At 40.6% G+C, this 72089-nt stretch overlaps 1 protein-coding gene and 2 pseudogenes across 2 annotated transcripts; all 3 read left to right on the forward strand.

The window, feature by feature from the left end:
* Positions 1 to 13389: 13389 nt before the first annotated feature.
* Positions 13390 to 13559, forward strand: LOC148366391 (U2 spliceosomal RNA; annotated as a pseudogene).
* Positions 13560 to 13587: 28 nt separating this feature from the next.
* LOC148366392 (U2 spliceosomal RNA) lies at positions 13588 to 13863 on the forward strand (annotated as a pseudogene).
* A 17048-nt stretch (positions 13864 to 30911) lies between these two features.
* On the forward strand, positions 30912 to 52937 carry lhx2b (LIM homeobox 2b). 2 transcript variants are annotated; one of them, XM_088336823.1, is made up of 5 exons: positions 30912 to 31774; positions 33240 to 33442; positions 35359 to 35732; positions 40761 to 40966; positions 52242 to 52937. In XM_088336823.1, exons 1-5 carry the CDS (start codon positions 31592 to 31594, stop codon positions 52530 to 52532), a joined length of 1257 nt encoding a protein of 418 aa, XP_088192949.1. In that variant the 5' UTR covers positions 30912 to 31591; the 3' UTR covers positions 52533 to 52937. The 2 variants fall into 2 exon arrangements, with proteins under 2 accessions (XP_088192949.1, XP_088192948.1); XM_088336822.1 differs by having other exon boundaries at positions 30914 to 31774; positions 35356 to 35732.
* Positions 52938 to 72089: the final 19152 nt, after the last annotated feature.

Genomic DNA, 72089 nt, shown 5'->3' on the forward strand with positions numbered 1-72089 from the left:
TCACAAAACTGTAAAGGTCTGCCTGAATTTTCTTGCAAACATATTTTACGCTTTGGCATTGACTCCAGAGTATCAGTTTTTGCTACCACCATCAAAGACTGACTCCGGTTTAAAAAAGTGTTCCTTTCACTGGTTGTGAGCATGCACACCGCCCATTTCGAACGGCGCCAAGTAATTTGTGTCTGCCAAAGTAACAGAACTTGGCTCAGCTCGCCCCTTTGCACCTTCGCAATATGTGTCAGACTTGCGCCAGGAAACAATATGGACGTGCCAATTGTGTTCAATATTGCATCTTAAAAAACATTCCAACTCTATTTATAGTGTTCTAAAAAAGATCAGGCTCAATTGTAACAAACAGTAGAAAAAAAATCTCAGTTTACACAAACTAGAATCCCCTATTAATTTGAATGAAATCCTCTCTCTTCTCATTTAACTCAACTCAGGCTTTAGCATACTTTATACTCATTTCTTCTTGATTTATTAATGTTTATTATCCACACATTTAAATCACTATAAATGTTTAGGTAGAAATTTCATTAATATTTTAGGTACATACAGTGAAAAAAGTAAGTATTTAAACACCATGCTATTATGCTATATCCCGCTTAGAAATCATGGGGGGGTCGGGAATTTTCATCGTTGGTGCAGTTCCACTATGAGAGAGCTAAACTAAAAAGAAAAATCCAGAAATAACAAGGCATCATTTTTCATAATTTATTTGTGTGATACAGCTGCAAATACGTATTTTAACACCTGTGTATCATCGAGAATTTTGACCCTGAAATACCTTTTAGTCCACCCATTAGAAGTCCACCTGCACTCCATGTATCATCCTGAATCAGATACCCCCTGTTTGAGGCCAATAGCTGCATAAAGACACCTGTCCACCCCATACAATCAGTAAAACTAACTTGTAACAAGGCGAAGACCAAAGAGCTGTCCAAAGACACCAGAGACAAAACTTTACACCTCCACAAGGCTGGAAAGGGCTACAGAGCAATTGCCAAGCAGCTTGGTGAAAAAAGGTCCACTGTAGGAGCAATCATATGAAAATGGAAGAAGCTAAAAATGACGGTCAATCTCAATCGAAGTGGAGCCCCATTCAAGATACCACCTCGTGGGGTCTCAATGATTCTAAAGAAAGGTGAGGAATCAGCCCGGAACTACACGGTGAGTTGGTCAATGACCTGAAAAGAGCTGGGACCACCGTTTCCGAGGTTTCTGTAGGTAATACACTAAGACAGCATGGTTTGAAATCATGCATGGCACAAAAGGTTCCCTCGCTTAAACCAGCACATGTCAAGGCCCGTCTTAAGTTTGCATATGACCATTTGGATAATACAGAGGAATCATGTGAGAAAGTTTTGTGGTCAGATGAGACCTAAAAAGAATCATAATTCTACTAAGCATGTTTTGAGGAAAAAGAATGAACTGAGCCAGAGTCAAAATGCTTGTCTTGCAAGTGCGGAGGTTCGTTGACGAACTGACAAGGAGTGAATGAGAGCACTGAGTTTAAATAGGAGGGGAACCAATCAGGCAACGAGCAGCAGCTGGCGCCAAACGTGCGGGCACAGGTGAGGGCAATGGGCAATCATGACAGCATTTAAAAAAAATAAGAAAACATCAGTTTAACTACTATTCACAAAATTTAACACAGTTTAGCCTTTTTCTTGAAAACCAATATCTGTCAGTAGTGCCATAATTCGCATGAGACTAACTATTTAAGTATGCAAGAGGCTTGGGATGGCTTGCAAATGTGAACATTTTGAATACAAACACTAACTCTTTTCTACCTGGTCGTAGCAAAATTACTGTTAAAGGTACATGGTGTATTATTTAGCTCCTCTTAGTGGTACATACTTAAAAGTATAAAAATATTGATTTGGATAATTCATCAAAAATACATAAAATATCGGGGCAGCACGGCGGCGCAGTGGTTAGCGTGTGTACTGCACAGTTCTGAGGTCATGAGATCGAACCTCCTGTGTGGAGTTTGCATGTTCTCCCAAATGCCTAAAATAAGCACAATTATCAAATTTGATGTACAGTAACGGGCAGTGAGTAGTTAGTGCTTCCATGACACAGTTCTGAGGTTATGGGATCAAACCTTCCTGTGTGGAGTTTGCATGTTCTCTCCGTGCTTGCGTGGGTTTCGTCCGGGCCTTCCGGTTTCCTCCCACATTCCAAAAACATGCATGTCAGGTTAATTGTCCGGTCCAAATTCTCCCTAGGTGTGAATGAGCAAGCGAATTGTCTGTCCCTGTGTGCCCAGCGACTGGCTGGCAACCAGTTCAGGGTGTCCCCTGCCCACTGCCCGAGGACAGCTGAGATGGGCTCCAGCACCCCAGCGACCCTACTGAGGATAAGCAGTGCAGATAATAGATGGATGGATGGATTAAATATTATTTCAACGTTGGACGAGAAATGTCTATTTATCATGAGGCTCAAACAATCTTGCTGTTACCACTGCCCCCACAAACCAAAAACATTGTGAAAAGACGGGGCCCAAAAATGTGAATAAATATTGGGCGGTTTGTTTACTTTGAGTCTCCGCAACATCTAGTGATCAAATATTACACGTTGTCCTTTTTAATGTGAAGCATTAAACAAACAGTAGACATTTTGTATGTATCATGTGGGCGAAACAGTTTGGATTGTGCAAAAGTGTTTCTGTAAATCAGTCTCTTGTACAAAAACAGACAAATGGCAAACTATATATTTGTATTTGTCTACATTCTGAGAAAAAAAACACTGTGTGTAAGCCAATGGACCGGAGGGAGGGATGCTGTTGCGATCCCTTCATAGCCTTTGATCCTTAGCATGACCTGAGCTACCGGCTGGTCTCTGAAAATGAACACACCAGAGACACGCGGGACCCAATCCATCACGATTGAGTCCAACATCGAACAGTACCGTGTCCTTGTGCATGTGCACTCGGAAACACACACGGGCATATGACCACTCTTCAACTTGACGAATAAACCAGTGTTCTCCAACCTGTGTGCCGGGGAACACTCATGTGCTGTGAGACCTTAGAGTGGCATAGGCAGGGTTGGGTAGGGTTACTTTAACTTGATTACTTTTAATTACTTTTGGATTACTCCAATACCAAATATGCTAATAAAAGACAAAAGGAACTTAATATGAATAAAATTACTAAATTTTGTGCAGGCTTGGGGAGTAACGGAATACATGGAACGGCAAAAATGATGTTGGCAAGCTCATCTCATCTCATTAGCTGCATCGCTTATCCTCAGTAGGGTCGCGGGGGTGCTGGAGCCCATCCCAGAAATCATCGGACAGTGGGCAGGGGACACCCTGAACTGGTTGCCGGCCAATCGCAGGGCACACAGGGACAGACAACTCGCTCGCTCATTCACATCTAGGGACGATTTGGACCGGCCAATCCACCTGAAATGCATGTCTTTGGAATGTGGGAGGAAACCGGAGTGCCCGAAGGAAACCCACGCAAGCACGGGGAGAACATACAGACTCCGCACAGGAAGTCCGGTAGCTGGATTTGAACCCACGCAGGAGGTTCCCAAGACCTTAGAACTGGGCCGCACATGCGCTAACCACTGCACCACCGTGCTGCCCATGTCGGCAAGCTGTTTGGATTTATTTTCATTTTGTTTCTGTCGCATTTTATGTCAGTTTTGCGAGAGATCAAAGCCAGGAGAGAAAGTTTACCACGTGTTGTGTTCAGTTTCTTTTGTCTTTTATTAGCATAATCCAAAAGTAATTGAAAGTAATCAAGTTAAAGTAACCCTACCCAACCCTGGGCATATGATATTGCACGATGAAAATTCATAAAGTAGCAAAATCGTAATAGGTAAACCGCGGTACAGTAGAGGAGTAGTGTACTGGAATCAGGTGTTTGTGTTATAAGCACATAGGACAAAATGAGCACGGTTCAGTTCTATGGAACTCAATCTCGCCAACCCAGGTGCTTTGCCTCGCCCCTGTATCTCAACGTCTATTTTGCTCCCCCTTTTCCCAATCTCATCATCATGTTTTTAAGGTACCACATCTCATTTTATGGTGATTTTGTGTGTTTTATTGTCTTCTTTGATGATCATTTATTGGAAACAATACACTTAGTGAAAAGAGGGAAGGAAAGGTGGAAAACAATGACCTAAACAATAGAGTAAAAGAAGGAAATGAGTTCCAAATATGTAAATAGAGTATGGGTTTCTCCTGAAGCGCCTAATAAAGGTATAATACATTGTTTAAAATTGTTTTATTTGTGTTTTTATGACTGGTATGTTAATGTTTATTATCTATACATTTAAATTAGTATCATTGTTTAGGTAGATGTTTCATATTTTTGGTACGATTTTTGTGGAGTAAATGGATATATTAAAGCAAGTTTTGGGGGTCAGTTTATGAGTGTTAATACAATACGTGTAGAATATTTTTCATATTATAGTAATCTCTAATGTGATAAGACGAAAAAATACCAACATGAAAGGAACAGAAAGTGACAAGTCAAGACCCAAGAAGTTCAGAAGCAACTACTAGATCTTTGTTGTGAAAAGTGCAGCAATAAATCTCATTAGACAGAGAAATACCCAGAGCACATTAAACCATTAGCCTCCAACACGTTTTAAGGGAACACTTTAAGATCACTTCCTATTAAGGCATGCCAGTAAACAGGCCTTTGAAATGAAGCCCTCAACTCAGAGCAGAGCAGCGTTGCAGACATCTGCCATGCCCAGCCAAGCCCACGGTAAACTGCAGGGTAACGCTTCCTCGGCTGCGTGATATTCTACATGCACGAACATTGGGAAGAACGGGCCCTTGGGATTAATGGTCTTCAACGGTTCAACGCACCAAAATATATTTAGCGCTTTGATTCTGTTTGCTTCATTCACGCAGTGTGCTGAAATGGCAGTTATAAATGGCGTGTTTCCCTTTAAATAATGACTTCACGACCATATTTAAGCCGGATGTTGAAAAAAAAAATACAATACAGGATCCCGTTGTTTTCTTTCGGGGATTGCGGGTATAGTCAAAACCCGTAAGGTAAAACCTTGTTTTTTTCAGGGCCAGAATGGAAACAAGACCCAATTGCGTGATGTTTACCACTAGTTTTATTGAAAGAGAGAGGAAGGGCAGCGCTCGCGACCCGATGCTCGCTGGAGGCGGGAAGCAAGTCGCTCTCGCAATCAGATTGTGATCCGAATACGGAAGTGGATCTTCCGTAGCGGGCGCTGCCGGTGTCAGGGATGAAAAACAGGTCGATAGCCGGGACAGGAGAGCAAGAACGTGGTCGGGATAAGAAACGGGTCGTAAGCCGGGACAGGAGAGCAGACGTTGTCGGGATCAAAACAGGTCATAAGTCGGGACGGGAGAGCAGACGTGGTCGGGTTTAAAACAGGTCGTAGCCGGAAACAAACGGGAGCATAAACGGGACAGGCGGGAGGCAGGGTCGAAAAAAGTCTTGCCTAGCATAAACAGAGGTACGCAGACGGACTGACAACAGGGGACTGAGAGGACTGGATTTGAATAGGGACAGGGAGCCAATCAGAGCCCGCAGTGGTTGGCGCCAAATGAGCGGGCACAGGTGTTTCACATCGGTAATCATGACAGTTTTGTTTAACACATGAAAGTGCTGTTGTTTATAAAGTTATTTTGTTTGTTTTACAAATAATTTCTATAGTGACAAATTATAATTTAAAAAATCTTGCTGTTTATTGCACAACTGTTTGAATTAAGGACCCGATCTTCTTCACTTTACGTGATGCTTTGCCGTTATCAGGTGAACATTATGGAAAACTTCATCTAACTTCCGGTTTTGTCCTACAGAAACCAGATTTTTACTTTTTTCAAACAGTTTTGAAAAAAGTGCCAGGAAGGCAATGTGGCTCCAGAGCAAGTTTGGAAGGTGGTGAGGTCCGTGTTGTTGGCGATAGAAAGCGCCTTCCTCTGTTTAGCCAATTAGAATGGAAAACGCAATGCACAAAGACAATCTGTAGCGAGACCGTGATAAGTAATCCATGATAGAGCAAGGCTTTAATGTACTTGGAATCAGGGGTTCGGTTTTTTGGACGCATGAGACAAAATAAACACAAAGGGGACGCCAGACATGAAGAACCCACCAAGTAAGGCTTTCTGTCCGTTCAGTTCCACCAAACTCAATCAGACTATCTAACTGACTCAGGTGCTTCACTTGGCCGCCTTATCTCAGCCTCTATTTTTCTTCCTCCTCGCCCGATCCCTTCATCATGTTCAGTCAATCTGCACCGTCCCGAGTGATTTTGGGGTACCACATCTCATTTTCTTGTGATTTAATGTGTTTTGTTGTTCTTTTTGATGATAATAACGGGTCCCATGAAAGTTAGTAATAAGGGGAAGAAAAAGTGGAAAACAGTGACAACTGCAATAGAGTCAGAGAAGGAAATGAGTTTGAAATAGATCAATAGTGTAAGAGTGTCTGATGAAGCGCTACTTAAAGGTACAGTAAATGATTTATGATAGTTTTGTTTGTATCTTTACTCCTGGTATATTATTCTTTATTATCTACACAATTAAATAATCGTCGTTATTTAGGAAGCTGTTTCATTTTGGGAACATAAAAAAGCATGTTTAAGAGGTCAGCTTATATGCGTGATAATACAATTAATGTAGAATATATTTTTATTATTTTCGGACCTTTTAAGCAAAAATGACATGTTTTGCAAATAATTTGCTGAAAAAACAATTCAGTTTCGATAAATTAGATTAGAATTGTAAATTAACATAACTATCCTAAATCTTACCCGTGCTAACTGTCATAATGACTGATTTGGATCACCTGTTCCACTGCGGGGTACCTGATTGGTTCCCTGTCCTTTTTAAGCCCAGTCGTTTAATTCACCTGTTGTCAGTCCGTCAGCGAACCTCTGTTTCTACAAGGCAAGCACTTTAAACCTGACTCCCGTCGGTCCCGCTTTTGCACCCGTTTTTCCACTGTCCGTTCCTGATATCCCCGCTTGTCTCCGGCTACGACCTGTTTTCGACCCCGACCACGTTTGCTCTCCCGTCCCGGCTTACGACCCGTTTTTGATCCCGACAACGTTTTGCTCTCCTGTTCCGACTATCGACCTGTTTTTTATGTCCTCCACACCGCCATCCCCCGCTCCGGAAGATCCACTTCCATATTCGGATCACAATCCGATTGTGTGAGCGGCTTGCTTCCTGGGTCCAGCGAGCACCGGATCGCGGGCGCTGCCCTTTGTCTTTCCATCAATAAACTTATGGTTAACGCTACGCACACGGGTCCTGATTCCGTTTTGGTTGTTTGGTTACTATTCTACCACAAAGTAATCTTTGGTTGCTTTATTATTGTAGCGTATTTCTGGAAAATTACTAAAACGAGCCATTGATTTAGAAGCCTTGTAGGTTTTTTCCTTTTTTTTTTTTTTAAAGAAAGCTCAGCTATCTGTTTTTAAATATGCACGCACATTTTAGAGAAAATTCCAACTGCTTTGTTTAAATCTGTAAATATCGGAGTACAAATACAACTTCAAAAGTTCACAACACAATAATATAGCAAAACACATTTCCTAAAAGCAAGGCCAAGAAAAGACAGTGACTAATTATTTTTCGCAATTAATTTATAAAGTAACCCCTTGCAAAATAAAACGTTTCAGAAAACCATTATTCCTGAAGAGGAGACAAATTACAAACGTTGTCTTTGTACTTCGCCTTTCATAACCGAAAAAATGCCTGATGAAAAGACCAAGAAACATCAAAGTGGTTCGCCCTCCGACTGAAAGGTTAAAAGTTTAGCCTCAACAGCGTTTCGCTCACATTATTCCTAGCTCCATCCTCATTAGCCGCTTGTTTTAATCAGATGCACCATCAATTAGTTTGACTTTTTTGGTGCGTTTGATGCTTAAAAGTTTGATCTCAAGGACACTGATTTCCTCTATACAGTACACACACAAACTTGTACTTTATGCATTCACGATTGTGTCGTGTCATTGATTAGCTCTGAACATGAATTGAAATGTTATATGAATGGACTAAATGTTTGAAATAAATTGAGACGTTCAGATGGTTTGCAGCGAAAGTCGCTGCAAACAAAAGCTTTGGATGAAAGACACGTGAGTGCTAATAACTAATGCTAAACTTGATACCCCCAAGTCTTCTTCTTCCAATGGAGGAATCTGCCACATTATGGAAATTTGGAGGCCTGCCTCACTGAGATAATAGAATGGATGTCACTCAACTTCTTGCGCCTTGACTCTGAAAAAACCGAAATGTTAGTTATTGGTCCATCTAAATGCCAGGACTGCTCTGATCATTGGCAAATCTAATATGACCCAGAGTGACTCAGTCAAAAATGTAGGTGTCATATTCGACCCCGATCTGTTCTTTCAAACACGCGTGAAGAATACTACTAGAACAGTTTTTTTTCCATCTTCGCAACATTGCTAAAATTCGCCCGATGCTGTCTCAGTCGGATGCTGAGATTATAATTTACGCGTTTGCTACCTCCCGCCTCGATTACTGTAATGAACTACTCTCCGGTCCCCCGAAGTCCAGAATCAAGAGCCTTCAGCTGGTACAAAATGCTGCAGGGAGGCTTTTAACTAAGACCAGAAAGTTTGATCACATGACCCCGATTTTAGCTAACCTGCATTGGCTCCCTGTTAGCTTAAAATGTGATTTTAAGGTTCTGTTGGTAGTATACAAAATCATGAAAAGACTTGCTCCCTCATATCTTTCAGATTTAATTTCCCCCTATGTTCCGGTCCGGAGCCTTCGCTCTGAAAATGCTGGTTTACTCGTGATCCCAAGAGCCAAGAAGAAATTCGGAGGTTCGAGAGCGTTCCCCATTCGGGCCCCGGTGCTGTGGAATGCTCTCAATCTGCAACCTCAATGGAAATGTTTAAATCTAAGCTTAAAACACACTTCTATTCTATAACATATGAAAAACCTACATTTTATGTTGACAACATCTGTGTTTTATTTGCTTTCATGTAGGTTTTAGATCAGGGGATGGTGTCATATTAGTCTGTGGTTTGCAATAATCTGTGGTCTGTGCAGCCCTTTGATACTCTTTGAGATTAAGGGTGTCACAAATAAACATGCCTTGACTTGACATGTCACTGTGGTAGAGGTGCAGCTTCAACGTCAGTGCTTCAGAGTTGATCAGTGCCGCTACTTTTAGAGAAGAACAATTATAAGTTGTATGACATTGAGGGGCTACGTCTCAAGTCTATAAGAAATAAGAGTGGGGCTAATTTTCAAACCTCAGACTCTGAAAGAACATAGTTGTTCAGCCTTTCTCCCAGATACTAAGCAGGCTATCAATCCTTACTATTTTCTTTCAAGGAGCAAAATAAATTATTTAGCCAAGTGACCACTCTCAAAAGTGTGATTTCAATAAAATGTCTGAGTACTTTGAGCTTGTCCAATCAGAGATGACCACAGCAAGTTACTATTATGATTGTGCTCATTTTTTGCACCAAATGCCATTCCTTATGCAATCCAAACAGTTTTCATGCATATTTCGCTGTCCACGGCTGTGTATCTGGAATTGAACCCAAGCAGTCTGTATGGGATACACTAGAGAGCCTTTACAATATATACAAACCGACATATCACTTTCATTATCATGATAAAAGTGCAATACCCCGGTTTCAAGTGCAATATCTCGTCATTTAAGTGCAATATTCTGGTTGTGTGCCGACTGTGTTGTATGGTGCAGAGACTTGGAGCCTGAACGCAGATTTGAGAAGGAAATTAAATGTTTTTGAGATGAAGTGTTTGATGAGTATGTCAGGAGTGACAAGATTGGATAGATTGAGAAATGAAATGGTGAGAGACAGAACTGGAGTAGTAGTGGAACTGAGCAAGCGTGTAGATAAGAGAGTACTCGCTTGGTTTGGACACATGGAGAGGATGGATGAGGAGTGAATGTTGAAGAGGATCTACAGAGCAGAAGTAAATGGAAGGAGGCCAAGAGGAAGGCCGCGATTGACGTGGATGGATGGTGTTATGAGTGCACTGCAGGAAAGAAGTCTGAACATAATGGAAGCTAGAGCTCTTGTTGGTTATAGGAATAAGTGTAGAGGTGATGTGAAAGGATAGTGAGATGTTTGGACGTGTTCTAAGGGATGGGCAGGGCACCTGTATGATGCGGTAGGGGTAAACCAGTGAAAGCTGTCGGGGCCTGCTATTGAACAAAAGAGTGATTTGTGTCACCCTGACCCGAGTGACATGGCCGCTTTCTTGAGTCCCGTTCCATCTGGAGGGAGGAAAGCATGACCAACTCAGGTGCCGAAGTGCCTAACTTGTTTGGGCATTTGGGTTGGCCATGGTCCCAAAAAGTTTTTGTGCTTGTTTTTGCTTTTTTATTTTGTGTGAGAAGGTCACACGTTTGGGTCCTGATCCTGTTCCGGTTCTTGACACGAATATTTCTATATGCTCCTCGTCTCCTCGTTGGAGAGTTGGGTTGCACCTTTAAAAATCATAATTCCTGTTCATGTAAACCCATTTGGTTTATTTGACTTAAGCTTAATCATTTCATTGGTTGTTATTTTATTCAGCTATGATGAATCTTCATTGACTAAATCTAATCTAAAAAGTGAAATTTCACGTACTTCCTCTTCCAGTTGGGTTATTCCCAAACGCCATGTAAACAGAGTTAACTCTCGTCACTAGTCAGTAAACTGATTATTCTGATTAGTCCAATTTTGATCTCAAAGCGACTAATACTCTATACAGATCGAATGTTCCAGAGCTCGGTAGCAGAGGCCAGAGAAAAGCCATCTGAGAGTTAAGGGAGCCGAAGGCTGTGCTGTCAAAGCCTTGTGATGCCTTGTGTCTCACACCCCGAGAAACTATACTGTGATCACACCCAGCCACAGACTTAGAGGCTTTCCATGAGAGCAAGAATTGGTGAAAGATGATGGGGGTTGGAGGGAGTCTACATGAGCTTGTGTGTCTGTGTGTGTGTCGCAAAGGGTGCAAAGGAGAGTGCAGGAAGGTACTTCATTGGGAATAAAGGTCGAAATCCTTGACTGTGAAAACTGTCATAGCAGGGGACATATGCTGAGTCCGTTTGCCTAATAATGTATGAGTGGAGTCCTCTGGAGCATATAATTTAACACCCCAATGCCAGGGGAGATGAGTGAGAATTGAAGCGAGTACACCTTGACAAAGGCCATTGTACTGGTTTCACACTAGCGGAAAACGAGCAAGCAGGGTGCTGCTGGTTGACGGAGCCTCGGAATCAAAGTTGAAGCACATTCAAAGCTAGTTGAGTTTCAAAAACTCTGGAATGGAATTATGATCTTGAGAAGGGCTTCAAGCATTTAGGTCTATATGGCAAGATCCAAGCTGTACATTAATTCGGTTGGAGGAAACAGGCAATATGATTTTTGACCTCAATGTCGTGATTGCCCAAGTGAAGTCACCTGGGGCAATCGTTAAGCGCGCTGGAGCGCACTTCCTGATTGGCTGACGTTCTCCACTTAAGCTGTCTGCGTCCGGAGGTGGACGTCCGAGTGTACTCTTTGTATCCCTGAGTGTTTCTCCGTACTACAAGGTACCCACGACTTCTCTTGCCTGATTCATGCCTGCCTTCCGTTTTTGACCTGTTTCCGTTCCACGTTTTGCGACCTACTCTCCCGCCCCAGCCATCGACTAACCCGCTAAGCTGTACCTTCCGTCTACCCGTCACGGAGCTGCCATTCTGCCCGAAGAGGCTGACGACCGACAAGCGCCGACGTCCAAAGCCAGCTCCAACAACTCTTTCAAATAAAAACTATTTTGAAACCAACGCTATTGGATCCGAGAGTCCGTTCTGGTTCATGACACTCAAGTGGATCAGGTAAACATTTCCTAATGTAAATAATAATGAAACTATTTTCACAACATTACTACCCACTTCCGATTGTATTAAAAAAATAGCATCCACAGAACTAGGGCCCGAATGGAGAACGCTCTCGAACCTGCGGATCTCTTCTTGGCTCTTGGGATCACTAATAGACCAGCATTTTTAGAGCATAGGCTACAGACTGGAACATAGGGGGATATTAAATCTGAAAGATAAGAGGGAGCAAGTCCATGCATGATTTTCAGGGTTGGGTAGGGTTACTTTAACTTGTAAAATGATGACTCACAACACGTGGTAAGCTTTCTCTCCTGGCTTTGATCTATTTGATCTCCGGCAAAAGTAAAATAAAATGCGACAGAAACAAATTGAAAATAAATCCAAACAGCTTGCCAACATCATTTTTGTCGTTCCATGTATTCCGTTACTCCCCAAGCCTGCACAAAATTTAGTCATTTTATTCATATTTAGTTTATTTTGTCTTTTATTAGCATATTTGGTATTGGAGTCATCCAAAAGTAATTGAAAGTAATCAAGTTAAAGTAACCCTACCCAACCCTGATGATTTTGTATACTACCAAGAGAACCCTAAAATCACATCTTAAGCTAACAGGGATAGAAAACAGGAAGTGAAGCAATAGGGCTTGACAGGACAAATTTGTGGGAAATGTACAATCAAGACAGGTGAGTTGGACCAATCGTATTACCGTAAATTCCGGACTTTAAGCCGCTACTTTTTTCCCAAATGTTCAGCCCTGCGGCTTATTCAGTGAAGCGGACAATTTTTTGAATTTTTCTATCGGCCACCAGGGGCGCTGGAGTATAAAAAGTAAGATTAAAACCAGTAGAATATGTGCGCCAAGATGGACTGCAACCTCTAAGTTTAAGCATACATGTCTGTAAAGTTAAGGTATGATCTGATAATGAGGAAGACACCCTTGATGGCGATAGTTAAGAGGAGAACGTTGAGGACGATCTTCCTGGAATTCCACAATTACGGGATGCTTTTTTTTAACAGGCACGTTTGATACATTGCGAGCGTGATCCTACTAGCGTGTTGGTACTTTTCAAAGGCACGGTTTGGGATGAAAGTTATATTATTATTATTAAAGCTTTGAAAACTCTCTCGGTGTACCGTTTTTCTTCGTAAATATGTGTAACCATGTATAATATGTATTTGCAACTGTATATTTTTGTAATGTATTTATTTTAGAGGTTTATTCTGTTATATGTTCTACGGACGATTCAAAAAGAAGGGGAGGAGCAAACGCGGGCTGATGGGAATTGGGGTAAAGCTGAGTTACCGGTAGATCTGTCTGTTGTCGCAGCGGACAATAGTGGAAATATATTTTTCCCACCCTTAACTTTGGAAATATACATTTTGTTTCCTTGGATTACTTTCAACGCGACCCGGACTTTACAAGTCTGCATCACACGTTAATTACGGGTATCATTTTCCAATCGTAATGCCAACTGTGGTTCTAGAATTCTATACTATCTATGTAGTTAATGTGAATCCAAATTTGTCTGCATGTGACGGTCAGACTATACTCTTAGGGATCATTTCTATAGTTTTTGACTTGTAACCCTTGTAGTCTAGTGGACAGGATCGTAAATATTACTCCAATATGCTTTGATTTTTGCAAACCGGAGATGGAATAAGAGCTTGCTCTGTCCACTCCAAGCATTGGCCCGGTATTGCAGTACCTCCAGGAACGGTGTATTCGCACTGATCGCTGCATGACTCTGTGGCTAGGACCTTGACTCGGCCTCTTGGCTGAGAGCAAGTGTCTCGGCCCCTTGGCTTTGTAGCGTATTATGATTTGACCGATAACGGATAATGGATAATTGATAAAGAATATAGAACAATAAACCTTACTAAACCCACTGTAGTTCTGAGTTGGTGTACTATCTATGAAGTATGAACCGAGTACTTTATGTTCAGTTGAATTTTGCAATCGGGAGATGGGAAAAGAGCTAGCTCTGCCCACTCCACGCATCGGCCCGGTACCTCCGGGAACGGTGCATTCGCACTGATCGCTGCTTGGCCCTGTGACTAGGACCTTGATTCAGCCCCTTGGCTGGGAGCAAGTGTCTTGGCCTCTCGGATTTGTAATGTATTATGATTAAACCAGTAATGGATAATTGATAAAGAATATAGAACAATAAACCTCTACAAAAGCCCCCCACCCACCTGGTCCGTGTCAAGCTTGTGTTTGTGTCACGAGTATTAATGCGGGCGCACGCGACTTACACATGGGTGCGGCTTGTATAAGTACAAAAGTGTCAAATCACATTAAAAGTAGTGGGTGCGGCTTATAATCAGGCGCGCTCTATAGTCCTATAGTATGAATCTCCCCTGAAAAGCAAACACAGGCGTTGTTAAAGAGCAGCATGACTCATTCTTATTCATAAGGTCGACTGGGCACACAGCTCTTGACTGGCTCCATCCCAAGTCATTCACTCAGTTTAGTCATGGGGTTTTGGAGGACTTTTGCTGCTGGGATTGCATTGGAAACAAGAGCGCTGCTCTCCTTTGTCTCCTTTCTTTCCTTCCTTGTACCGTGTCTGAATCCATCCAGCATCTGCAAGACGGATTAGGCCGGACGAGATGAAGGTTGCATTATGTCCTGAGGGGGCTTTACTGTAAGGTTCACCACCGGTTCCCTTTTCCCACTTAATATACGGTTTCACTCAAAAGGAGCTCCATCTTTGTTAAGGGAGAAACTACCAACTCACTGGAAGTTAATCAGAGTCAGCGCGAGGAAAGGCATTTGCATCTGAATCGACTGAGTCTGTATACCAGCCAGTCACTTTTAATGTCTGTCATTCAATTCACAATGCCTCGGGCATAGGGCTCGTCGTGCTGCTGCGGGTACCTGTTATTATTGATTGATGTGTGGATTTGTTGTTGATTTAGAAAAAAAAACATGTCTATCCAGTTTGTAGAGCTATAAATCTAAAAAAATAAAAAAGATTGATTTTTCTTTTGAAGCCTCAGTGTATAATACATACCGACCCCTAATGCTGGAAAAATATTCATTTATTTTAAAAAAAGAACAGCATGCACAACACAAAATACAGCACAAAATGGTTTGCTTACGTTAAATGTATTTTTTTTTTAAATATTTTATCTTGTTTTTTTAAAAAAAGGAAAACAAATTAACTTTAAAAGAAGCTCTATCTGTCATGATTACCGATGTGAATCACCTGTGCTCGCTCTTTTGGCGCCAACCTCTGCGGATTCTGATTGGCTCGCTGTCCCTGTTTAAACCCAGTCCTGTCAATCCCCTGGGGTCAGTCAGTCTGCGAACCTCAGTGTATACTAGGCAAGCTTTTTTCGACCCTGACTCCCGCCTGTCCCGTTTTTGCTCCGGTTTGTCTCCAGCTATGACCTGTTTTGATCCTGACCACGTCTGCTCTCCTGTACCAGCTTATGACCCATTTTTGTACCCAACTACGTCTACTCTCCCGTTCTGGCTTATGACTCGTTTCCGACCCCGACCACGTCTTGCTCTCCCAGTCCCGGCTACCGACCAGTTTTTCCGTACCTGACACCGCCATTGTTTGCTATGGAAGAGCCACTTCCATGTTTGGATCACAATCCGAGGGCGAGAGCGACTTGCTCCCGGCGTCCAGCGAACACCGGATCGTGGGCGCAGCCCTTCTTCTCTCTTTCAATAAAACTTGTGGTAAACGTCATACAATTGGGTCATGTTTCCGTTCTGGTCCTGACACTATTATCTTGTCCAGCACATAGCAAATTATTTTGCTCATTTGAAGAATTATATTTTTTTCATGATTATAAGAATATCCTTGAAACGAGCAAAATGGTCTAAAATGTGCTTGAGATTGCTTAAGCTAAGAATCAATGTTCCTATTTAACTAGAAAATTGTCACAACCAGCACAAAGGGTAGACCCAATCGCGGAACGTTTCTCACAAGTTTATTGATTTTTAGAGGAAAGGCAGCGCCAGCGATCCGGTGCTCCCTGGACGCGGGAAGCAAGCCGCTCACTGGATTGGAGCGTGTTCCGAATGCGGAAGTGGATCTTCCAGAGCGGGAGATCGTAGCGTAGTAGGCGGAAAAAACAGGTCGACTGCCGGGACAGGAGAGCAAAACGAGGTCAGAATCAAAAACGGATTGTAAGCCGGGACGGGAGAGCAAAACGTGGTCGGGGCAAAAAACAAATCGTAGCCGGAGATAAACAGGAACGGGTGGAAAACGGGTGCAAAAAGCGGGACCGACAGGAGTCAGAGTCAAAGTGCTTGCCTTGTAGAAACAATCTTTGCTGTATTGCGGTTTACTTATCGCTGTTTTGCTTTTGAAGTGATTTAATGCTTCTTCCTACCCCCATTCAAACATGTTCGATAAACTTGTTTGTGTTTATTGTGGGGCTTTTCGATTTGTCGTTTTGTTTTTGTTTTGTCATGTTCAAAATAAAAGTTTCATTCATTCATTCATTCATTCATTCATTCATTTTCATTTACATTGTGCTCCTCTGATTGCCCAAAAAGTTGAAGTTGTCGACCTGCTAAACTTGCGATAGAACCTTTGGTACTCCCCAGTGGTTGCCTGGTGGTTTTTCAAAAATGCTTGATAATGGAAAAATATATGGTTTCTACAGGACAGAACCGGAAGGTAAATGCAGTTCTCCATAACATCCAACCAATGGCGGCAAATAATCACGCAAATTAAAGTGGATTGTGTCGTTAATCCGTCAAGTTGTGCTACAAAAAAGTTTTTAGTTATTATTATAATTTGATAGTACAAAAGTTATTTGTAAAAAATAAACGATTTTAAAGTGCAGTACTATAATTTGTTAAAGGAAAGCATGAGCCTGTAAATTGTGTTTATCTCGAGTAATAAAGAAACAAATGAATAAAGTTTACTACTTTGCTGGTTTTGATGATTACGCGGTGTTTTTGGAACGTAACCCCGCATAAATCAATGGATTACTGTCAATGGTTTTTGAAGCCTCTTAGAGAAGTCACCATGTATAGCCAGCATTTTCCTTCCACGGATGCCAGAATGACCATTTTGTGAAGTTTTGTGATTGATGCAAAGTCCTATTCAGACATCCAACACTTGTCATCTTCTATGGTTTTTTACCGCTTTTAATATCTACGCTAAAGTTAGCCACTTGATTGTGACCTACATCAGGTTGACCAACTCCAGCTAGCCTCTTCATTTGTTAGGTTTTACATAGTGGGTTCCACACTGTTTTTATGTTCTGACGCTTGTCTACATGCATGTTTGCCCACACAAAATAAGATTTGGAAACAGGTATTCGAATTTTGCGTAATTTGCTTCCGCAGTTCGACCTATTCAAAGGCAAATGTTTCGAATCCATTACCACGATTCAGTGACCTCTTGTGGGGAATTATTACACAGTGTTTTTTTGACACAAAATTGTCATCATTAACCGATTACTTTTTTTTTAAAACAAAGATTTATCGCACTCTAAACATTTCGTCAGGCAGATCCGCCATTGTTGTTTTGGTCTCGCGGTTCGAGATTTCGTCTGCACGCCGATCTCGGCAAACGAGATCTCGTTGCATTGTTGTGGTGCTTGTCGTCGAGTGAAGGTTAAGTATGCCTCCGAAAAAAACAGTATTAGGTAAAAATCAACACAAAATTGGTCATTTCTTCAGTGTCAGTAATAAGTCAAAACATAATGCAGAGAGTGATAACAACGGCAATAATTCCAGCAAGGAAAGCACGTGTGTTAAAGCGAACGATTCGACGAAAGAAAATAAACAAAAGAATACTTTTCTGCCAAAATGGACTCAATTATATTCCTGGTTACGCTATGAGGAGGATGACAATAGAGGCTACATGTTCTGTGATGCGTGTACCCAGCGTGACAAAAAAACTGTATTGCATAAATCATTTCGCAATACGAACTTTCAGAAGAGCACATTCGATCGGCACCACGACAATGAAAACCACAAATTAGCTGTAGAAATACCGTTGCTGCTATTGGACCTTGAGGAGGCATTACAACTGTAGCGGGACAGCAAACCACGAAGAATATATGAACTGAAAACCTGAAGTGATTACTGCCTTGTATTACCAATTAACTGTGATGAATAAAACTGCATGAAAATATAGACTAATATTTCAGCAATATTATTTTGTATACAGTAATTTACAATATTTTTGTGAACTGAAAACTCTTGAAGTGATAACTGGTTTGTATTATCAATAAACGGTGATGATTAAAACTGAATGAATGTATTGATTTGTATTATATATTTGTCGCCGATTTACAATTTCAATATAACACTAAATTTTGGGGACCCATAGATCTCTGTTGGGACCCATAGATTTTTGAACATGCGAGTCCCCGGGACCCATCACTTTTCAGAGGTAAAATTAACACTGCATATTATATTATGGAGTATGAGCTTAAATTACCGTATTTTCTGCACTATAAGGCGCACCGGGTTATAGGACGCACCCCGAAAAAATCGTTTTTGGTCCTATTTTTGACATACATAAGACGCACCGGATAATAAGGCGCTACAATGGAACCGTCGACAAAACAGTCAGATAGTTCAGTCAAACTTATTACCCCCTTACCATTCCCAAAGCTTGCAAAGACGCAAATATGTGTCGAGAACACGTGCGGATGCGGTGTCCGTACGATGTCACTCAAATGCATCGTTCCATCATTCGGAAGGTTAAAGTCTTGGGATTCAAGAAATGCCACACATTCCTTAGTTTCTATTTTCTTTTTCGCTCGCAACTTTACCGTGCATATGACAATAAACACTTGGAATTGAGGTGAACTTAAAAATAGACACTCCATTCCATCCATTATCTGCACCGCTTATCACAGAAACATCGAGTTCAGTCTGAAACAAGATACAGGGACAATATAAAACCCGGAGTAGCTCACCGAAGTCGTTGTGTTCATAATAATGTGCAGCCAATGTCCTCTTATATCCGTGAGTGCAGTAAATCCAGGAGAATAAAATATTTACGAATACAGAATAGAAAAAAAAGCTTTCGGTGTGCCGTCAGCCACGTGCTATACGCATTCATCTTTTTCGGCCAATTGCAGGCTTTGTTTTGCCGTTCAAGCTAATGCCAGCCTGTAAATGATAAAAAGGATCCGCCTCTTGACCTCCGAATAACTTTAGCCAATAGTGATCGATTCAACTGATGATTGACACATCTTTTTCGGCCAATTGCAGCCTTTGTTTTGCTGTTTAAGCCAATGCCAGCCCGTAAATGATAAAAAGGATCCGCCCCTTGACCTCCGAATAACTTTAGCCAATATTGATCGATCTAAATAATGATTGACACATTGGTTAGCCAATGTAAATAAATCCCAGCATACACCGCGTACTACTTGGTGTTCGGGGGATAATCTAGCTGCAAATTAGTTGGAAAACTTAATGTTGATCCATAAATAAGGCGCACTGTATTATAAGGCGCATGGTCAGCTTTTGAAAAAAATAAAGGCTTTTAGGTGCACCTTATAGTGCGGAAAATACGGTAGTTTATTTGTTGAAGGAAATGTACGGAATTTGGAACTTTGTTATTCTCTGCTGTCATCTCCTGGTTTAAAGTCATGATCGCAGCCCCTTTTCTGGGATTTGGGTTGGCGTTTGGACTTTACTAGATGCAGGCCTTTTCTTACTTTCACGCTACACTGACATATAGAAATAGAAATAAAACCTCAGGGGACAAGCATGATGTCACTTTCCAGCACTCTCTCCAGCCTGCATTCCTTAAACCTAATGTGTTCCGCTCCGAACAGCTCTAAAAATTAAGATAGAAGCAGGTAGTGTCACGGTTGCCATGGCGCCCAATTGGCCTCGCCCGTGTGGCGCCAGCTGCAGCTCGTTAGCAGATTGGCTTTCTGTCTATTTAAGCCTCAGTGCTTTCATTTATCCCTTGTCAGCCCGTCAACGAACTTCTGCCCCGCAAGACGTGGGTTTTGACTCGGTCCTGTCCCTGTTCGTATTTCCTGTACGGTATTGTTCCCGTTTATTTTGTCCTGTTTAATATCGGTTTTCAGTTTAGTTTCCATCAATTTTTGTCCTGTTGATTATTTTCTCCAGTCTTCATTCCCGTCTAGTTTGTCCTGTTTATTTTCAATATCCTGATTCATTATCTATCCTGTCTGTTCCGTCCTGTCCGGTATTGACCCCATCCGTCCAATATCCTCTCGGGCAATTGGAATCAATCTCGTCGGTCTCTGGCTTCCTGTCTTTCCACGCCAGACCGCTGCCTAACGTACATGACTCCCCATCTCATCTCATCTCATCAGCCGTACCGCTTATCCTCATTAGGGTCGCGGGGGGGCTGGAGCCCATCCCAGCCATCTCCGGGCAGTGGGCAGGGGACACCCTGAACTGGTTGCCAGCCAATCGCAGGGCACACAGGGACAGACAACTCGCTCGCTCATTCACACCTAGGGACAATTTGGACCGGCCAATTCACCTGAAATGCATGTTTTTGGAACGTGGGAGGAAACCGGAGTGCCCGGAGGAAACCCACGCAAGCACGGGGAGAACATACAAACTCCGCACAGGATGTCTGGAGCTGGATTTGAACCCACGACAGGTTCCCATGACATCAACTGTGCTGCACAAGCGCTAACCACTGCCCCGCCGTGCTGCCATTGCATGACTCCCCATTTACCGTAAAAAAAAAAAACGTCACGCGTTTGGGTCCTGATTCTGTTCTGGTTCTTGACAGGTAGACACAGTGAGAAAATAAAGCATGAGGTCTGCGTGAACTCAGTTGGGCATTGTTACCACTTACTTACTTAATAGAGAGACTATTTGACTTTTAACTTCCTACAGACACGCTCGACGCACCCTACCTTTAAAGCACTAATGTGTAATAGTATATACTATACTATAGTCCCTTCTCAATGTTTATTCATTTTCCTCATGCTTAGGTTTTTGAGTTTTTCCTTGCCCTCATGTAAGTTTTAGATCAGTGGAATGATAGTCTGTAGTTTGCAATTGTCTGTGGTCTGTGGAGGCCTTTGAGACTCCTTGTGATTAAGGGCCATAAAAATAAACATGACTTGACTTATTGCCTAATGTGAACGAAACCCAGTGCTAAGAGCATACTGAGCAGCAAGATGCCAGACAAACATGGCGGTGACTTCTAGGTAGGGATTCCATTATTTAATAGAAATACAAATGTTTTTACCTATGATTTTCTTTTGTGTATAGATTAACTTTGGTATGTTCATGTATTTTTGCCGAGTATTTGAGTCCATGTTGTTGTTTGTTTTAGAAGTGAAAGTTTTTTGTACCATTAAATATATTTTAAATGTGACAGTAATGATAAAAGTGAAAGTATTTCCTACATACCGCCTAGCAACGATGCCTGAGAAGAAACAAAGCTCAGCTTCGTTCTATCGTTTTTCACAATCCGAACAGAAGAATTGCAAATAAGAAGTGAAATGACCTGCAGAGGAGTGTAAATCTGATGTGGAAATGTCGTCTTAGTTGGATTTATCTATTTGAGAATAGATCTTTTCACTTGTTTTGTTGGTTTATCCCCTAAACTCCATCTCGCCCCCCAGCCTAAAAGCTTTTGACATCTTCATCTTGTTCACAGTGGGCAGCCTTTGTTTGTTCTGCTTGAAAAAGCGAATGGGGCTCGCCCCCCCCCCCCTCTCTATGGCACAAGTGTAGGACTTTGGGATGGCAAAGGGGGGGATTTCTCTTTCCTCCTCCGCCCCCCTCCCCTTTTTCACATAACTACAATATGGTCATTGTCTAGCAGTGAATAATGTGGCCACTCGGGCAGCATGGACTGCTCCTCGGGCTTTGACTGTGAACCAGCTCCTTTCTTCAGCGTGAAAAGACTCTAATCCATGTAAATATAAGACTCAGGGTACAGCTTGGCCGCGGTGTGGAGAGTGAGAGGGAGGCATGGAGGGGAGGGTCAGCAATTTAACCTTTGACCCAACAAATAAGAGGCATGTAAGTTTTAGAATTACTCACCAAAGAGGGGCTCCTGCGGCAGAATGAGCTTCTTTGGTAATCCCCGCAGTCTGGGGCTGATTGCAGGGGCTTGCATTAGAGCATGGCATATAACAGAACCGGAAAAGAAAACTTTATATTTAGGGCCTTTTATTTTAGCGTTTATTGATTCTTGCAGCAAGCCAGAGACTTAAGTGAGTTTCTCTAAAATGGAGGGTGCGGATGCCAACCATTTTTTGCTATTTTGACTCATTTTTGAAGGCCACCAGAAAATTTAGTTCTGTAGCTATAAAGGCATGGGACATATCAAAAAAATACTTCAACTCTCGTTGTTAATCGGGGAAAAACGTTTGCTTCTAGCTTTAACCATTGTTTATTAAACAATAGATAAACATAGCTAAGTATTTTGAAAATACTCGTTTCCAAGACAATTCCTGAGAAAAACAGCTTTTTGTGATAGGATGCTTTTCGAGCACAACTTTCACTTCTGTGTTTTTTTTTCCTATTGTGATACCTCCCATATTTCAAAAATGATTTTCATAATCACAAGAGCACTTTGCTTGCAAAATAACATTTCATTTCATAGGACACGAAACTTATACCAGTGTCTGACCAGACGCCCGGGGCGTGCATCTTTTACGTCGGGCGTACGACTTACAAAACATCTCCGCCCTAGTGGCCGACAATATTTTCAAAAAAAAAAAAAAAACGTTTGCTTCATTCCGATTTCGAAATATTCGTTCGGTTTGGAAATGTCTGAATTTTGGTTCGTTTAACAATTTGCATACTGGGCAGCCAATCAGAAGCCTGCATCGAATAACTTTGTGCTTCCGGACTTTCCCGAGTGTTATAAGGTCGTGCATTTGCATATCATTTTCCAAAGTAGACGCACAGAAAACACAAAAAAATTTGGAAGTGGTTAGAAATCAAGCCAAAATCTCAGCCCCAGAAGAATTATTCAAAAGAAGCTAACAAGATTTCTGACGCTACAAAACGTAAACATACTTTAAAAGCATTGTGGAAAGAGGAGTTCATGTGGCTTTTAGCAGACGACGCAACGCAAACATTGCATGAATGAAGAGGAGTAAATACAGGTACATACTGATGGCAGATGGAAAACAGGGATGTCATATACATGCAATACATGTTATAAGTAGATATATAATAAACCTAATTTTAGTGTTGTTCTGCTATATATTCTGATTATCAATCCTTAATATTTTGCAACAACAGGTTTTTTGCGATTAGTCGTCTTATTGTGTTTCAAGTTGTGAAAAATGGGGCAGTAAACTTTATGGCTGGGCAACCTTTCAGAGTTGTCTGCCCTGGTGTCCGCTAACTTTTTGTCCTGAGTTTCGGACACTGCTTATACATAAACGATGCATAAACTTGGCAAAAACTTTTCTGCTCCCGCTGTTTCCGACATTTCGATCACTCGGGGGTCGCCCACATATTCTCAATCACTGGATGAAGAAGGTAACACAGGGAAGTGGGGGCTCCTCAGTGTATGGACAAAGATCCGATCAACACCATCCAATGGTGATTTGTCATACTGAAATTAATTCTCAGAGTTTTGCTACATTTAAGCTACTGATCAGCAGTGCCAGAACCTTTACAATAGTTTTTTTTTTATAAATGAAACGAGAAAAAAACATAATTTTATGTTTTGGTACTCAGGGACAATGCTTATGAAAACATATTAATATGTTATGGCACTGAATGAGTTAGAAGGTGTGCACATAGAATGCTACAAGACACAGCCATGTGCTGTTTAATTAGAAACAGGAAATACAAACCCATTTTAAAATTTGAGAAAGCCACGTTCATTTGTTTCCATCATTAATTCAATAAGTTAAACATATGCTCATAAACATAATTTTAGGACAACAAAGTTGTTTAAAAATAATGTTTATTTTTAGATACTTCCAGCTTCCAGGTCCTGAATCCCTCAAAACAGATTTTCAAGAATTTACATATTAGCACCGATATCACCATTTGAACTTTAAAGGATTACTGGGTGAAGATCGACCCGCCTTAAAAATTGTGTATAATTAGTCCATAGTTGAATACCGTAACATTTGATCAAATACTTGAGTTAAAAATGATATTTTTGATAAAGTCAATAAACTAAACAAAAAAAAAGTTTGTAAAATATGTTTATTGGTGGGAAAACATTTTGAGTCATGGGCCACATTGGATTTAAACGATTGGCAGTGGGTTGGGTAGGGAGTGAAAAAAAGTGTTTGATTAATTAATAGATTGATTGGTTGGTTGATCAATTGATTGATGGATGGATTGGTTGATTGATTAGTTCATTAATAAGTTTGTCAATTGGTTAATTGATTTATTGGTCAATTGATCAATTGATCAATTGATTAATTTGATAATTGATTGATTGATTACATGATTTCTTTATTCATTGGTTAATCTGTTAATTTATTGATTGATTAATTGATTAATTGATCAATTGGTTAATGTATTAATTGGTTAATTGATTACTTGGTTACTTGATTGATTGATTAATTGATTAATTGATTAATTGAGTAATTGATTAGTTGATTAATCGAGTAATTGAGTAATTGAGTAGTTGATTAATTAATCAATTGCCGAATTGATTAAATAATTGATTAATTTCTTGATTATTTGATTACTTGATTACTTGATTATTTGATTAATTGATTGGTTGATCCATTGATGAGATGATTGATTGATTGATTGGTTGATTGATTGATCCATTGATTGATTGATCGATTGATCCATTGATGGATTGATCCATTGATGGATTGATTGATTGATTGATTTGATCGGAAAAAAAGCTGCATCAGCATTTTGCAGGTCGTTGACAAGCTCTGACACGTGCACGTGAGCGTGCACAATCACGCTCGTGTATGCGCAAGCACATGTCTTTTCCTCAGAGTTTTTAAGATTAGTAAGTTTAAGATTTTATTTCAATTTTGCATCAGGATGACAGAACTTTTATTATAAAACATTGTGCTGTTTAGTCAAATAAAACTTTAATAATGGAAAACTGACACAGGGGTAGTGACCTATTCAAATAAAATCAAGAACTTTCTTTTTTAATGTAATTGTCAGTTTTTTTAGTTGAAATGAGTTTTCAAAAATCACAAGAAGCACATAAAATATCCCAATCAAGTCAAGTTACATTTATTTGTGTAGCCCTTAATACCAAAATGTCTCAAAGGACTGCAAAAGTTCAAATTACACTATCCCCTGATCTTAAACCAACATGCAGGCAAGGAAAAACTCAAAACTTCAGCACGAGGAAAATAAGAAACCTTGAGAAAAAAATGCCAAAACCAAAAAGAAGCCACAATAATCAAATGTAACCATAACTTTGCAAGGTGATATTGAACCGATACAAAATCATATAATGTCACACAAGCTCAGACACACCCCTTCACACAGAGTGCTATGTGTAATCCCCTTACAAACAACAGTAAGGACTATTCTATTCTATTCTATTATATTCTATTCTATTCCTCCATTAACTGCACTCCTTATCCTCACTGGGGTGGCGGGGGATTGCTGGAGCCCATCCCAGATGTATTCGGGCATTGGGCAGGGGACATCTTGAACCAGTCTTTAGACACACAGAGACAGACAACCCTGCACCCGCTCACTCATACCTAGGGACAATTTGGGGTGATCATTTAACCTGCCATGCATGTTTTTGGAATGCAGGAGGAAACTGGCTTCCCTGGATGAAACTGAGGCAGGCATAGGGAGAACATGCAAACTCCGCACAGGGAGGCTACACTCTAATCACCCAGCCACTGTGCCGCCCCTCTGTTCTATTCTAAGATATTAGGAGATGGATTTCAAGCAGAACTGATTATTTTTTTAAACATGTAATAGGACAGTCTAAAAAAATGAAATGATTTTGTCTATTCGGGGAAACACAATTCTCCTTTATTATCTGATCGGATCAAGGTTTCAAAATGATGTTGTTTAATTGGTTCAATAATAAAACAACATGCCAGGAACCAGCAGCAGCTCTAATGACCACTGCGAAGCTCATAAACTAACAGCTTGAGCCGCTATCTTAAAAACTCCGAGGAAAAGGCATGTGCACGCGCTCACGTGCACGTGTCGGAGCTTGTCAACGACTTGCAAAATGCTGATGCAGCTTTTTTTTCCTCCTTGTCCCGTAATGATTTACAAACAAGGCAGCCATCAATAGCGCAAATCTGCATCCCTCAGAAAAACATCAGCCTCGTCAGGCTCCTGGCATCTTTTTGATCTCGCCCACATTTTTAATTGTGTTTTGCATAAAGGTGGTAAACTATCGGCTGTGTGGCCTTAATGGGATGCTGCCGAGGAAGAGGGGGAGAAGGTTAGCTTGCTCTCTGAGGAGATCCGCGCCGTAATTAAGAAGGGGGAACAAAGCAGGCAAGACTAAAAACACATGAAAGGGAAGAAGAGGATCACCTCATCACTGCAGCGTACACTTTGAATAGGAGACAACTTTTATTTGCGTAAACATGCAGCGGATGAAATATAACACTTGTGCCCCTCCTACGTCGGTCCCCTCGGAGGAAAGAGGCAACATTGATTTCGGGAGGATGAAGAATATTGGAGCTTTGGACCCTGATACCCCCAAAAACGAAAAAAGAAAGGGAAAAATTAAAGGTACACTGTGTAATAATTGGACACTAGATATCACCGGATTGTGTAGTGCAACCAAAATGAGTGCTACAAAGCACGTGGAAGAAGACACAAAGTGAACGAAATAGAACAATTTTCTTCTCATTATTTTGCAGGTTTTCCTTTTTTGCAGTACTAAGATTGTGGGCAATCATGTCAGCTTCCTCAAGGGGGGATCGTGTGATTTTATATAAATACAAATATCTTAATAATATAACAATTCTCGTTTATTAAATTGTTGCTTGATATTAAAATCTATGTTGATTATTTTTAGTGATTAATGATATTTCTTACTCCATAGGAGGTACTAAATAATCAGGGTTGGGTAGGGTTACTTTAACTCGATTACTTTCAATTACTTTTGGATGACTCCAATACCAAATATGCTAATAAAAGACAAAAGAAACGAAATATGAATAAAATGATGACTCACAACATGTGGTAAGCTTTCTCTCCTGGCTTTGATCTCTTTGATCTCCGGCAAAACTAACATCAAATGCGACAGAAAGAAAATGAAAATAAATCCAAACAGCTTGCCAACATCATTCCGTTACTCCCAAGCCTGCACAAATTTAGTGATTTTATTCATATTTCGTTTCCTTTGTCTTTCATTAGCATATTTGGTATTGGAGTAATCCAAAAGTAATTGAAAGTAATCAAGTTAAAGTAACCCTACCCAACCCTGTAAATAATACACAATGCCCCTTTAAGTATTTTTCAAATCAGTGTATATGTTGCTGCCCCCTAACATCTGGTTTACATACTGTACATGTATTTATTTATTATGTATTTATTTATTCCTTCATTTATTTATCAATGAATATAGGATACGGTCCATAAATAATAAATCATTGCTTACATGTATGATGAACTGTAAAATATATATTGTTAAAAAAATGTAGACTATAAAAATACAGACTGTGTGCAACCACTTGACAAAAGAGGTTTATTTTTATTAACTAAACTCATCATTGTTTTTCATGGTGGAGCAAAGAAGGGAGGGTGAAAGAGAGAGAGAGAGAGGAGAGAGAGAGAGAGAGAGCGTCTGAGATGGATTATTACTTCATGTTTCATTATTATTTCATTTAAAAGCATTAAACAGCATTTAATAGGTGACCTTTTACATCACAGGTGTCAAACAGAAGGCCCGCGGGCCAAATCAGGCCCGCTAAGGGATTGAATCCGGCCCACGAGACAACACTTAGAGAAGCGCAAGAGAAAAACGAGCTGTAGGTTGAAATAGGTCAACTTGATGTTGCCAAAGCCAGGTGCCTCTCACAAAGACACTGTACTTGTATTTCTCTCTCTCTCTCTCTCTCTCTCTCTCTCTCTCACTCTCTTTCTTTCTTTCTTTCATTCTCTCTTTTCCACCCCTTTTCTCCCACTCTGTCTTTGTCTCTTTCACTCTCTGTGTCTCTTTTTCTCTTCCTTTGTTGCTCTTTGTCTCTTTCTCTCCGTGTGTCTTTTAACCTCTTTTGCTCTAACTTCCTTTTTTCCTTTTCTCTCTTTTCTCTTTCTCTCTTCATACCCTTCATGCTTTCTTTTCTCTTTTCTCTCCTTCTCTCTTTCTATTTGGATTTTTTTTCTTCCTCTCCCTTTCTTCCCCCCATGACTTTTTATCTTTTGTTTCTCACGCTCTCTCCCTCCCTCTCTTTTTCTTTCTTTGTCCCGCTCTCTCTCCTTTTCTCTCTCTCTCTCTCTTTCTTATCCACCCCTTTTCTCCCACTCTGTCTCTGTCTCTTTTACTCTCTGTGTCCCTCTTTTTCTCTTCCTTTGTTGCTCTTTGTCTCTTTCTCTCTCTGTGTCTTTCAACCTCTTTTGCTCCAACTTCCTTTTTTCCTTTTCTCTCTTTTCTCTTTCTCTCTCCCTACCCTTTGTGCTTTCTTTTCTCATTTCTCTCCTTCTGTCTTTCTATTTCTCTTTGGATTTCTTTCTTCCTCTCCCTTTTTCCCCCTCTCTCACGACTTCTCTTTTTATCTCTTTTGTTTCTCACGCTCTCTCCCTCTCTCTTTCTTTGTCCCACCCTCTCTCTCCTTTTCCCTCCCTCTTTCTCTTATTTCTTTCTCTCTCTTTTTCTTTCTCTCTAATCTACTAGTCCGGCCCCCGACAGAATGTTTGTTCTATCGTGTGGCCCCCGAGTTCAAATGAGTTTGACACCCCTGTTTTACATCCTCAAACATAATCCTCAAAACCAAGCGCACCTGACTCTCAAAACACAAACAAACGCCCCCAGTTCTCCAAATCCTGCAACATAATATCATATTTCATACACGCCTGCAGACATGCCCTCGCCCGCTATGTTTAATGTATAAAACCGGCCCTATAGCGGCTAGAAAATCCAAATGATAAATATGCATGTATTCAATTAGGGGAATTACAGCAGGTGGTTTGCATAAGGATTTGGGAGCTTAACATCATATTTGTGCTTAAACCTCACAATGGCTTAAATGCAAGCTTTTATGCGGAGGAGGAGGTACATTGTAAGTTTCGGGTGGAGGGGAGGAGCACTGGCGGTACATTATTTTTTAACGGTAAAACTGGGAATTGTGAGTTGATTTTATTATTTTACTCAGGATTTGTGCAGCCAGAAATACTCACTCCATATACTCTAGTTTTTTTGTGGCAACACTGTTATTTAAAGCATGCAACACTTTCCATGCACACACTGCTTATCAGGTCTACTTGTCCCTGCCCAATTAAGAGCAGAGAGCTAATTAGAAGGAGTGGATCACTTCCTCTCGATAGGGCAGTCCCGGTTGCTGCCTGTTCAGAAATGCACAAACGACAATTAAATCAAGTCCAGGATGTGACTGTTTTTGTTTTTTTTGCTCTCCCTTTCCTTTGTTTCTTTTAAGAAAAATTGATAGTGTAAATATTGACGCTGGGTAATAATACACTGAATGAGGGTCGTAATAACATGTTATTACTGAAATAATAATAATAGATAGATAGATAGATAGATAGATAGATAGATAGATAGATAGATAGATAGATAGATAGATAGATAGATAGATAGATAGATAGATAGATAGATTGATAGATAGATAGATAGATAGATAGATAGATAGATAGATAGATAGATAGATAGATAGATAGATAGATAGATAGATAGATAGATAGATAGATAGATAGATAGATGGATGGATGGATGGATGGATGGATGGATGGATAGATAGATAGATAGATAGATAGATAGATAGATAGATAGATAGATAGATAGATAGATAGATAGATAGATAGATAGATAGATAGATAGATAGATAGATAGATAGATAGATAGATAGATAGATAGATAGATAGATAGATAGACAGACAGACAGACAGACAGACAGATAGATAGATAGATAGATAGATAGATAGATAGATGGATGGATGGATGGATGGATGGATGGATGGATAGATAGATAGATAGATAGATAGATAGATAGATAGATAGATAGATAGATAGATAGATAGATAGATAGATAGATAGATAGATAGATAGATAGATAGATAGATAGATAGATAGATAGATAGATAGATAGATAGATAGATAGATAGATATATAGATAGATAGATAGAAATACTCCCTCTTTCTTGCTGTCTCTCTCTTTAACTATCGTTTTTCCCTCTCTCTTTATTTTTATTTATCTCTTTCTATTTCTCTCTTTTTCCTTTTCTCTTTCTCTCTATTTCTTTGTATTTATTTCTATTCCTAACTTTCATTTTCTCTTTTTATTTCCCTCTTTCTTTATCTTTCTACCTTCTTTCTTTCTCTCATTCTTTATTTCTGTTATTCTCCGGCTCTCTTCATTTCTTTTTTTCTTTTTTTGGCACTCAGTCTTTGTGTCTCCATTTTTATCTTCTCCCTTTTTACCCTCTCTATTTCACTCTATTTTGCTATTTTTTTCCGTCTCTTGCTCTCTCTTATGTTTTATGTTGATAATATCTGTGTATTATTAGCCCTCATGTAGGTTTTACATGAGGGGATGGTGTCATAATAGTCTGTAGTTTGCAATAATCTTTGATCTGTGCACTCTTTGAGACTCTTTGTGATTAAGGGCTATACAAATAAACATGACTTGACTTTACTTGACTATATATATATATATATATATATATATATATATATATATATATATATATATATATATATATATATGGCGTTTGAAGTTGACTACCCCAAATAGTTGTTATCTAATTGTTGGGTGGGGCAAAATTCACGAGGTTAAAAAATATATTCATCATCCCACAAGTATTGCTGCCATGGTGACGTCGCTAGGAGAAACTTTTACGCGCGTCACGCGCTCAAAAGGTCCCAAAAGACCAGTTCCGTGAGCGCAGCCAGCCTCTTTTATTTCTTTGCAGAATTCGAGCTCCCGGTTAACTCCGTTTGCTTGCGCGTGCGCATGTGCGCGTCGATTTACGCGTTCCAATCCAGACTCGACGAAAGGAATAAATCGTTGAAGTAAGTCGAAGCCGCTTGGAGCCAATGAACTCACCCGGTGCGTCATGACGCACGGGGGCCTCGTTGATAAGGAGCGGGAGTCTAAAGTGAACGTGAGAAAGAGGGTTAGGGGGGCGGGGGGGCAAGAAACAAGGAGAGACACTCCTCCTTCCTTTTACGCACATGTTATGCGGCCTCTTAACTTCACTGCAACGTAAACAGGAGAGCGTGAAGGAAACTCCATCACGCGTATTTTTTTGTATCCAAAAAATGTCATCGTAGATTGATATAAGATATTTGACTTTAAAGGAGAGGGAGCGAAGAAGGAAGCATTACGCACCGAATTGGATTTTTTTATTGGGAGTCTCCTCCGCTTATCTTCAACATCTACTGAGTCATTTTGTCCTCTGGAGGCATTTTGAGACTGCAATTTCGATTCTGAAGAGCACATCAGAACCAAAAGCAGTTTAGTTCGTTTGATATCACGGCGGATTTTTTTAAATCGGTTTAATAACATTTATTAAAACGAAAAATATCCGTGAAATGTTTTCCAATAGCAGATGAAAAGTGGCGAAAATAACTCATATCCAATCCCCTCTCGTTTCCTCATCCTGGATTTTCAACTTGTCACGTCAACGTGGAACAAAAAATCAAGAAAAAGAATAACGCACGGAACTGCAAGTGGCTTCTTTGCGCAGAGTTCTTCTGATGGACATCTTGGCTTTTCGAACCGAAGAGAATAGTTATAATATTCTCCCGTCGGCCGCTACGATGCTTTTTCACGGCCTCCCCGGAGGCGACGTGCACGGCGTGGTGGAAGAAATCGAGAGGAGAGGAAAAAGCGAGTCAGCCGCCATCAGCTCAGCTATCGATATGGGCGAGACTGAGACGGTAGGGAACATACAGTTTATTCTTTTCCACGTATTTCAGCACCTTGTGAGTGTTTTATGCCTAATATTAATTAATACATGATTAAAAATGGAATAGGGGAAGGCACTTACAAGCATACACTATTCGAACAAATGCTAATGCAATATATTTTGCATTAAACAATAATTTCTTTTGCACTTTATTAATTCGTGGTTGAGGTTGTTGTTTTTTGTGCTGGGTCGGAATAAAAAGCCACAAAGAAATTTAGTTAAAATAAAGAAGAAGGCGGTCAAATAATACTGGGTTACTAAATAAAATAATTGAAAACAATATGAAAACACTAATTCGAACATGTTTTATTCAAACAAACCTCAATACAGTATGTAAATTCTAAATGTTGAATAAGGAGTGGTACAAATGTGTGTTAATTAATTTGCCACTATTTTAACAACCAATACTAATTGTATATTAGTAAATAGAACATTAACACTAATAATAATAATAAAAGGGTGAATAGAATTGAAAACGGCGTATTTTTAAAACTATAAATTGAGGAATAAATAAACACACACACTCCTAAATATATATCAGTGTAATTCTGCATATAGAATTGAAACACACACATAAAGTTATGATTACGAGATGTACCTAGCAAACTTACAAAGTAATGACATATACAATTATCGCCTATTTAACTTGAAATGGAAGAATAAATACTAATTAATCGACATTTAATTTGAAATGAAAGAAAAAATTCATTTTTAATTGACAAAAAGGTAATTTTGTTGATTTCGTTTTCATGATAAAAAATACAATTGTTATAGTGCATTTTAGTCATGCATTCTATAAATCATCTTTTATGTAGATCGATTCATTGACATTTTCCCCTTCAGCTCATGTAAAAATATAAAGTTATAATGAGTTAGAAAATCAACAACTTCGATACAGAATTGAGAAAAAAAGGAAAAAAAGTGTTTACAGGAAAAAGCCGGTGTTTGTCTTGGTCTCGTCCACTTGGCAGTCTAAAAAGCTTTTCACATTCATCAAATTATGAAATCCACTTATTATAACAAGGTATTAGAAGCAAAATATTTTTTTCTCATCCATGTTTGAGCGTTCCCTGTTTTTTTTTTTTTTTTCAAAATAATAGCTTTCGATCTCAAATCGTTTTGCTTCAACAATAACAATTACATATTTATTATATTGTTTTTCTTCTTTTAATTATTTTTATATCATAAAAATGAAGTTATGATTAAACTGGACACATATTGTTATTTGTATTAATACAATTTTCTTATTACCATTCTATTATATGTATAAACCAAACACGTAACGAATATATTGCGTTTTCCGATGCTATTTCAATTTCCAAGCAATACTCAAAACCCTCAAACGTGCCCTGTCCTCCTGTGTGTGTTTTTGTGTATGTATCCACGCTTATGTTTGTGCATGTATTCAATCTTACGTTTATGCGTGCACCCCGCAGGCCACGCCGTGCGTGACCAGCGAACGCGTGGCCTTGTGCGCGGGCTGCGGGAGAAAAATCGCCGACCGCTACTACCTGCTGGCCGTGGACAAGCAGTGGCACATGCGATGCTTGAAATGCTGCGAGTGCAAACTTAACCTGGAATCGGAACTCACCTGCTTCAGCAAGGACGGCAGCATTTATTGCAAGGAGGATTATTACAGGTAGGAAGGCCATGCGGCACGACTATAAGGCACTTTTTTAATGATATACAACTTTTTGTGCATTGGTTTGAAATAATTTGTAAATAATTGAAAATAGCTCGCTGATGTTTTTATTTATTTTTGTACTGTATATGCCAAAAGAGTCATAAATACTATACCTCGACGGTGCAGTAAAATAACCAGTGTCAATAAAACACCTACAGAGTCAATTTTAACACTACCTGCAGTAATTCTATATTCATTTCTCCAGAGTGTAAAATGCACACTGAATGTCGAGAATATTTTAAAATACATTTAACTCTTATAACAGTTATTGTTTCACACAACACTTCACTAAGAAGTGTTAGTCAAGTGGAAGTCACACCCTTGGTGTTGATAAAAAAAATAACACTGGGGAGTTCAGAGTTTATATAATAACGTGTGCAGTGTAAAACCCATTAAAGATTATTTGTTAAAGGGACAGCGTGTAGTGTAAAGTGTTCCGTTAAAAAATAATCTGATTTAAAAATCCAGGCAAAAAAAATCATTCTAAAGGCTGATAAGGAAATCATAGATTAAGAAATTTTGTATTTCTTTAACATAGTAGAAACCCTACTGAAAGGTCCCCGCCATGTTTGTCTGGCATCTTGCTGCTATGCTGCCCACTTGGCACTGGTTTTCATTCGCATTAGACAGTGCCATCATCATCATCAGTACACCATCTAGTGGTCAAACATTACGCACTGGGACTTTAAATATCTGTTGTTTGTTTTCTAAATGCACTCTTATCGGTGTTAAATGTGTTCAAGTGTATAATACAAATGTAGCAAAAATATACATAGTTTAATTAATATTTATTTTGAGTAAACACGTTTAGTAAATGGCGGCGCCCTCTGTTGGCTGCGGCTGCATCGGCTCGCTACAACGGGTCAGGTGTATCGACATTTCGTTCTGTGTACATTGTTACAAAGAATGACAATACAAAGGAAATTATTATTATTATTATATTATTATTTAATAATGGCAGTTGAACAATGAAGAGGAAAAAACAATTTATGGGTATAATGAGTTGTAGTATTGTAGTATTTTTGTAGTAGTAGTTCTGTATTGTTTTTTACTATATTTGTAGTCGAGGTATTGTTGTAGTAATCATGTAATAGTATTTTTGTAGTAGTACTCTAGTTGCATTTTCTACTATTTCTGTAGTATTCATGTAATCATATTTTTGTAGTATTACTCTAGTTGTATTTTCTGTTATTTCTGTAGTTGTATTTCTACAGTGTTTTGTAGTATTTCTGGGTTAGTATTTTTCAAGTATTAATATAGTAGTATATATGTAATCATATTTCTGGAGTAGTGTTTCTGAAAGAGTATTTTTGTAGAATTTCAGTAGTTCAAAGGTATTTCCTATTTTTCTTACAGAATGAAAGCAAAATCATTTATTAGGTCCCTGTTTTTAAGCACTAAAATTATTTTTTTAGTAGATTTTTTATATTATTTTTGTTTTATTTCTGCTGAAGTATTTTGGGGTCAACTGACAAAGGGACATTGAGAAGATAATGGCCCAAAAACATTGTCTTAATAGTGCTTCCTTTGCTCATATACATATTCTTATTATAGTTTGACCATTCTCTTTCAGCAGGCCGGATTAAAAAGCCTGCCTTGCCGCATGTGGCCCGCGAGTTGTATTTTGCCCACCCAAGCTTTAAATTATGAGAGTTTTTTTAATTGAATGAAGTACTTTTAACCACCAGGAGGCACTATTTATTAAGGCCTATGCTCTAAATTCCAACAAAACATAATCTAGCAAACTTTTACTGAAAAAATGTTTGCCAACCTCAAAACAAAAAACAAAAAAAAACACTTTCGACTGTTCACAAGTGCACTGCGGTGTCCATGTCCAGCCGCTGATGGAGTTTCTGTGTTGCCCGCAGAAGATTTTCGGTGCAGAGATGCGCTCGGTGCCATCTAGGCATCTCGGCCTCGGAGATGGTGATGAGGGCCCGGGATTTGGTCTACCATCTCAACTGCTTTACCTGCACGACGTGCAGCAAGATGCTGACCACAGGGGACCACTTTGGCATGAAAGACAGTCTGGTCTACTGTCGACTGCACTTTGAGACTCTCATCCAGGGAGACTATCAGACCCATTTTAACCACTCGGACATGGTGGGGCCCCACAAGGGCCTGGGCCCTACCAATAACGCGCTAGGATTATCCTACTTCAACGGAGTGGGGACGGTGCAGAAAGGTCGGCCCAGGAAGAGGAAGAGTCCAGGTCCTGGGGCAGAATTGGCTGCGTATAATGCGGGTAAGACTAAAAGAAAATATTTTTTTAATCATAATTTTTGTGTTAGTATGGCATGATAAATTACTGTACTTCTGCATGTTTTTATCATTATGAAAGGCCTTCAAACTTTCCACGAAGTCACAGCTATCTTTTACGTTTTCGTCTTTTCCACCCAAAAAGCAATATTTTATTAATAAAAGCTCTAGGAAAACTACGGACTGCGGGGCGGATAATGCCCTCCAACAGAATTAATATGGCCTCCCAAAAAAGCTGAGAGAAGTAAAGGAGAAAAATCAGGCACATCGCCAAACAATGACCTGTAGTTTCAAATGTGTCCACTGGATGTCACCAAAGCTAAGCACCTTCCCAAAGCTGCATTTGCTGACAACTATTTATCAACCAGAGAACATTTGAGGAAACAAACAATCACAATGTTATCTAACTGGAAATAGAAGTCACAGGGCCGGTGTTTAAGGCAACAGGATTGAACTAACATGGATTAAAGACACAATTTAAAAACAGAAAAAAACTACTTTTAAGTTATCAAATCATTTAGTCTAATATTTATGTCTAAAATATTACTAACAAAAAGTTGTATAAATATATATTTTGCTGTCTTTCGAATCTCGAGTCCCTTCTTGTGTTCTTATACAATTTTTCATTACACTCATGATCAATAGTCAAATAGCTGTCTATTTTTTTCTGTAATTGCACTTTTAAATTAATTTGATTTATCAAAATATTTGATTTTATGCAATTAAAAATTAGATTGAGTTTTTAAATACAAAATGTCAAATTTAATGCTTAGAAGGGAGATGATATTTTGCTATTACTTTAATAAAAGTTTTTATTCGTCAGTAAATATATTTAATTGTATCTCATAAGGATTTCGAAACCAATTTTATGGAACTGTAGAGTTTTGAACGAATAGGAAATGTAACATAACGTGTGCAGGTACATGCAAACGAACGAGCATGGATTGGCTTAATTTAATTTTCTTTTTCTCAGATTTCGGATTTTAAGAGTATCGTTATTAACAAAAGATAAATACTTAAGTTTGCTTTTTTTCCTCGCTGGCCCGTCCCACTATGCGTGTTTTTATAAACCAAAGCAGACCCCGACTCGAAAAATTATCCCACTCCTGTTTTAAAGTCACAACAGACCGGCATAAACCATTAATATGCATCATCAATTAGGAAAATCCGATTGCAGAATACATTGTTTCCTTCATTTTAAGTGCAGGAAACATGTTTATTCTGCAACATTTCATACCCGAATGTGATCACTAAACGAACTTTTACAAGAAATGGTTTCAGTTCAAAACATGATCCTTTATTTTAAACTTTAGTTTTTGTGCAAATGGGAAACTTTTTCCCCCCACTCCAAGTTCCTCCTGCATCCACCCTTTCCACTTGTCTGGTTCTATAGACGTCTGCACCCCCTCCACCTTCAAACACACACATTTACACAATAAGACACTCTCACACAATAACACACACTCTGTTGGATTCGTTTGCATTGGGACGGGGCCCAAAACATGTTGCTAGAAAGAGAAAGTGTTGAGTTTGAGGGAGTTATTCACTGAAAAAGACGCATAATAGTCTGCTTGTAATGCCCCTTTTTATTGCATTGATTTTGTCATAAACTAGTCATAACATAACGTAACATACAAAACATGAACGCAATTTAAAAAAACTAAAACTATGACGGACAAACGGAATTTAAATGGCACCATATGCGCAGAAAATTACTACTCGTTGTTTAGATGTCAAACAAATATTTTCGGAAATATATTTTTAAAAATGGAAAGTTTAATATTTTTTTGTAAAGTATAAATGATAAAATCCTTATTATAATCACAACAACAGAAACCCAGTACTCAAAACAATTTTTTTGTACCTCAAACTACCACACACCTATTACATACATAAAGAATATAATAGAATAGATTAGAATAGAATAGAATACAATAGAATACAATAGAATACAATATAATACAATAGAATAGAATAGACTATATTATCATTGTTACAAAATGGGTTGAACATATTGTGACAACAAAATTGGACGCAGCACTCCAGAGTCACATTTAACTGTAAGGATAAAAAAAAAACAATTAAAACGATAATTTGTACAATTTTTACATAAGAAAGGGTGGCCATGTAGAGGCAGAAGATATTTACATAGGGTATTTACTTACAGTTTTGGGATCGTATCAGTGCAATATAATATTAAATATAATAGTGCAATATATAGTTAAAACAATGCTATTTTAAAACAGTAAGAGATAACTAATACAAACCTGGATAGTCATAGATTACACTTTAGTATTTAGGGACAATTTGTCACTTTAATTTATTGTTTGGAGTTTTTAAATACACATTTTAACGCAGTGGATCAAAACCTACGTGTACAATTATTTATTTTATCATTGTTTATTTCTATGTAATATTACTTATTTTTATACTATAGCCCTTAACTTATTAGCTTAAACTTTAGTATTTTGTCTTGTAAATGTTCTTGCACCATCAGGATGGCACTTTTTGGTTTGTTTTGTGCATTTGACTTGTTACAATGCCTTTAAATTCTATTCTATTCTATTCTATTCTATTCTATTCCAACATGCAAGCGCGTCCTCTAGTGTGCAAAATCTGAAACTGCAAACAAGTTCTCACCTGTATAAGCAAAAAGCACACGTGTCATGCGTGAGTTCAGTTCTGCACGAATTCACTTAAAGTTGCACAAAACTGAAATTAAGAGAGATAACACATATAGATATTGCTTTTGATTTAAGGACAGAAAAAAACAGAAGCATATGCTTTTTCCCTTGTTTCCCCTCAGCAGACATTTGTCCTGCGTGGCGCTTATCGACTCATTAAGAGAAGTGCTTGATAGTCATCATTTGCAGCCTTATGATATTGAACTGTTATGCACGCAGCAACACTTTAACAGTTGCCAAGATATTTGCAGACTGGGACAAATGCAAGCGAGTCTGGCTAGCACCTCCTTTTGGTAAAGACTAGGAGGGAGGAAAAGGAGATGCTGCGTGACAAGGTTCGGGGAAAAAAATATGGAAGTGCGACCAACGTGTCCAGTTGGAGCTAGTTGATTTGAGATATTAAAATTACCGTTAGAAAACAAAATAAACAGTAAAAAGACACTGTCTCATACCTGTCAACGTCCACGGCTCAATTCCCTTACAAAATACAAAATAATCTTACACCATATTTTTTTTTCAAACGTGTTTATGTAGTTTAACGTGTTATATTGTACATGTGTTTGATTATGTCATATATATTATTAATTTACATTTTGTTGTGAGATACTGAGTAGCTCGACATTAATGAGGTTTATTATAAAAATATTCAAAAATGAAATAACTTGGACAATCACTGTAGAAGGAAAAGATACATGCAAATATAATTAAGTAGAATTTTCAAATAAAATGAAATGAAATGATCTGCATTTATATAGCGCTTTTCAAGTCAATGACTTCCCAAAGCGCTTTACAATGTGCTCCACATTTCCCAACAGCGGCCTTGCAGCCGTGTAAGGCGCTAACCTGCTTATTGGGGGTATTAGGGGTTCAGTGTCTTACCCAAGGACACTTCGACATGTAACACGGATGAGACGGGATTCGAACTGCGATCTCTTGATCCCAAAATGAGCGCTCTACCTCCTGAGCCACTACTCATCCAAATTATTAATTCATTTTCTGCGTTAAATTAGTGTTAGTAATATACTGATTAAATGGATAACCACAAACCTTTTCATTTTCTCCTTTTATACTTCCTTTTTTCTTAACTTCTTTATACAACATAATAGTTCCCAATATAATGCATCAAAGCAAGTGAGCCATTTGAGAGCCGGCTCTCTTTAATGAGTTGAGCGAAAAAAGCCGGTTCTCTAAAAAGAGACAGACTTCCTTTCACTACACAACGACCACGGAATGATGCATGATGGGAAATCCCCAGGCAGCAGATGCATACGCACAGTAGCATCAAACTGCCCGCTTCGTTTGCAACGGAAAAAAACGATACAGAGATAGAGGATACCGCGGTAAACTCATTTGACTTGATTGATTTGCTCTTTCGTGATAGTCGGTGTATACCAGATGGCACCCATATTTGACAAATTTGCGTTTTTTCCGTGTGGATTTTCTTGTACGTCGTACACGTCTTAAAATTCATAATAAACGTAATTTGTACGGCAAAAACGTACAGGTTGACAGGTATGCTGTCTCAGTAAAAGTAGAGCCAAAAGGTGTGGGAAATAGACTCTCCTCTGTGCTATTTACAGAAAAGAAATGTGATATCCCATGCTGGTGCTTGGAGGGTGACTACACACGTAGATATACGTAAAAATTAAGCTAGGCTGATCGTTGTTGGATTTGAATCAACGCAGCTAAAATCGGGACTGACATATTATTATGTTGATGATATGTCATATGGGGCGGCAGTGGCTCAGGAGGTAGAGCGCTCGTCTTGGGATCAAGAGATCACAGTTCGAATCCCGGCTCCTCCGTGTTACATGTCGAAGTGTCCTTGGGTAAGACACTGAACCTCTAATACCCCCAATAAGCAGATTAGCGCCTTACATGGCTGCAAGGCCGCTATTGGGAAATGTGGAGCACACTGTAAAGCGCTTTGGGAAGTCTTGACTTGAAAAACGCTATATAAATGCAGATCATTTCATTTCATTTCATTTCATGATTACAAACTCATGGCATTGTGTGGTAAAATAGTTGTTCAATGTCACCGCTGAATAACATACTCACACTGTAATACACTGGAGCCTCCACAGACTCTGCCGCTATGCCGCTAGCCAATTAAAAGACGAGCGGGTAACTATTTCATCTGGCGTTTTTAATCGTTTTTAAGCATATCCTGTCCTTTATTAAGGAAAAGAGAGTTCTTAAAATGCTATACTTTTGGGGGTGCTTGGCAACCTCCAAAAACGGGCCGGTTCCGCCCATGGTGATGACTAATGATGAAATCAGCGCCCCCGCTGCGTAATAACGACTTCCTTTCGTTCCCCGCTGGCCCGCAGCTCTGAGTTGCAACGAGAACGACAGCGAGTCCATGGATCGCGACTCCCAGTATAGCTCCAGTCAGAAGACCAAACGCATGAGGACTTCCTTCAAGCACCACCAGTTGCGAACCATGAAGTCCTACTTCGCCATCAACCACAACCCGGACGCCAAGGACCTCAAGCAGCTCGCACAGAAGACCGGCCTCACTAAGAGGGTCTTGCAGGTGAGCGTACCGAAACTGAAAGACACAAAGAAACACATTAACTTTTGGGTCCAAGTTAGAAAATCCCCCCCTTTAGTCTTACAGCTAGCCACTAAATGCTGCTATATCTATTTGCAATTGCAGGTAATCTGCAGTCATTTATATAATTGAAACACTTAAAAAGTTACGTTCTGAGACAAAATGCTCATAGAAATTATCATCCTAATATTCTTTTGTGCGATAATGTTTAGGATAAACCATGCCTTTACTTTCGTTATGTCAAAATTGTCAAGAACCAGAACAGGATCAGGACCCAAATGCGTGACGTTTCTCACACAAGCCTTTTATTTTACGGGAAATGGGGAGTCATGCACGTTAGGCAGCGGTCTGGTGTTGAAAGACAGGAAGTTAGAGACCGACAAGATCGATTCCAATTGCCCGAGCAGGTATCAAACTGATGGGGTCGATACCGGACAGGAAGGGACTGGAAGGATTGAAAATGAAACAGGATATTGAAAAAAAACAGGACTAACTAGACGGGAACGAAAACTGGAGAGAATGATAAACAGGACAAATATAGACAGGAACGAAACTGGAAACCGATATTTAACAGGACATAATAAACGGGAACAATACCGGACAGGAAATACCAACAGGAAAACAGGACTCAGTCAGAACCCACGTCTTGCGGGGAAGTGGTCCGTTGACGGACTGACAAAGGAAACATGAGAGCACTGAGCTTAAAAAGACGGAAAGCCAATCTGTCAATGAGCCGCAGCTGGCGCCACACGAAGTTTAATTATTAAACATTATCGGAAAATAATCGAAAGGCCGCAAGCCGAAGACCACACTGATTGAACGTTGAACATGTCAATAAACAATGCATAGGAACCTGATTGTACCTACTGATTACCTAACAAACAGATTCCATTCTATATATATTTTGTCAGGACCTGAACGGAAACAGGACCCACTTGCGTGACGTTTACCACAAGTTTTATTGAAAGAGAGAGGAGGGGCTGTGCCCAAGATCTGGTGCTCGCTGGGCACGGGCAGCAAGTCGCTCTCGTACTCAGATTGTGATCCGAACACAGAAGAGGATCTTTCGTAGCGAGCGATGGCAGTGTCAGCGACGGAAAAACGGGTTGGTAGCCAGGACTGGGAGAGCAAGGCGCGGTCGGATCGGAAACGAGTCATAAGCCAGAACAGGAGAGTAGACGTAGTCGAGGACAAAAGAGGTCGTAAGCCGGGACGGGAGAGCAGACGTGGTCAGGATCTAAACAGGTGGAGACAAACGGGAGCAAAAATTGGGGCAAAAACGGAACAGGCGGGAGTCAGGGTCGAAAAATGCTTGCCTCGTATACACGGATATTCACAGACGGACTGACCAAAGGAGAGTGACGGGACTGGGTTTAAATAGCAGGAAAGCCAATCTGTCAACGAGCCGCAGCTCGCGCCACATGGGCGGGACCAATTGGGCGCCATGGCAACCGTGACATACTTTCTATGCCTGTTTCTGAATCTAGAACTTTCCACACACACACAAGAAAAAATAATTTGATGTAAAAATCCCAATAACAAGAATATGACACGTTATTACGTTTCCTTTTTGGCAAAAGTAAGTAAAATAGACTTCAATCAAAAAACATTTTAATAGCGATGTCTAACATTCCTTCAAATGAAACCTTCTGTTAAAAAATATTTTCAAATGGAAGTACAATAAAAAAAAGTGCAAACAGCTATCACTTCCTTCGAGAAGAAAAATATACAGTAATTCTTTGGGTATGGTACAATAATCTCATCTCATTAGCTACACCGCTTATCCTCAGTAGGGTCGCGGGGGTGCTGGAGCCCATCCCAGCAATCATCGGGCAGTGGGCAGGGGACACCCTGAACTGGTTGCTAGCCAATCACAGGGCACACGGAGACAGACAACTCACTCGCTCATTCCCACCTAGGGACAATTTGGACCGGCCAATTCACCTGAAATGCATGTTTTTGGAATGTGGGAGGAAAACGGAGTGCCCGGAGGAAACCCACACAAGCACGGGGAGAACATACAAACTCCGCACAGGAAGTCTGGAGCTGGATTCGAACCCACGCAGGAAGTTCCCAAGAACTGTGCTGCACATGCGCTAACCACTGCGCCGCCGTGCTGCCTGGTACAATAATGAATACAGATAATCTCAAGGGCCTTAAAATGCTTTCTCACTGGCCACATTCGGCCCGCAGGCCCTATTTTGATCCAAACAAACCCCCTTTATGGTTTGTCCTAAAATGAAGCAAAGCGGAACTCTGAAAAATTGATATGACATGCATTCAAAAAATATTTGTAATACCTAAATCGAAGCATCCATTTCTAACATGACAATTTTCCTAAAAGAGTAAGCGTGAAACCTGCCAAGGGCATCAAGTGATGAGATGAGGAGCGAGGGATGAAAAACAACGGCTTTTTAATGTAACAGAAGAGAGAGATTATAAGGCAATTCCGCAGACGAGCGCTAAAATCGTCCCGGGGACGAGACAATTTGACAATTCGTCCTGCTGTTTTAATTAACGCTGGCGGAAAAACAAAGCAGTCGTTTTGCTTTGATGCTTTCAAGTTTTCACGCCGGCTGATGTGCTGCTACAAAAGCCACCCCCTGCTTGTTTCCCACGGCTGCAAGCAGGATTCCTTCACTAGCGCTCAGTGGCACACATGCTTAAGAAAAAACAGGGTTTGCAAGGGACACTGTGTCATTATTGGCCACTAGATGGCACTGTATTCTGCAGTGCGACTGAAAAAACAGTCCTAAAAAGCTCAAAGAAGAATACAGACTACAGGAACTCAAAGTGACCAAATCGCAGCATTTATCTTTTCATTTTTCACGTATGCGTAGCCGCATCATAGCGGGCAGATCGTTTTGTAGACATGCAAAATAAAGAGATAAGACATCAATGGATTTTGAACTTGCGAGGAGAACAGGAATGGACCTCACCCTCTGATAAGAAATTCCAACTTGTTCTAAATGCCCCACCCCCCCAAGCCCATTCTTTTTATTAAAGGGATAGAGAGTAGTAGTTCTCCCGTAGATGTCGCTGTATTGTGTAGTGGAACAAAACAACGGGTTCTAAAAAGCACAAGGAAAACTTCAAACTATTGAGATTCAACGTGAGCAAAATGCACTGTTTTTCTTATTTATTTTTTTTGCCCAGCCTTTTGTGAATGAAAGCAAAAAATAAAAAAAGGTGTGAAAAAAAACAAAAAAATAAATATTTATTATGTTTTTTTTTTTTTTTTGTTTTTTTTTGGGTGTATATTTTTATTTATTATTTTTTTATATATTTCTTTTTGTATGGATGTATTGTATGAACATTTATTCTTCTTTTCTATTAATAGTATTTTTTCTTCTTTATTGTTCCTTCTGTTATTTATGAGTGTGTCAAGTGTATATATTTTGTGTTGATGTAAGATGGTGGAATAAAATTGGTGTGAGAAATAAAAAGTTAAAAAACAAAAAAAAAAACAAAAAAAAAAAACAGAAAATGAAAGACGAAGGAAAAACCTATAAAAATTATAGGGGAAAAGAAAACATAGGAAAAAGAGAGAAGAATTAGAAGAAGGAAAGTAAAAACGGAACACAGAATGAAAAAAAGAAGAAAGAACAAAACTGAAAATAAGAGATGACGAAAAAAAAGAAAAACAGAAAATTAAAAAAAAAAAAAAAAAAAAAGCACACTAAAGAAAAAAAGGGAGTTCAAAAAGAATAAAATAAAGATGAAAAATGGAAAAGAAGTCAGAAAAAATAGAAGTAAAAAAAAGGAAATCAAAACAGAAACAAATGATACGAAAAAAATGCAAAAAAGAAAAGAAGATACAATTAGAAAAGTTTTTTGAGGGGTACAAAACAAGATGACTGACCAATATGTCAGCTCCCTGGAGTTGATCCTCATCTTATGTTGAATCATGACAAATTTCCCTACCTACAAGTATTTAAAAACACACATTAATATGATAGTTTATGTAATTTAGCCTATTGTTCCAATCAATATTGTTTTTATTTAAATAAATTATGTTTTAGAACCACTCGGAGGCGCTAAATAATACATACTATCCCTTTCAATCTACTAGGTTACGATAAGCACTTTTGCCTTAATGGGTGTGGAGTTTAAAGAACAGCAACATTGGTAGTTACCAATGTTCCCTCTAAGCTGCGCGCGTGCGCAGTCGCGCACTGCCTGCACATTCTCAGCGCACAAGAAAATCTGGCCAGCGCAAAAAAATAAGGGCTCAAAATTGCTAATTAAGAAGCGAATTAAGTCAAAGTTACAGTGCATGAAGGTAAAAATACACGGGTTCTCCTGACGCTGTGTTCTAAATGCGGTATTTTGAAGTCAATGTCGAATGAAGTTGAAAAGTAAAGTCAGTAGAGTTTTTCGAGAACCGGCCTCTTCGGCTCTGCTCACTAAAGAGAACTGGCTCTTTCGGGTCCCAAACGGCTCTCTAGGTTGTTTTTGCTTCTCTAATCCCTACACGACCAAATATTATGTAAAATTGTGCACAGAATGACTTAAAGGAAAGGCGGGAATTGACCCAAAAAAAAAATACCACAATGAAAAAGTAGTGAAAAGCTGAGAAAAAAAACAAAAGGAAGAGAAAAAAGAAGGAAACAACTCAGAAAAAAGCCAGAAAAAAAGAAAAGAAAGAAACGAAAGAAAAAAAGTAGATAGAGAACAAAAATACATAAGTAACAGCTAGGAAAAAATAAACACAATGAGATTTTTTTAAAGGAATGAAAAATATAGAAAAAAAACAGGGAAAAAGAAGAAAAAGTTTGTGTTGCATTCAAATAATTTCCAAATATACCAAGTCAATCTTGTTGCCAACATTGTACTTCCACTAAAAAATGTGATTAAATACAGTTCTGTATCGTGCAACCGACTAAATAAGCCCCCAAAAATGTTAGTATCATGCGTCAAAAGATACCAGGAAAAAAAATGAAAATCTTTTGAAAGAATTGTTGTAAAAACAAATGACGTTTGTAGGCCGTAAAACTTTTGCAATAATACATCAGTCAATTCATTCAAAAGTGATTTTTTTTTTTTGCATTGCCGGAAACTCAGCAAAATGTAACTTGATGTCAAGTTTTGGACATGTTTGATAATTATTTAGTTGCCATACTCGGGATTGCCGTTGCTCACTGTTGTTTCAAGCGTTGCTCACCGACTTTGTGTGAACGCTCAGACCTGTGGAAAATTAGAGGGTAGTGATAATGATGGAGACATTGCACAATGGACAAAATAACAAAGAACAGTGATGTACTGTATAATAGTCAAAATAATGATGACGCAGCCCTGCAATTGGCTGGCAACCAGTTCAGGGTGTCCCCTGCCCACTGCCCGATGATAGCTAGGATGGGCTCCAGCACCCCTGCGATCCTACTGAGGATAAGCGGTGCAGCTAATGAGATGAGATGAGATGATGATGCAATCTCCTTTACAAACAATTCATGTCAGCGCCCTCTTGGTGTAGCTCACGGCATGTAAAATAAAGGGACATTTAGCAATCTACGAGTATTTTTGCTCATTTTTTAAATCAATATTGTCTTTTTTAATAAATGAAGGGTGTTTTTACCACCAGGAGGTGCTAAATAAAAAACAGTTTGTCTTTGATATGAATAGAATATCATTTAATGTCATTAAAGGATTTTAAATAAAAAAAATGAATTTATTGAAGTGTAAGATGTGTCAGAACCGGAACAGCAAAATAAGAATTTTATCGTGCAGGGAATCGTGGTTCTTTGCTTTGCATATGATAATAAACACTTTGAATCTTTGAAGATACTGACCAATGGCATACTTTTTTGCAAAGATAAAATCTGGTTTATTTTAACACTAAATATCAAACACTAAACTTAAGACACACAGGCCTGGAGCAACAATGGACTGAAAGTTTAGTGACATGTAATTGGTTCAATATCGGCATATTGTAAGCCAGCATTGCGTTCATGTTTGTGATCATAAAGTAGAGAAAAACGTAAAACCATAAAAGACAAGAATGTGTCATGATTACTGATGTGACTCAGCTGTGCCCGCTCATTTGGCGCCACCCGTCGCGGGTTCTGATTGGCTTCCTGTCACAATTTGAACTCAGTCCTGTCAATCCCTTCTTGTCAGTCCGTCTGCGAACCTCAGTGAATACTAGGCAAGCCTCTTTCGACCCTGACACCCACCTGTCCCGTTTTTGCTCCCGTCTGTCTATGACCTGTTTTGATCCTGACCACGTCTGCTCTCCCGTCCCGACTTAGACCCGTTTTTGATCCCGACCACGTCTGGTCTCCCAGTCTCGGCTTACGACCCGTTTCTGACCCCGACCACGTTTTTGCTCTGCTGTCCCGGCTATCGAACTGTTTTTCCGTCCTTGACACCGCCATCACTCACTACGGAGGATCCACTTCCGTGTTCGGATCGCAATCCGAGTACGAGAGCGACTTGCTCTCCTATATTTCCTATTTAGTCAATATTTCTTATTTATTTTTGTTCTCTATTTACTTTTTTTCTTTTGTTTCTTTCTTTTCTTTTTTTTGGCTTTTTTTCTAAAATTTTCCTTATTTTTTCTGTTCCTTTTGTTTGTTTTTCTCAGCTTTTCACTACTTTTTCATTTTGGTATTTTTTTTTTGTTCAATTCCCGCCTTTCCTTTAAGTCATTTTGTGCACAATATTACATAATATTTGGTCGTGTAGGGATTAAAGAAGCAAAAACCACCTAGAGAACACCCAATCATGGGCGCAGCCCTTCCTCTCTCTTTCAATAGAACTTGTGGTCAACGTCACGCAATTGGGTCCTGTTTCCGTTCTGGTCCTGACAGAATGAGCTTAATACAGTATTTCCTATTTAGTCAATTAAACTTAAGAACACACAGACACTTACAAAGTAAGGTATGTACAAGTATTTCAATTAATAATAAAGCCAAATTGTTTTAAAACTGTATGACGCGCTGTACTTGTTAGTTCTTTAGTATGCCTTACTTAACATACTGTGCAAAAGTTTAGGGCAATAATTACAAAAGTTCACTCCATCCCCTTTCTGTACTCCAAAAACGAGCAACAATAATTATACACAGGGCAGGATACTGTGATTGTACCAATATTCTATGTCTGCAGTCGAAAATATTAAAACTGTTTGATCTAGTAGTGGTCAAAATCAAAACTGCCTGGTAACAGACAAAAAATATTCACACAAAAACAAGGAAACTATAACCTGAGGGGATGTAGTAACTTTCAAATCCAATCGGTGAGAACCACCAGGAAAAGTATGTGTGTGTCTGTATGCGGAGTTAAAAAATTACAGGTTGAGCTCAAACAATGTCCAAGTATTCACCTGTTCAAATCCCAAAACAAAAAAAACAATATTGGCAAAGTACAGAGAGGGAGAAAATGATTGTCTGAATGATATAACAAATGGTAGATGTAAGAAAATGTCAGAGATAGTCACAATTAAGACTCTTTGGTGGATGTATTTACACAGATAAAATACATATATTGTTAAAAACTACATCCTGATACCAGCAGCAAAAGTACTCACGGCTCCCGTGTTGGTTGAAAATGGAAGAGAGAGCCCAAAGGGCGGGCATGGTTTATTATGTGCCACTGAAAACAGTACACACATGAGCACGACTTCACAATAAAAGAATATAAGATTGATAAACATACAAGAGAAATAATTAGACTGATTATTGGAACGTTGTTTTATGTGTGTTTGTGTGAAAGATAGTTTTTGTATTTAGGAATATAAAAACAAGTTATTTTCACTAGACTGAATTTCTGAGAGATTTACATCGAAAACGGCCACCTTGACAGAAAATCAACATTGTTAATTATAATGTAATTATAATTAAAATGATTATAACGTTCATTAACTGTTATTGTCATTATTGGCTACTGGATAATATTTGCTAAATATTAGCATTTCATTCATTTTTTTGCCAACTGGAGTGCAACCCTAATTCCATCGTAGCAACACAATGATAATAAATGTGATTCTGCTAATTAGTTGCTAATTGTGTGCATTTTTAATTAGCTGCAATAATGTTTCTATTATTTGCATTTTGTAAGCGTATAGTAGCTTCTATTTACATATGTTCTGTGCATCCCATTGATTGGCTGAATGGCTTTACGTGTTTCAAATGAAAATATATCCCCGCTTCGATAAACAGTCTCATGTTTTATAACAGAGCCCACGCTTGAAAGGCGTTGCATTCATCTCCTAAAGCGAGATGCACAGAATCGCGGAGCGAGCTTGCAACTAAATCTTCATTTCTCTCTTCGAAACAATGACACTTTTGCCCTGGATGAAAAGTACGCATGGTTAAAAAGCTAATTACGTGTTTTCATTTGCTGGTCTCAGCTCAGCTATCAAGGTTATACTTTGATTTAGTTTCGGCGCATCGGCGTTTGTATCTACCGTTGCTTGAATGTGATTTTATATTCTGTGGAGATTTGTTTTTAAATGTGAAATCTGATTTATCAATGCTTATTTATGATCCTCATAGTGAGATTTTTTTATGTATGTATTCTTTATAATTCGTGTGAATGTGAAAATAAAGAGAGTCCCGAAAATGTTTACTGTCTATCTAACTAACTAACGAACTCAGGAATATTGATTTGTTGTCAAGACCAGAACGGAGACAGGACCCACTTGCGTTGCGTTTCTCTCAAGTTTTATTGGAAGAACGGGAAGGGGTTGCGCCCACGATCCGATGATCGCTGGGCGCGGGAAGCAGGTCGCTCTGAACGCGGAAGTGGAACTTCCGTGGGGAGTGATGGCGGTGTCGGGAACGGAAAAACGGGTCGGTAGCCGGGACAGGAGAGCAAAAACGTGGTCGGGGTCGGAAGCGAGTCGTAAGCCAGGAGAGGAAAGAAGACGTGGTCAGGATCAAGATTGGGTCAAAGCCGGAGACAGAAGGGAGCAAAATACAGGACGGGTGGGAGTTAGGGTCGGAAAAGGCTTGCCTAGTATACACTGAGGTTCGCAGACCGACTGACAAAAGGGGACGGATAAATAGGGACAGGGAGCCAATCAAAGTCCGAGGCAGTTGGCACTAAAGGAGCGGGCACAGGTTATTCCAATCAGAAATCATGACACTAACTAACTAACTAAGGAATACTTGATGTGTATGTTTTGTGTTTGGAAATAGAAATATGAAAAAAGTTAGAAAAAATACCATACAACGTTTTGTCAGTAGGACTAATAATATCCTGAAATACCATTCTCATAATGGCCCGAAAATGAATCAAGTGTTAATATATTTACGCTCGTATGAAAATAATTCTTAAAAAGAGCAAAATTATCTTATCTGCTGCATCAAACAATTTAGCATATTTCAAGCATTGTATTTTCCTATTCTATTTGAAAAAAAGTATAAAGGTTCACAAGACGAAAAAATAGGCCCATATAAAATAAGCTAAAAGTATTTGAGCTCTAAATCAATTAATTTACATTTAAAATGAAAAAAAAAGTTTTTAAAGTAATTGTTTTTGTACACTGTTCGTTTTCGCTGTCAATTGAAAATAACATTTCACCAAAATGTGTTTGCTAATTATCAAAATCATCCCTCAAAGGTTTATCCATCCATCCATCCATTATCCTCAGTAGGGTCGCGGGGGTGCTGGAGCCCATCGGGCAGAAGGCAGGGGACACCCTGAACTGGTTGCCAGCCAGTCGCTGGGCACACAGGGACAGATCATTTGCTCGCTCATTCACACCTAGGGAAAATTTGAACCAGCCAATTAACCTGACATGCATGTCTTTGAAATGTTGGAGGAAACCAGAGGAAACAGGGGAGAACATGCAAACTCCACACGGGGAGACTGTTGTAGCTAGACTTGAACCCTGAACCTCTGCACCGTCGGGCTGCCCGCTAACCTCACAGTCGCCGTGCCACCCTCAAGAGTTTAATTAAGAGTTATTTAAAGAGCAATGATCGTTAATAATCGATCAATATTACATTTATCATTGCTTTAATATCAAATAACATATATTTCTCCGGCAGCACGGCGGCGCAGTGGTTAGCGCTTGTGCGGCACAGTTCATGTCATGGGAACCTGTCGTGGGTTCAAATCCAGCTCCAGACTTCCTGTGCGGAGTTTGTATGTTCTCCCCGTGCTTGCGTGGGTTTCCTCCGGGCACTCCGGTTTCCTCCCACATTCCAAAAACATGCATTTCAGGTGAATTGGCCGGTCTAAATTGTCCCTAGGTGTGAATGAGCGAATGAGTTGTCTGTCCCTGTGTGCCCTGCGATTGGCTGGCAACCAGTTCAGGGTGTCCCCTGCCCACTGCCCGGAGATGGCTGGGATGGGCTCCAGCCCCCCCGCGACCCTAACAAGGATAAGCGGTACGGCTAATGAGATGAGATGAGATATATTTCTCCCAAATTCATTTTTAGTCAGAATTAGTGTTGTATAACCCTACAAATTGAATTTAGGAGATATATTTTTTGGGGTAATTACAGTATTGATGAATGTTAATGAAATTATTCAACAATACCATTGTAATTATTTTTCAAGGTGCAACATGTTTAATTTTTTCGAGACCAGAACGGAAACAGGACCCTCTTGCGTGATGTGTACCACAAGTTTGATTTAAAGAGAAAGGAAGGGCTGCGCCCACGATCCGGTGTTCGCTGGGCGCGGGAATCAAGTCGCTCTCGTACTCTGATTGTGATCCGAACACGGAAGTGTATCTTCCGTAGCGAGCAATGGCGGTGTCAGGGGGCGGAAAACTGGTCGGTAGCTGGGACTGGGAGAGCAAAACGTGGTCGGAGTCAGAAACGAGTCGTAAGCCGGGACGGAAGAGCAGACGTGGTTGGGATCAAAAACGGGTCATCAGTCGGGATGGGAGAGCAGACGTGGTCGGGATCAAAACAGGTCGTAGAGGGAGACAAGCAGGAGCAAAAAAACGGGACAGGCGTGAGTCAGGGTCGAAAAATGCTTGCCTAGAATACACGGAGATTCGCAGACGGACTGACAACAGGGGATTGATTGGACTGAGTTCAAATAGTGACAGGAGCGCCTCTGTTAAGTTTTTACTCTAGTAGGCAGTCTAAATAAGAAGAGAAACCTTCATTGATTTTGAAATTGCAAAGAGAACAGGAGGGACCAACATGTTCTAAAGAGGATGTGGACATCAAACAATGCGTAGTATTCAAAATTTCAAACAACAAGAGGAATAATGGTGAAAATAACAAGCATCCTATGCAATCTCCTTTGTAGATTCAGAAACAAGCTAAATAAACTTATCACTTATCACCCTTCGCAGGTTTGGTTCCAGAACGCTCGGGCAAAATTCAGGAGGAACCTTCTGCGTCAGGAAAGCACGGGCGCCGACAAGACGTCCGACGGCTCCACTCTGCAGGGCGGCACGCCGTCGGGACCCGCCTCGGAAATTTCCAATACCTCCATGAGTCCCTCCAGTACCCCCACTACCCTAACAGACCTGACCAACCCCACGATGCCCACGGTCACCTCCGTGCTCACTTCAGTGGCAGGCGGCATGGACGTTCACGAGTGCAGGAGCCCGTCCCAGACCACACTAACTAGTCTTTTCTGATGGACCCCACCGGACCTCAACCACACCTTCCCTCTGTTCCATCCTGCTGAATCTAAAAATAACCGTGACTCCGTCGAACATTAAAATCCGGAGAAGTCAAAGTAACACGAATAAAAGGAAAAGGGTCACTTATTTTTTTTTCTGAGCCCAATGGAGACTTTGAAAGCCTCACAGACAGGACTGTTGTTGTAAATTCGATGTTGTCTTGTCGAGAACGGAGAAGACTTATTTGCATTTTTCAATGTTTACATAAAGTGTCAAAGGGGAAGGAAAATGGCTACATTTTTGGAATCAACTTTTCAAACACAGTATTTATGTTGTTGTTCAAAAGTCATTGTTAGATGGATTGTATTTTTTTTCCTTTGGGAAAATCTGTGATTAAACCCAGGTTACAGTACCCGCTCATTCAATGTGCTTATGGTTTATTTTGCACACGTCGTATGCGAGATTACGCATGAAAACTCAGAAGAGAAGATAGCTTTCATGGCTCATGCGTGTGTGCCTGTGAGTATTTTCAGGGATTATTATTCTTCATCTTAGTCTACAATAATACAATAATAATACAATAATCTTAGTCTTCAATAATACACAAACTGCATAAACAATTTCTTATGCTTGAATAGGGCTGTTGAAAACTATACATCTCCATCAGCACTGCTTATCTTCAGTAGGGTTGCGGGGTGCTGGAGCCCATCCCAGATATCTTCGGGCAGTGGGCAGGGGACACCCTGAACTGGTTGCCAGCCAGTCACAGCACACACAGAAGCAGACAACTCACTCGCGCATTCACACCTAGGGCCAATTTGGAACCAGCCATTTAACCTGACATGCACGTTTTTAGAATGTCGGAGGAAACCCGAGTGCCCGGGGAAAACCCACACAAGCACTGGTAGCTGGATTTGAACCCATGACCTCAAAACTGTTGTGCGGACATGCTAACCACTCATCTGCCGTGCCACCCCTGTGTAAAATTAATTAAACTAAATTTTATATTACCCCTAAATCAAACTAGTTTGTTCTTCTCCGCGATAATATTGTCAACCATATCTGTCTGTCCGTCTGTCTGCCTGCCTGCCCGTCTGTCTATATATCTGTCCATCCATCTATCTGTCCATCTATCTATCTATCTATCTATCTATCTATCTATCTATCTACCCACCCTGGTCATATCCCTTCGAGAGGGGTGACCGACAGTAAGACAAATACATACAAAAAAAAGGACAAAAACATTTGACTATGGCCAACCCATATGCCCAAACACCAACACAAGTTAAGCACCTCGGCACCCAAGTTGGTCATGCTTTTGTCCCTCCAGATGAAACGGGACACAAGAAAGCGGCCGTGTCACTCGGGTCAGGGTGACACAACACGCTCTTCTGTTCAACAGCAGGGCCTGACAGCTTTCACTGGTTTACCCCTGCCGCATCATACAGGTGCCCTGCCCATCCCTTTGGAAGTGTCCAAACATCCCACTATCCTTTTACAACACCTCTCCACTCATTCCTATCACCAACAAGAGCTCGAGCTTCCACTACATTTACTTTGCTCAACTCGCGGTGCCTTCAAAGACCAGACAGTCGGTTAGATCATTGAAATATGTAAAGAAAAACACGTGAGGATTTTGACATTTTTAAACAGCCAAAAGCTCGACAAAGTAGACTCATCAGGATATGTCACCTTCAAAAGTTCTACATAGGATAAGTTTGCAGTTTTTCATTCATGCAAAGAAAAAAGATAAAAAACTTTGAACTAAGTCATTCCAAAATGACTCGGGTGGAGGAGAGGTGATTTGGGCTGACCTCTTCTCCGCCGCGCCTGGTTTTATGGGTTTGACAGCGATGCACGCTCCAGAGCACGGTCTGCTCAGGGAGCTGGCAACGTGGATTTTGCGTGGGGTGGTGGGGAAGGAATTTGAAGCTCTCCGCCCCTTGTGGACAAACTCTGCAAATAAAGCCTGTCTTTTGTACTGAAATCTAAGCTATATAAAACTGTAAAAACAGAACAGAAATGGCGGGTGGATAATACTTTTTTTCTTAAAAAGTCAGTGGGAGAAAAGCTCGGTCTGATTGAACGTAATGATAGACATTTCAGATTCGACCATGTCTGAAATTTGGATGGGGTCTTGGGTTTGGGCTTTAGATCTTTCCTTTAGGCTTAAAATGGTCATAGAAAAACTTCTCCTGCTTGCAATGGCTTGCTTTAATTGGAGTTGTCGGACCTTCGCTATTAAACGGTGAATGGTAAATGGTCTGCATTTATATGGCGCTTTTCAATTCAATGAAGACCTCCCAAAGTGCTTTACAATGTGCTTCACACTTACCCAGTCACACACACACTCTCACACCCATAGGGAGTCAGCCATGCAAGACGGCTACCTGCTTATCGGGGGCATTAGGGATTCAGTGTCTTTCCCAAGGACAATTCGACATATAGCACGGAGGAGCCGGGAATCGAACCTGCGACCTCTTGATCCCAAGATGAGTATAGTTAATCCTGCAGCTTGTTCTCTCCAAGTTTAACAGCTAGTGAATTTTTGCATCCTAGCCAATCATAGTTTGTGAAACCAGTGACCTGTAACAAGGCCCACCAGCAGGTGCTATTTCTCCAACTTCAAATCTGATTGGCTAAACCAACTGCTTAATCGGAAACTGATGTTACCGTAAACCGCCTTCAGGATGTTTTGTGAAGGCGTCCAGGTAGATTTCTGAGCCTAGCAAAAACTAATGGCTGAAATGTGATTGGTTAATTTCTTAAATTAAAAGCCCTTTGAGACTCTTTGGGATTAAGGGCTATACAAATAAACATGACTTGACTCGACTTAAATATGGAAGCAATCATCTAGAGGCAGCACAACCAGGGAGAAGCAACAAACGAGAGCTGACTGACAATTTGAAATGATTTAACACGTATCCATGGGGTGTCTTGTGTGTTGGATCCCTTAACCACTAGGGTTGTAGTGGCACCATTTCCTGTGGGATGTCCTAGGTAAGTACAGCCTGGTGGCCCCCATCCCTCTCCAGGCCAAGCATTCATGGACAAAATATAATTCACATAACATGATTCTTTTTTACATGAGCTTTAGGCCAGCAGCGAAGGCCTTGCAGACACCGATGGCCATCCACTGCTCTATAGTAAAACCTCAGACTCTAAGAATAACACATTACTTGGCCAAAGTATAGCAACTCTGACTGAAACTATGTTTTTTTACCGGATCTACTGAATAAAGTACACGTCAGCATCAATGAGTCACACTAGCAGGGTTTGAAAACAGTTCCTGGAATCGTACGACTCATAATATGATGAACACACGTACATTGAGCTCGGGCTTACTCATTAGTTGTTGTGGAAAAGATCTAACAAAAAAAGTTATTTACTGTAAATACCGGACTATAGAGCGCACCTGATTATAAGCTGCACCCACCACATTTTCAGAGGAAAACCGATTCCGTACATACAAAAGCCGCACCTGTATATAAGCCGCTTGCACCCACGTTAAAAAATTGTAACACAAACATTAAATTGATCCAGACCCGAGTTCAAGTCCCGCAGTTGTAACTAAATGTCCTTCATTGAAGTACACGGTTCAAAAATCACAGCCGGCAAACTGAACGGAAAATGATATCGGTACTTAAGGTTTGATGCAGACCTGCAGAGTCCGGGTAATCGTTGAAACTAACCCAAGGAAAAAAAGTCTATATTTCCAAAGGTAAGTGGGGGAAAAATATATATCCACTATTGTCTGCTGTGACAACAGGTCTCACTCACCTTTACCCCACTCCCCGTCAGCCTGCGTTTGCTCCGTCCCTCTTTTTTAATTTGCAAAACATATCAGAATAAGTGTCTCAAATAAATACATTACAAAAATATACAGTTGCTAAAACATATTATACATGGGTTACACATATTTACAAAGGAAGACGGTACACGGAGAGAGTTTTCAAAGCTTTAATAATAATATTATAACTTTCATCCCAAACCGTGCCTGTGAAGGGTAGCAAAACGCTTGCAACACAGTAAACTGCTCTATTAAAAAAACATACTGTACTTGTAGTAATCACGGTAAACCATCCTCATCTTTCTCCTTATAACTGACGTCATCAAAGTCGTCTTCGCCAGTATGGGAAAGAGACTGTGTCATATAGACGTCATCCTACGCTCCCTTATTCAAAAACACGCTAGCAACACACTCGCAAAGTAAAGTTTACGTGCAGTAGCTCTGTTTCCTTCTTTATCGGACTGCTCGATTGCATTTAGTTTGAAAGCTGCCTCATGTGCCTTTCTTTTTGCAATTTGCATGGTGAGGATATTTCTATGCTACTTTAATTTGTGCACAAGCTAAGAAGTTGCAGTCTTCCTCGGCGCATATATTCCACCGGTCTAAATCTTACCTTTTGTACCTGAGTGCCGCTGGCGGCTGTTAGAAAAAATACATAAATTGGCCGCATCACTGAATAAGCCGCAGGGTTGAAGGTTTGGGAAAAAAGTAGCGACTTATAGTCCGGAATTTACGGTAATTATGAATTTATGTCAGACATTAGCATGACACCGTAATGATAGTACTTTCGATCTATCTTTATTAGATCTTTTCATAAAGAAACACATATTAGGTGCATTCCACTTAAAAACCAGAATACCAGAAGAGACCTTCAATTCCTGGATCATCAAATTGGCAGGCAAAAAATGGAACAAGGGTCAACCTCTTACGCACGCTCGTAAAACTCCCCAAGTGGTTCTGATCAGGAGCCTGTTCTCCCCAGCACAGCATTTTTTTTCCTGGTGCCAGGCAAATTTTCAGTCTAGAGACTTTCAGGTCTACTGTTTGGCGTCTCCGATAGACCCTTTAGATCTCAAATACGTTGGCCAGATGTACCCACACACTCATAAAAAGTCAAGTAATAAAGGCTTTAACAGCGAGAAGCCAGTATGACAGGTAATATAAAAACAGAGCTCTGCGAAATATAACAAGAAATAATTTCACAAGTGCTGTTTAGTCCGTCCGATGGGAAAAACAACAACACAAAAATACAATTAAAATAAGATATTACTGGATTTTACAAATACTGTGTGAGTTTCCTTTTGGAAAGAACCTAATTATAACATTTGCTTCATTTTGCTTAACCTAAGTATAGACTCTCCCCGACTTACATACACACGACTTACGGATTCCGGCAGATACGATCATTTTTTTCGAGATATCGAAACATATTCGGACATTGCTGCAAGTTAGATTTTGTATTCTGAGTAGAGGTCAGTACTTTTAGTGCTTCTTTCCACCGCGTGGCGATGTGAGAGGTCACCCAGCATCCACATCGAAGGAGAAATCCGGCTTCTACTTCCTGGTTCGTGTGTGATCATAACAACATGTACTGTATCGCTAGCGTGCTAAGAACTTTGTCGTTTTTATTGTTTAATATCTCGTGCATCCATTCGATACGGCTGGTTTAAAGTGTAAGGAAGGGGTGAGCCAATTCTTTTGGGGCGGCAGTAGCTCAGGAGGTAGAGCGATCGTTTTAGGATTAAGGGATCCCAGTTCGAATCCCGGCTTGTCCGTGTTACATGCCGAAGTGTCCTTGGGTAAGACACTGAACCCCCAATACCCCCAATAAGCAGGTTAGCGCTTTACATGGCTGCACAGATCACGGCCGCTATTGGGAAACGTGAAGCACAATGTAAAGCGCTTTGGGAAGTCACTGACTTGAAAAGCGCTATATAAATGCAGATCATTTCATTTCATTTCATTTCATTTTGAAATGAAAGTGGAATAAGAAAGCTTGATGCGGTTGAGAAATTGGTCGGAAGGCTTTTTTTCGGCCACTTTTTTACCACAGAGGAGGACCTCTTGGAGAGCAAGTCCCAAAAGTAAGTAAAATCTCAATTTCTAGAGCATATTATTTACAGGTTACTTATACAAGCCTTAAACATACTTCTATAAACATTAAACATACAAAATATAGGACTGAAGCAACTTACGAACACACTCAACTTACGAACTCTTTCGTAGGTCGGACATTTTAGCTAACCTGCATTGGCTGCCTCCGATCTGACCTGTTTCCGACCCACGCTTCGATCTCCCCTCCAGCCCCGGTAAACTCGACATGCCTGATTTCTGCACTCTGATTTTTTCTTTTTAAAGCATTTTTGAAGGGGTGTCGCTACTTCGCAGATTTTCACTTTTCGCGGGTGGTTTTGGTCCCCATTAACCGCGATAACCGAGGGATTACTGTATCGATATTGGATGTGCATCAATCGATACCACCTTGTATTGACTTGGATCAGATCGCTTACCCTACTGAACATGCTCCGGTACATTTTTTTGTGTTCTTTTTTACACAAAGAGCATTCTTGGTTGTCCAAGAAGGTAACGTATGAGCTCGCAGACATCAAAGATCTTATCCTTGGGTCTTCTCAGAAAACGTGTGCCATTTAAAACAGCCAAGAATTTGAATGTAATGCGTAATGAAAACGAGCCGGCTTCCGATTACTGTTCCCTTGGTCATTATGCGGCCATTTAGGCCAGCTTCAGCATCTCGCCTTTCACCCGTAGGGCCTCTCCATCTCTTGGCTACAAACTAATTAGCATGAGGAGGCTTAGCTAACACAGTTATGCCTCACCCTCCGATCGCATTCGCTCAATGGCCGAGAATGCATGGAGAGATGAAATTAGAGTGATTAATTAGGCTTTGACACGCCGCCAAAGGTTCTCAATTTAACGCTGTCACATCAATAAAGACGGCTTCTCTTCCGCTGCGTGCCGGGTGACCTAAAGGAGGATGACGTGAGGGTATGACCAACAATTAAGACCAATTAGTGGGAGCAACACGCCAATGAAAAGACATACATTAATACATCGTCGACTGCCATGAAAATATTTTCAGTGGACTTGGAAAAATGTATTCGTGTCCAAATTTTTCATAGGGACATTGTGTATTATTTAACGCCTCATAGTGGTAAAACACACTTAATTCATTAAAAAAAACAACATTGATTTATATGTGTTAGGACCAGGGTTGGGTAGGGTTACTTTAACTTGATTACTTTCAGTTACTTTTGGATTACTCCAATACCAAATATGCTAATAAAAGACAAAAGAAACAGAATATGTACCAGAGACTGTACCAATCTATCCAGACTATAAGCCGCTACTTTTTCCCCTAACTTTCAACCCTGCGGCTTATTCAGTGATGCGGCCAATTTATGCAATTTCGCTAGCGGCGCTCGAGTGTTGCTACCATTAACTGCCCTGTCAAAGCTATATTATTATTATTATTATTATTATTATTATTATTAAAGCTTTGAAAACTCTTTCGGTGTACCGTCTTTCTTTGTAAATATGTGTAACCCATGTATAATATGTATTTGCAACTGTATATTTTTGTAATGTATTTATTTGTATTTATTTTAGACACTTATTCTGATATGTTTTGCACGGGTGAACGAAAAATGAGGGGCGGAACAAACGCGGGGTGCCGAGTTTAAGTGGGGACCGCTAAAGGTGAGGGACAGACAAGGAAAGAAGAGGGGGTAAAAAGTTGGTTAAAGAAAAAGGAGTTGCGTGAGTAAATGTGTTTATCTGATATATTTTTCTCACCCTTACCTTTGGAAATATACACTTTTTTCCATGGATTACTTTCAACGGGACCCGGACTCTGCAGGTCTGCATCAAACCTTTAGTACCGGTATCATTTTCCGTTCATTTTGCCGGCAGTGATTTTTGGACAGTGGACTTTAATGAAGGACATTTAGTTTCAATCGCGGGACTTGAAGTCGGGTTTGGGTTAATTTTGTGTTACATGTTTAAATGTGGGCGCATGCGGCTTATATACAGGTGCGGCTTGTGTATGTACAAAATCGGTTTTCCTCTTAACATGTGGTGGGTGCGGCTTATAATCAGGTGCGCTCTACAGTGCGGAATTTACGGTACTGCCTAAAATCTTTGTGCTGTGCTTATCGAAATTCTAATATAAGGGACGGGTTCAATGATTCAATGATCATGACATTTCCAAGCTAATAAGTATCGGTATTGGATCAGTATGAATCAATACTATTTATTTGGATCGGATCGATACCAAAATTCCCAGTATCACCCACCCCTGACAGAGTTATTTTGACACCCACTAAATACAAGAGCCTCTAATTCTTTTCAGCCCCGCGATTCTCCACATTTCTCTCCCGTCCTCACCTGGACGGACAAGGAGAGCTCATTTAATCCAATCCAAGCATGCTCGTGTCTGCAGGAAAGTGCGCCTTAAGCAACCAGAGAAAAAACACAGCTTCATTATCCTTCTTCCCGAGCGACAAATCCCCCCCGATTGGAGCAGAATGTAAAAGTTTTCTAGGGACAGGCCTGGCTCCGGCTCTATTTAGATATACAGCCGAGTGCTGTCAAGGCAGAATGTGAGCCGCTGCGCCAAGCGAGTTGGAGGATGTTAAGTTTGCATGGCAGCTCGCGGAGTGGATGTGGGGAGTTGCCAGGCTCTTTTTCTCACCCTGGATGTGGGTGGGAATGCGGCACGGGCAGCTGTCAGCGGAGAGGTGGCATTTCCTGCTCTGACACTGACAGAGGCTGTCTGCAGGCAGCAGGAGCGAGGCCTGACTGACATGCCGTTTATTCGCGGGTGACATCCGAGCCCCGGATAAGTGTCACCGGTATTTTGGGTCACCTGGCTCGGTGAAAACTTCTCCCAAGCGCTGGGTGGGAGCACATCACCGGGCCTAATTGAAAATGTCCCCAGAGCATGGGCAGCTGTTCTGCCACATGCACAAAAAAAGAGGCAAGTTAGATTTATCATCTCATCTCATCAGCCGTACCGCTTATCCTCATTAGGGTCGCGGGGGGGCTGGAGCCCATCCCAGCCATCTCCGGGCAGTGGGCAGGGGACACCCTGAACTGGTTGCCAGCCAATCGCAGGGCACACGGGGACAGACAACTCATTCGCTCATTCACACCTAGGGACAATTTGGACCGGCCAATTCACCTGAAATGCATGTTTTTGGAATGTGGGAGGAAACCGGAGTGCCCGGAGGAAACCCACGCAAGCACGGGGAGAACATACAAACTCCGCACAGGAAGTCTGGAAGTTAGATTTATCTGTATGGATAAAACGTTCGACTGGAGTGCACAGGCCACAATTATACCATACCCCGAAACCAGCATGCAGGCAAGAAAAACTCCAAAACCTCAGCATAAGGAGCATAGGTGACCTTGAAAGGGGGCTACAACAAAGGTAATCCCTCTTCCAGGATGACAAAGTTGCATTAGATGGGTAACAATACACTAAACTATGTGCAGGGTTGGGTAGGGTTAATTTAACTCGATTACTTTCAATTAATTTTGGATTACTCCAATACCAAATATGCTAATAAAAGACAAAAGAATGGGCTCATGGGATCACAATAGACCAGCATTTTCAGAGCAAAGGCAGCGGACAGAAACATTGAGGAAAATTATATCTCAATGTATAAAATGGCAGAGTTGAGCGAGCAGAACAATCATCAATTGAAACCTTTAGAAAGACTCACCTAATGTCTCCCAACACCTCAGTTGGGTTGAGTGAGGGGGCTGGGAATTGCCTCCTCTAAATCAATCTCCCAAAAAGGGTCAGAAATGACTCTATCCACCTCCCACTAGGGGGATATGGCTGTGGTATATACAGTGGAACCTCAGTTTTCGAACGCCTCTCAGTTCGAACAAATCGGTTCTCGACCAAAAATTTCGAGAAATTCTTGCTTTGCTTTTCGTTAAAAAAAATTGGAGTTCGAACGCCGGTACGCTAGGGTGCGATGCTGAGCAGCGTACGGGTGTAGATCGTGCAGATTGCCCCCACCCCTCGTGAAGAACTGTTATGACGTGCGCGCGCACTTCTTTTCGCTTTCGCTCTTAATATCGGTGAACGGAGTGTTTTAGCCCCTAATTATGCCTCCGAAGAAGGTCGATGCAAGCAGCAAAGTTGCTACAGGTGAAAAAGAAGAGTAGTGCGTACAACTATTGCATTTAAGAAAGAAATAATAGCAAAATGAAGAAGGTGTGCGAGTTTCCCTTCTTTCGAGGGAATAGAGCATGGCTTCTGCAGACCACCACAAAGGTAAGAAATCCTATTCATAATTCTTTTCTTTATCCTTTAACCGCTCACCACTTTTTGTGGAGACCCGGGTGCTAAATGACGTGTAAACGACCTGATTTTTTCATTTTTACACGTTCATGTTAGCGTAGTCTTTCGTTCGGAAGATTACGCTAACGCGAACGTACGATTAGCCTGGGTTAGCTTCATGTTTACGTTCATGGTAAACATTCAGGGTGCTGGAACGGATTAAAACGATTTTACATTACTTTTAATGGGAAAAAACAATTTCGGTGATCGAACAAATCGGTTTTCGAACAGGGTTCTGGAACGGATTATGGTCGAGAAGCGAGGTTCCACTGTACATATATATATATATATATATATAGAAAGACTCCAACAGACAATCTATTTCCCGGAAAAATTTTATCGTTTCCCTCATTATTTTGTTTTACCCATTAAGGTTTAGCATACATGGCTAAATTAAGCAAATACTGCAATCCCAACATCGAAAACACATGCGCGGGCACAAAATAGGCAACGAGCATGCCGAAAGGGTCTGGTTATAAATAAAGTCAGCGATGAAGCCGGGGAGCAGTGGCACATGATTGGAGGGAAAGTGCACATAAGAAAGGTTACAAACATCCAGCAGGTCATTTATCTTGTTAGGATACAAACTACTTGATTCCCCAAATGAGCGGTGAGGAATCCGGTGACGCAGGCACTTAATCACAACCTCTTCACCATTATAAATCAGTTGAACTACTGACACCTGAACTTTATTCCGTGCAAAATGTAAAGGCCACAGGCATAGGATTCCGTTATTAGCGGCACGCTGATCCATTGTGTTCGTACATTCAGGTCAGAAAGCAGGCCAGGGGATACAAGCCGCATGAATCACCTACGCACTTGTGAGTGCATAGACAAGAGCTAGAAAACATTCAAAGTCTTTTTTTATTCATCTTCTTTGACATGAACTTCTGAGTTGTTCCGTGAGATCTATGAATTATCTGACAAACACCTTTTCCCTGTACAGCGATTGTTAACAGCGATTTTTAGACCCTGAAAAACCATCACTAAACTGGGAATTTCGAGGCCTACCTCACTGAGCCTGGCTAAACTGCATTGGCTCCCAGTTAGCCTTAGATGTGATTTCAAGCTTCTTTTACTATTATACAAAATCATACATGGACTTGCTCCCTCTTATCTTTCAGATCTGATATCCCCCTATGTCCCGGTCCGAAGCCTACGTTCTGAGAGGGCCGGTCTTCTGGTGATCCCAAGAGCAAAAAAGTGTTCTGCTGGTTCGAGAGCGTTCTCCATCCGGGCACCGGTGCTGTGGAATGCTCTTCCCCCTGAGATCCGATCTGCAACCTCAGTGGAAATGTTTAAATCTAAGCTTAAAACTCACTTCTACTCTATAGCATATGAATAACCTACTCTTTTCGTCGGCTCCAGAGCAGGGGAATGTATGATAATATTCTGAAAAATAGTCTGTGTAATATAGTGTAATGTTCTGTGAAGCCCTTTGAGACTTTTCGTGATTTAGGGCTATACAAAAAAAAATGACTTGACTTGACTTGACTGAGATAAAATAATGGATGTCACTCAACTTCTTGCGCCTTAACTCTGAAAAGACCGAAATGCTAGTTATTGGTCTACCTAAATGCAGTGACTTGTGCTAAAATTCGCCCTACGCTGTCTCAGTCGGATGCGGAGATTATAATTCATGAATTTGTTACCTCCCGTTTCGATTACTGTATTGCACTACTCTCCGGTCTCCCCAAGTCCAAAATCAAGAGCCTTCAGCTGGTACAAAATTCTGCAGCGAGGCTTTTAACTCAAACATGAAAGTTTGATCACATTACCCCGATTTTAGCTAACCTGCATTGGCTCCATTAGCTTAGTTGTCATGATTACTAACTCTGATCACCTGGAGCAATCATTTGGGCGCCTTCTGATTGGCTGGCACTTCGCTGTTAAGCGTGCTGCGCCCAGGTTTCCTCGTCAGAGTGTACATTTGTAACTCTGTGCGACTCTCCTGATTTCCCGTTCGTCTAAGAACTCTGCTTACCTGTTTTTGCCTGCCTCCGATCCGACCTGTTTCGGACCCACGCTTCGATCTCCTCTCCAGCCCCGGTAAACTCAACCTGCCTGACTTCCGCACTCCGATTGGCCACTTGATTCGAAGCTATCTCTCCGGCGCCGCTGCTGACGTCTGACGGCCATCACGTCTCCCGCAAGCCCTGAACGCTTCCTTAAATAAAGAACTGAAACGAATGCTCTGGGGTTTCCTGGTCTGTTCTGGTCTCCTGATAGAGATGTGATTTTAAGGTTAAATGAAATGATTTGCATTTAACGCTTTTCAAGTCAAGACTTCCCTAAGCGCTTTACAATGTGCTTCACATTTCCCAATAGTGGCCCTGCAGCCATGCAAGGCGCTAACCTGCTTATTGGAGACATTAGGGGTTCAGTGTTTTACCCAAGGACACTTCGACATGTAACACAGAGGAGCCAGGATTTCAACTGTGGAATGCCCGTCCCCCTGAGATTCAATCTGCAACCTCAGTGGAAATGTTTAAATCTAAACTTAAAACCCACTTTTATTCTATAACATATGAATAACCTATATTTTATGTTGACAATATCTGTGTATTATTTGGCCCTCATGTAGGTTTTGGATCAGGGGATGGTGTCATAATAGCCTGTGGTTTGCAATAATCTGTGGTCTGTGCAGCCCTTTGAGACTCTTTGTGATTAAGGGCGTCAAAAATAATCATGACTTGACTTGACTTGACAAGTGGAGGAGTTTTTAATAAAGCATTTCAACACTAAGTTAATAAACATATTTAATAACATCTCCATAGAAAAATAGGAGTAGGTTTTTGTGGGGTATAGCACCTTTATAACTGTTGGTATGTATAAATCCAACCATGTATAGATCTATTATTAGACTATTACAAACAAATGTAAAAATGGGTATGAGGACTGTTTTGCCTACGGTTTGCTCCATTAAATCTTTGATTGAATGCCGAGATTCTTCAGTGGTAATAATAGCTTTCTGTCACAAAGAGCATCAGACTACGTGTCTTGAAGTTTCAATGACATGGTCAGCGAGTGCAAGGATTCTGAAAGCAGCCGAGCTGGGCTCAGCTGAAAAGCCTTCTTCCCAGCTTGTACTGCCTTTATGCGACTCAAACAAAAAGCAGACCTCCCAGCAAAGCAGCTGGGCTGGACCTTCCTTACAACAAACTCATGCATACACTGTAAAACTGCACCTCAAGTCCAGTTAAGGTTACTCCAACCCTCAACCTTAAGTTTTAAAGAAGTAGCACAGCTGTGCTAGACATTCAGGTCTCCTAAGCTATTCTAAATACTATGTATTTGTAATTAACAAATTACTGGTTGATTTACAAGAACACATTTAATATCAAATAAAACAATTCTTGTAGTTCAAAAAAAGCTTCTCAGTGATTCAACTGTCGCTCAGAAGCAGCAGAAAAACTCATTGAATGGCTGAGTGGAGAGTGTCTCTGAGGCCCGGGCGGGTGGAGAAGAAAGGCCTTTGTTCCGGGCTTCCCTCTACTACGCTTGGTTTTTGGCTCACTGAGAATGGGGCCACAGTAAACAAACAATACATGGTGATGAATGGATAATGACGCACAAGTTATGTTTACTGGGTGGGATCTTCACCAGTACATTGTCTGTTCACTCATTCATAATAAATACATGAAAAAAAAGTGGTCTTCTGATGACAAGAGATGCTTTGAATCAAGAGATACTTTGATTCATTCATCTTGAGTTTGTTAAAAGGAGAGGAACAAGACTTTTATACAGGCTTCTTATTTATTTTGAATGCCACCAATTACCGTAAATTCCTGACTATAGAGCGCACCTGATTATAAGCCGCACCCACCACATTTCAAGAGGAAAACCGATTTTGTACTTACACAAGCCGCACCTGTATATAAGCCACATGCGTCCACATTAAAAAAATGTAACACAAACACAAAATTAACCCAGACCCGACTAAGTCCCGCGATTGAAACTGAATGTCCCTCATAAAAGTACACAGTCCAAAAATCCCAGCCGGCAAAATGAACGGAAAATGATACCGGTACTTAAGGTTTGATGCAGACCTGCAGAGTCCGGGTCCTGTTGAAAGTAATCCAAGGAAAAAAGTGTATGTTTCCAAAGGTAAGGGTGGGAAGAATATATATCCACTATTGTCCGCCGCGTCCACATACACTCACCTTTACCGGTCCCCACTTCCCGTCAGTCCGCGTTTTTTTCGCCCCTTCTTTTTTATTCGCCCGTAGGAAACATATATGAATAAGTGTCTGAAATAAATACATTACAAAAATCTACTGTTGCAAATACAGTTTTCAAAGCTTTAATAATAATAACTTTCATCCCAAACGGTGCCTGAGACAGGTAGCAACACGCTCGCAACACAGTAAACGGGTCTGTTAAAAAAAACATACCGTACTTGTAAAAATTACGGTAAACCGTCCTCATCTTCCTCCTTAGAACTGAAGCCATCGAAGTCGTCTTCCTCAGTGTCGGAAAGCATCTTTGTCATATATACGTCGTCCCACGCTCCCTTATTCCAAAACACGCTAGCAACACGCTCGCAACACAGTAAACGGGTCTGGTAAAAAAAAAAAACATACCGTACTTGTAAAAATCACGGTAAACCGTCCTCATCTTCCTCATCTCCTTAGAAAAAAAGTAGCGGCTTGTAGTGCAGAAGTTACGGTAGGTAATGCTAATGTATCCCAAAAATATCTCCGGCATCAGGACTGACACCAGTTACAGGTAAGGGGTGCTACACTTGTTTTATTTGGTGATTCAAGAGACAAACAGCTAAAGACTTTGATGTATCTAAAAAAAATTCAATTTGTCTCAAAAAACATCGTAGCAGTATCCTTCGGGGAGTAGACCAAGATGGCGTAGATTCTTTGGCATGTCGGAAGAAGAGACCGGGAACAAAAAGCTGTGCTCAAATCCCTCTCCTCACATCACAAGGACCTGCATCTGACATTCCTACGCCGGAGAAGCTTTGGGCTCTCGGGGCAGCCCATCAAAGTCACTTGACTCTGGAGAGCCTCTTGGACAGTAGTTGGGGGCAATATCCTCTGGAGCTATTCAGCACAAGCACCATGCAAGGCACTTGTTCCAGTTTTGAAGCACTCTGTCAGCTCGTTAAATTCTGGCCTCCCTATGATTTTTCTCATTTAATCACTAGAAACATTTTCAAAGACATAGCTAGCTCTGCTGCTATTCGAGAAGAGACCAGTCTTGGAGCAGTGATTTATTAGTAGAATAAAACATGTTTCCAACAGACACTTGGGACAATAGCAAAAAAAAAGCAATTATCCTTCAGTTCTGGACATCTAACCATTGTGTGGGTCACAATAAGGTTATTTTGAGGTCTCCAGTTGACTTACCAGGTATTCTGTACCCCCCCAGGCTGGGAGTGGACAAATGAAGCTTCATGAAGCACTTTCATGTATTTTTGACTCCTCTAGATGGCACCATTGGTTGAAAAGGGTAGTGGGGATATTTTTTTCCCATTTAACAGCTGGCGAGAAATGCTTTGTAAAATAGGTCATGAACTGGTTTATTAGGGCTTCACCCCCTCTCTGTTTCTTTCATATTTTTTCTAAAATAGGATCCAAACGGCTATTTCAAAAATTACTAATTCGGCTGCTCATTTACTGAATTACAATGCAGATTATCATCATTGCCGATTTTGTACATAAGGAGTGTTTAAATGAAGGGTTGATTATTTTTATTTGCGTTAAGCTAAAGGAAAAAGGATAAAGGTAAAATACAGTCAGTGGGTCAGCTCATATGCTCATATTTGGTTGTGTGTCACCAGTAGCGAATAGTAGGCTGCACGTGGTGTGTAAGCATGACTTTTACAGAAACAAAAACATAAGCATAGAACATACGCTAAAAGTGTGTTGAATTTTGGTCTTTCTTTGTAAAATTACTTTTGCAATATGCCATGCTTGAAAAAAAAAGGAAAATGACTTGGACAGTACCCAGAAATGGAGAAAGATATGTGGTTTGAAGCCCAGAGACAAAATGGGAATGGAGTGTCTCGCCAAACTGATAAGATTACACATGCTAAGAAATATGAAGGGTTCACTCTTTCAGAGGTTGGTGTCCACGGTTTCTTGTACTTATTTTATTATTATGTGGCTAGCTTAGGGGCCGGTCACACAGACATTTGCGGCTGAATCACGGCCAGAAATTTCTGCCTGTGAGGCGGACGCTATTGGACGCTTTGAGATCGCCATACAGGCGAGATACAGCAGTGCTTAACACGCGGTCGGAAATTCGCGCGCGGGTGGCAGCGCGCAAAAGTTTTGCACTGATCAATTCTGTAGAGCGCGGGTACACAGCCTTTCACGAGCGTATCGAGGCTGAACCATGGCCAGAAATTTCTGGCAGTGAAGCAGACGCTGTTGGGCGCTGTTGGACGTTTTGAGACCGCCATATAGACGAGATACAGCAGTGCTTTACTCGCGGTCGGAAATTCACACGCGGTTGGCCGCGCGAAAAAGTTTTGAGCTGCTCAAAAGTTTGAGCACGTGTTAAACCGCGTGCCGCACACGTTGTCAACACGAGGTAATGACGTGGAAATGACGCGGAACGACGTGCTCTGGCCGCGGCCAGGGCGTGGTTACACATGGGTAGGACGGGAAATTTCAGCGGGTAATCGTGGGTGGAGCATGGTATAAGCATGTTCTGCGCCTGTATCGCGGTGTTATTACGTGAAATTAGCGTGTTACGCGTGTGACAGTCAAACGCCTTTCTCCGCGTATATACAGCGCGATTTGCCGAGCACACGTCAGTTGTGCTCGAGACGTCAAGGGGGTGAACATGGATCCCCGTCAGCGTAGTGACCTCGTCTTAATCCACTTTTATTTCTTGACATTTCTTTTCAAGATAATAAAATAAAAATGATGCCATAGCTTGAAATCTTGATCTTCACGGGACTGTGTCTTGAGCGGTTATGATTTCTACAGCCCGGTGTTATCCGAGAAATGCATCCCTGCCGAGATTTGCATCCCCTCGCTACTACAACCACTTTTACCTCGTTTTATCTCACTTTTAGGGAATGTAATGGCGAACATATAACCAAAACCACTTCGTCTTGCATTTGTTGGAAATGTAATACAACTTAAACCATTCCGTCTTTGTTTTTGTTGTGAACGTAATCGAACGGTAAATCCTCCCCCCCTCGCGTGAACGCGCATTCTGCTGCGCTTCCAACAAAAGCGATCATATTCTATATAAAACGCTTATTAAAACTATAAAGCGACAATGGGAGATCCTAGTGTATATAACGCGTTTATTTAAACAATAAAGTGCGATCGTATTCTACAAAATGCGTTTGTTAACGCGGATGAAAAAGTCACCAACGTCAATGCACGCTTACAACAAAAGCGATCGCAGCAGAATGCACGTTCACGCGAGGGGGTGGGGGGTGGTGGTGTTGCGTAGGAGTCGGATTTGGGCACAACACCGGCTCGGGAGCTTTTATACCCGTGGTCCACACGAGAAAATGACGCAGAAATGACGCGATGAGGAAGCGGAACAGTCGCCGGCGTCTGTTTTGCGGGCATACCACCGATGAACAGCGGGTTGGCCAATTTTGCGCATTTTCCATCGCGGGCAACCACGGGAAAAAAAAAAACGCAAAATTTTAGCCGTGATTCAGCCGCAAATGTCTGTGTGACCGGCCCCTTAAAGTGTTTTATTGGATTGGCTTCTATGCAAGAATGTACGGTAATTTTTAACTTAATCTTTACTTTTGTAGTAACATTACTTTATTTTGGGCAGCACGGCGGCACAGTGGTTAGCGCTTGTGCGGCACAGTTCATGTCATGGGAACCTGTCGTGGGTTCAAATCCAGCTCCAGACTTCCTGTGCGGAGTTTGTATGTTCTCCCCGTGCTTGCGTGGGTTTCCTCCGGGCACTCCGGTTTCCTCCCACATTCCAAAAACATGCATTTCAGGTGAATTGGCCGGTCCAAATTGTCCCTAGGTGTGAATGAGCGAATGAGTTGTCTGTCCCTGTGTGCCCTGCGATTGGCTGGCAACCAGTTCAGGGTGTCCCCTGCCCACTGCCCGGAGATGGCTGGGATGGGCTCCAGCCCCCCCGCGACCCTAATGAGGATAAGCGGTACGGCTAATGAGATGAGATGAGATGAGATTACTTTATTTTTTAGTAATCTGAGGGGTAACTGAGTTCGATTTCAAATGAAGTAACTAGTAAATGTAACTATCAAGTGTTTTTCAGTAGCGAGCACAACCTTGCTCCTGAAAATGGCTTTCGTCATATTGTTCATGATCTTCCTGACAAATAGATATTTTTGTTTCTTATTTTAACGTAACACCAAAGTAAAACAGAAAATTGCAAGTAAATCTCTCGCAGTGGAGTCAAATGACGGGATATCACCGCCTCTTCACTGTTCATCACTTCCCTGCTGCCTTCTGTTCCCTTATCCACACATCACACATCTCTGGTCCACATGGCACTGAAATACCCACAGGTATGAAAAAAACACAAGAAAATCTCTGTCCTTTTTTGGATCTGTGACATCAAAAGAATTAGGAATTCATTTGGGATTCGGTGCCTCATGCACTGTAAAAGATTCACATTATGACTCATTTGAATGTTGTGCTAGCTTTAATAGAAAGTGCATTGCTCTGCGGAGAATGTCAGTTGTATTTATAAATTTAGATTCTGTTTGCTCTAAACGTGTTTATTTGCTTTTTTAGAAAAGAAGAAAACATTGATAAACCTGGAACTGGCTTCTATTCTTCCAGATTCAATTGGTTTAAATGCAGTCCGACAATTGTTTTAACTATTATTAAACTAAAATTGTTCCATAATTATAATTTCCTAGGTATTTTAGAATATTTGGGTGAATCTCTTTCTCTGGTAAAAAGAAAGGAAAAACAAATGCCTGAAATAAGAACGATTATCAAATTTGATGTAGAGTAATGGGTAGCATGCCAGCGCAGTGGTTAGCGCGTGTGCTGCACAGTTCTGAGGTCATGGGATAAAACCTTCCTGTGTGGAGTTTGCATGTTCTCCGCGTGTTTGCTCGGGTTTCCTTCTGGGCTCCGATTGCCTCCCACATTCCAAAAACCTGCATGTCAGGTTGATTGGCCGGTCCAAATTGTCCCTAGGTGTGAATGAGCGAGTGAATTGTCTGTCCCTGTGTGCCCTGCGACTGGCTGGCAACCAGTTCAGGGTGTCCCCTGCCCACTGCCCGATGATTGCTGGGATGGGCTCCAGCACCCCCGTGACCCTACTGAGGATAAGCGGTGCAGACAATGGATGGATGTACAGTACGGCTCACTATAACACAGTTCACCTTTCTTGCTACTTCACAGATATTAATCATACATTGTGTTCGGCATTCTGATTGGCTAAACAATTTCTATAAGAGTTTGGTTGGTAAAAAGAAAATAAT

Source organism: Urocampus carinirostris, chromosome 5 (assembly GCF_059441175.1).
Source record: "Urocampus carinirostris isolate Australia breed hairy pipefish chromosome 5, RoL_Ucar_1.0, whole genome shotgun sequence".
In the NCBI taxonomy this organism is placed as follows: domain Eukaryota; kingdom Metazoa; phylum Chordata; class Actinopteri; order Syngnathiformes; family Syngnathidae; genus Urocampus; species Urocampus carinirostris.

Coding starts and splice junctions, on each gene's coding strand:
- lhx2b (XM_088336822.1), top strand. CDS start 31,592: ATGGACATCTTGGCTTTTCGAACCGAAGAGAATAGTTATAATATTCTC. Junction 31,775..33,239: donor ATATGGGCGAGACTGAGACG/GTAGGGAACATA, acceptor TGCACCCCGCAG/GCCACGCCGTGCGTGACCAG. Junction 33,443..35,355: donor TGCAAGGAGGATTATTACAG/GTAGGAAGGCCA, acceptor TGTTGCCCGCAG/AAGATTTTCGGTGCAGAGAT.